At 47.9% G+C, this 70,463-nt stretch overlaps 2 protein-coding genes and 1 pseudogene across 4 annotated transcripts; 1 reads left to right on the top strand and 2 right to left on the bottom strand.

Moving 5' to 3' along the window:
* Nucleotides 1–2,316: 2,316 nt before the first annotated feature.
* Nucleotides 2,317–39,091, top strand: Bend3 (BEN domain containing 3). The gene is made up of 4 exons (XM_029482938.2): nt 2,317–2,404; nt 16,854–16,901; nt 17,357–17,553; nt 33,199–39,091. Exons 2-4 carry the CDS (start codon nt 16,865–16,867, stop codon nt 35,440–35,442), a joined length of 2,478 nt encoding a protein of 825 aa, XP_029338798.1. The 5' UTR covers nt 2,317–2,404; nt 16,854–16,864; the 3' UTR covers nt 35,443–39,091.
* LOC110303380 (large ribosomal subunit protein eL34 pseudogene) lies at nt 28,102–28,530 on the bottom strand (annotated as a pseudogene).
* Nucleotides 39,092–47,907: 8,816 nt separating the features above from the next.
* On the bottom strand, nt 47,908–63,659 carry Mtres1 (mitochondrial transcription rescue factor 1). 3 transcript variants are annotated; one of them, XM_021174809.3, is made up of 4 exons: nt 63,594–63,659; nt 55,508–55,989; nt 53,355–53,427; nt 47,908–48,180 (listed from the first exon to the last, which is right to left on the bottom strand). In XM_021174809.3, the coding sequence occupies exons 2-4, from the start codon at nt 55,975–55,977 to the stop codon at nt 48,001–48,003; spliced, it is 723 nt and encodes a 240-aa protein (XP_021030468.1). In that variant the 5' UTR covers nt 55,978–55,989; nt 63,594–63,659; the 3' UTR covers nt 47,908–48,000. The 3 variants fall into 3 exon arrangements, with proteins under 3 accessions (XP_021030468.1, XP_029338847.1, XP_029338846.1); XM_029482987.2 differs by lacking the exon at nt 63,594–63,659 and adding an exon at nt 63,416–63,561; XM_029482986.2 differs by lacking the exon at nt 63,594–63,659 and adding an exon at nt 62,676–63,288.
* Between the last annotated feature and the right edge of the window lie 6,804 nt (nt 63,660–70,463).

Here is a 70,463-nt window from a genome sequence, read left to right on the forward strand (position 1 = left end):
TGTTAATTTTTTCACACCCCTTTAAAAAAAAACACCACTTTTTGTTTGTTTTTGGAAACAAGATGTCACCATGTAGTCTAGCCTGGCACTTTCTAAAGAAAAATCCCACCACCTTTGTCTCCAATCTGCTGGGCGCAGAGGTACAGCCCCACCACAACTCTGCTAATGACTTACTGGGGACGCACAACGTACTCCACTCACCTTGAAAGCTAAACCCAAACCAAAACAAAACACCTAGTATCTGACCCAAGCTTAGGTCTCTAACAAAGAAGAGATGATTTATTTGTCTTGGACACTTGAGTTCTCACTGTGAATAGCTGGGCAAAGATAGATCCTGTCACAATTCAGGAAATTTTTTCTTTTTAAAAACTGAACACGGTCATTTTACATTCTTAAAGCAACGCAGCAGAGCGGTTTAAATGCAAAACGAGCTTAAATGCTAACTGTTCCCCACTCTTCTGGGAAACCCGACAAAACTAAACTAATGAAACGCAACGTCTCCTTTTATAATTCTAATTCTAACTGTCACATTAAATTGAAGGTGAGGATAAAACTGCAGCATCTGTTAGTTAACGCAGCCGAGTGAAGAGTGACGCTGTGCATGTCACTTAATGCACAAGTGCAGAAGTCAAGTTCCCGAAAGAAATCCAAGTGCTTCCACTTTGTCTCCGGGGAATGTATAAATTAACTATTCCCCCTCCCTTCCTCCCTCCTCCCTATTTTAAATGTAGATAGGGCGACCCAAGCCTTTTGAATTTGAAGGGCTGCTATCTTGGGCCCATTCTTTCCATCATCCTGTTTTGAATGACACTGAGCACGTATAGATTCTCTTATAAAAGCACCCCTAGGATGCTGGGCTCCTTTCTTCAAGCAGCTAGCTAATTTTGCATAGCAATTAGTACTGACTTCTCCAAGTCTGCAACCCAAACACCTCTCCAGAACGTTCCACAGTCCCTCCAAGGTTTTCGGTAACCCAACTCTGTGCCATTAGATTTCAAACCAGAAGGGGAGGAACTTCGTAAAGATTAAATTCCCAATTTGTGTGAAGACACAATAATCCCTGACTACGCGTTAATTCCAACCCTCGGCCGCGACTGGAAGCTAGGAGCCAGCATGTGCGTCCTTTTAAAATCTATTCTACGTATTCACTGACCGCGCCGGGCCGGGCCACATGGTCCTCTCTCGCAGCCAGTCAGCTGTAGGCAGCAGATGGGATCATTTGCATTTTTCTTTTTAGACATTTTTTTTCCATCGGCAAATTAAAGGATTAAAAAAAATTTTTTTTCCGTTCTCATTGTTTACCAAAACCAGGCACGCAGCTTAAATGTTGACTTGGGCTTTTCTTTCCCCCCACCCCCACCCCAAGTCCCCGAAAGTTGGAGAACTGCGAGGGGTTGGTTTCTTATTTCTCAACTCCAACTCTGCAGTCCGGGAAACTAGGAGACGGTCGGTCTTAACTAACTCGCCGACTGGAGTTTCCCTGTTTTCCGCGCTGAGCCCCGTGGCTCTGAGTTGGTGGCGTGAGGGTCCCCAAGCGCGTGCTTCACTCCGCAGCCTCAAGCCGCAAAACTTGGGCTCTCCGAACTCAGGCTTTACGGGAGAGGGCGGCCACCCTGCCGGGGGAGTGGCCAGGGCTCCCCCAGAGCCCGGGGTCGCTCTCCAGTGTACCCCCCAATCAAGAATCCATGCGGAACTGGAGGGGGAGCGCACCCCGAAGTCTTTGTGCCCGGCGTGGCGCGGGAAGGTCCGTGCGATGGTGCGGCGCCACCGCCGAGCGCCCCCAAAGCGGGGGGCGCGGGCGGAAAAGACACAGCGCGTTGCCTCCCACCCCCACCCCCCGGGGTGAGAGAAAAAGTAGAGAAAGAGGCGCCGGGGCCACGCTCCAGCCCGGAGAGCACGTAGCCGAGAATGCCGCGGGGCGCTTTCCCGTGGGTGAGAGCCGCCCTGGTCTGCCGGCAGCCGGCGCGGGCCCACGTGGAGCCGCGCTGTGCAGGCCGAGCGCGCCCGCCCCGCAGCGCGCCCCAGCTCCCCGCCGCGGTCGCTCACGCCCGAGCGCCGCCGCCGCCGCCGCCGCTGGTCCCGCGTGTGCCCCGCTGAGGGGGAGGGGCGGCGCGGTGGGGGCGGAGGGCTTGAGGTTCCACTGCAGCGGGGGCTCCTGTGTCCTTGTGCGGAAATGACACACGGAGTCCCGTCACGTCACGCGAGAGCGCAGCGCACGGACACACACAAAGAGAGGGGAAAATACACGGCGCCCGCCCGCCCGCCGCCCCCAGCCAGTCGGCGGGGCCGCCCCGGCCAGGCCCTGCGCGCTCGGCCCCCACTGCGGCCCGCGCGCCCGCCCCCCGCACGTGGCGCCCGAACTCGGCGCGGGTCCCGCTCCGCAAAGTAACAACTCTCGTCCCAGGTGAGTGTGGGCCCCGGCCGGGGCAGCCTGCGAGCGGCTCGCCGCCTCCGCGCGGGCTGGAAGGGGGAGCGGGCGCCCACGGGCTCGTCGCGCCCCATTGTGCCGCGCGCCCCTTTGTGCCCGCTCGGAACGCCGCGACTCCATGGCGTTCCGGGAGCACGCGCGCCGCGGCCAGGGAGGAGGAGGAGGAGGGAGGGGAGGACGCACGGTGGAACGGTCCGCGCCGCCGCCGCCAGGCCGGCCCCACTCGCGCCGCGCGCCGGCTCTCCACCCCGGGCGGGCCGGCGATGGAGCGGCCGAGGGCCGCCGGGGAGCAACTGCGCGGCGCCGGGGCGCTCGCGCTCGACCGGCCTGTGGCGGCGATGGAGGGGTGTCAGAGGGAGCAGAGGGGCGGGGAGCCAGAGGACGGAGAGCCGTCGCTCGGAGGGACGCTGCCCCGGGGAAGCAGCGGAGGGAGCGAGGCCGCCGGCGGCCGGGAGCGGGGTGCGGCGAGCCCCGCCGCCAGGGGGCGCGGCACCCTCCCGGGCCGTTCCACGGCGCTCCGTGGTTCCCGCTGCCCGGCTGGAGGCGGGTCCAGCGCGGCGCTCAGGGTGTGCACCCCGGCGAGCGCGAGGCCTTCCTGGCGGATGGTGGAGCCGGCCCGGGGCGCTCGCCGCCCCTCGTGACTTGTGCCCGCCACGATCGACGTAATTTCCCACGCAGACTTGGCTCAGGCTGGGACTAGGGCTGTGCGGCGCGGAGTTGTGAAGGCCTTGTGGGCTGGGACTCAGCTCATCTGAGTTCTCTTTTTCTTTTCTTTCTTTTTTTTAAAGTTTGTCCTGAAGTAGAAGTTTGATCGCTCAGGTGGCCCGCTTGGGAGTATTTTGGAGGTGGAGGCCAACCAGAGATGCTCTGAATTAATGTTCACTGTTTGGGAGTCAGAGAACTTCCTTTTAGAAGTAACTTTTGAATGTTTTCCTACAAGTAACACGTCACTGAGTAGAAGGGAGGGTGCCAGAAATCTATAAAGACCCAGAAAACCCAGGCGAGTGGGGAACGTGTGGAAATGTCCCCGATAGAGGTTTTAGGTTTGCCTCTGTTTTGGTTCCATGCCTGCAGTTTTTCGCTTTTTGTGACTTTCAACTTTTAATCTATAGGTGTTTGGGTTTTGTTTTTAAGCTTCATTTTCGGTGTATGTGTTTTGACTGCACATATATATATATATATATACATACATATATATGTGTGTATATATATATATATATATATATATATATATATATATATATATATATGCACCATATCCATGCCTGGTCTCCTAGGAGGTCAGAGGAGGGCATCGGATTTACAGATAGATGGTTGGGAGTAGCCACGTGGGTGATGGGAACCCAACCCACGACCTCTGCAAGAGCCACAAGTGCTCTTAAACGCTGGGCCATCTCTCCAGCCCCTCGTTTTAGAGTTTCATGTGTAAACCTTACAGGACTTCAGCTTTCTCGAATACTGGGGTTTAGCCAGGATTTTTTTGTTTTTTGTTTTCCCTTTTTGAGACAGTCTCCTGTGGTCCCTGCTGGCCTCAGGCTTTTTTGTTATATTGGCCTGTGTGATCCTGAACTCTTGTCATGTTGAGATTACAAGTATGTGCACTGCACCTAATTTTTGTGGTGCTTGATCGAAATTGTGACTTTAGTTACAGTAGGCAAACATTTACCAACTAAGTTACATCCCCAGCCCCTAGATTATTTGTGATTTTTTTTTTTGTTTTGTTTTTGTTTTTCGAGACAGGGTTTCCCTGTATAGCCCTGGCTGTCCTGGAACTCACTTTGTAGACCAGGCTGGCCTGGAGCTCAGTAATCCGCCTGCCTCTGCCTCCCAAGTGCTGTATTTGTGCATTTTTAAAAATCTAAACTTTTATATATATTCCCATGTCAGACCGAGGCACACGAAGAACCACTATGGGCTTTACTAGAGATGCCTTTTTTGTTTGTTTTGTTTTTTTAAGTCTGCGTTTCACGTAGCTTTGAATGGCCTGGAGCCTGAGATTTAACTAGGCTGGCCTTGGAGATCCAGCTGCCTAAACCGACCAAATGCTAGGATTAAAGATCTGTCCCACCACACCTGGCATTTTGTTGTTGTTTGGTCTTGATACCGAGTCCCTAAATTCTGTCCCGTCCTTGAATTGCTATGTAAACCAGGCTGGCCTCAAACTTAGAGATCTGACTGATTCTGCCTGTAGGGGGTGGAGGTGGGATGGGGATGGGGGAAGGTATTAAAGGTGTCCACACCACCTGGCTTTTGTTGTTTTCTCAGACTGGGTCTCACTATGTATCCCATACTGGGATGGTCTTTTGGTTTCTCTGTAGACCAGGCTGCCCTGGAACTCAGGGACCCACCTACCTGCCATCTCTGCTTTCTCCTACCAGTGTTGGAACCAAAAGTATGAACCACCATGACCATGTCAGAGATGCTGTTTTAGTGAAGTTAAACAGTAAAGTTAGTGTTCTTTCTCCACACACACAAGAAGTAAGACCAGTTACGAAGACAGAATACAGACTAGGCAGCATTCCAACAGTCTGTTAGAGATTGATAGGTTATCTGGGAGCCTTTTTTGTCACCAAAGGTGGGGGCAGAATATTTAGGAAAAGGAAAATTGGACTCAGCCCTTACAGAGGTTTGATTGGGTGAGGATTAAGCACCTGTAGGAAACCCGTCTACAGAACTGCCTAGAAACGCATTAACACCTGTAATAATAATTTGTACAAGAGACTAGGGAATGGTGCGTGTGTGTGTGTGTGTGTGTGTGTGTGTGTGTGTGTTAGTTAATTTTCACAAGTGAGACTATGCTTGCTATTCTAACCATATAGACCAACTGTACCCACTATTGACCAACCTGGAACTTGCTGTGCAAAACCAAGCTGGCCTTCACCTTGTGGCATTCCTCCTGTCCCGGTCCCTACTTCCTTAGGGCAGGGATTATGGAAATGTATGACCACACCTATTTGGGTGGTGGTGGTTGTCCTTAGAGACAGGGTTTCAGGTAGTTTAAACTGGTCTTGCACTCACTCTATAGCCAAACCCAACCCCGAATCAGCCTCCACACATGCACCCTGGTGTTGCATATGGAGCTCAGAGAACTGCTTACAGGAGCGAGTTCTAGAGAGTAAGCACCGGCCATTGCTCTTGGCGGCAAGCCCCTTCATCTTTTTTTTTTTTTTTTTTTTTTTGGTTTTTCGAGACAGGGTTTCTCTGTGTAGCCCTGGCTGTCCTGGCACTCACTTTGTAGACCAGGCTGGCCTCGAACTCAGAAATCCGCCTGCCTCTGCCTCCCGAGTGCTGGGATTAAAGGCGTGCGCCACCACGCCCGGCAAGCCCCTTCATCTTAGCCCTCTCTCCTAGATAAATCACAGACACACACACACAAGCATTCACTGACAAAAATGGGTGGTTTTGGTTTTGTGAGCATCACTGTGCATTCTGCCCTTTTCCTTTCAGAGCTGACAGGACCTTCCTTCCCTTTTGTGACAGAGGCTCCAATATAGCATTGCTTTGATCATCACTTGTGAGTTCTGGACCTAGGTGCACACAAGTCCAGCCAAGGGCTCTGCATTTTAGCCCTCAATGTGTCTCAAATGTGTAAAACAGGGCACTGTTTCTTCAGGAGTGGTTCGTGCCTGGCGTGTTAGTCAGAATTTTGTCGGAAAAGCAGACTTATATATATTTGCTTTAGAGCTAAGGTTTGCTCAACAACTGCTTTATTATTACAACTCTCTGACTTGTTTCTTTTATTTATTTGGGGGGTGGGGTTGAGACAGGTTCTTGTCATGTGATGCATCTCTAACAGACAGTTCTCCTTTGTCTTCCTCTTCAATTCTGGGATCGCAGGCACACAGGTCCATGTAGTTCAGACCCTCTTTTTCTCTTTCTGCTCAGGGTCTTTTCTTTGTAGTGCAGGTCAGGCTGCACTAGAACCCATGGCTCTCCTGTCTCTGCTTCCTCGGTGCTGAGATTAGTTAGATTTAAGTCCCCTTAAATTTGAAGGGAAGATTGTTTGAGACAGAGGCTCACTCTGTAGACAGGCAGGTCTTGAACTCTTGGCCCAGATACCCAGTCTGGTCAACTTCTTAAACATTTTTTTGTTTTCTGCCAATGGCCCCTTTCTCCTTTGCCCGTCAGATTTTCATTTATTAGCGATCACCAACCAGGATGGCAGCATAGATCACTCACATGCAAGGACTGTTGGGTTGAGCTTGGAGCAAGTGCCTGACCAGAGCTTGTCTGGAGCAGCCAGGCTGTGCCCAGAACGCTAATTATACCAGCTCCTGTGCTCCCAAGACCGGACACTTGAAAAAGTGGAAAACACAAAGGAAATTCTGCTTTTGACTCTTAGGAAAGTGAGTCCCCTTTGTCCGGCCCTGGAGTGGGTGCTGGAGCATGCTGCCTATCCCTCCTTGATGAACCAGTTTCTGGATGCCAGGTCTGAGGGTGAGCCCTTCCTGAGGCAAAGAGACCTTAAGTAGAACCGACTAACAGAGATGGCAGCTTCAGAAAGCTCAGAGAACAGCCGATTGGAGCAGGGCTGTTGGGCATGTGGGCCAGCAGGCAGGTCTGTGTGACTGCCCTTCCATGTCTGCTGGGCGATGAGGTTGTGTGCTGGCTGCAGACAGAAGGCAGGGACAGTTACAGCTTTAGTAAAATTCAGGGGCAATTGCTCTGGTTTTCTGAGGACTGGTGTTTCTCAAACTGCATTTGCAGTTGTATCTAAAAATAGAAACAAATTGCAAACATGTCCTGCAAATCCCATGGGTAGGACAGGGCTGCCAAGAGTGCCTGTTCTGAGAGAGCCAAGGCTCCCGGCTGATCTGTGAACTCAGAGACCCCATGAGGGCAGACGGCATGGGAACCGTCTCCCAGTCCTTGCTTCAGGAGGACATTTGATTTCATTTTACTCCAGCTTGCCCTTTTCATTTAAAATAATAATAACAATAATAATAATAATAACTATTATTGTAATAAAACTAAGATGTAAAACTTAAGATGTTTGCTCTAACTTTACAATTCTTTTAGTAAAAAGGAAAGCTAAAAGTTTAAAAACAAAAAATATCACTAAAGGCTGTAAAGAGTTGCACACACTTTTTAAATCACTGTACTATGGGATTGGAAGCAAGTGAATCATGAGTTTAAGGACAGCTGGGCTACATAGTGTTATTGCCTGGAAAAAAACTAAGATCTACTTTAAATTTAAAATGTGTGTGTCTGTCTGTCTGTCTGTAGGTGCACGAGTGTCTTGATGCACGTGTAGAGGTCAGAGGACAACTTGCACAGTAAGGACCGCGTGGACTGAACTCAAGTCCAGGCGCTAAGCATCTTTACCCACCTAGCCATCTGTTGGCCTTAAACTTTATAAGACTTCATATTGCGTGCTGTGTGCCAGGCACTTCCTCGTCCGTCTGTCCATCTGTCCGTCTGTCGAGACAGTGGCTGGCCTCAGACTCAGCAAAGCTCTGCTATGTATCTGGCCACCATGTTCTTTATATTTGTGATAGTTCGCACAGTTCTGTGATGTAAGGTGGGTGTGTTCAGTTCCACAGAGCTGAGTTTTAGGCAGGCCAGGAACTGTAGGACTAAGTGCTGAGTGTTCCACCAGGGCTGAAAAGATGTCTCTGCGGTCAAGAGCGGCAGTGGCTCTCACAGAGGGGCTGGCCTTGGTTCTTAGTGCTCCCCACATAGCATAATTCCAGTTCCATATAAAGCCCCTTCTGACCTCCCAACTGCTGAGCCATTTTCCCGGCCCAAATTCTATTTTCCTTTCTGAGTCAGGGTCTTGACTTTGTAGCCTGGCCCTGAACTCAGATCTCCCTGTCTCTACCACCTAACAGCTAAGATGAAAGGCATGCGCCTAGCCAAGTTTCACGTTTTTAAGATCACGGTCCCTAGTCTCCTATGGTCATCTGAAGGCTCCTGGCTGGTGACAAGTTCAGGCATCTGGGCCCATGAGAATTGGGAAAGGGACAGCCAGGCTTCATTTCCAGTCTCCCAGGAATCCCAGCAACCTGGGACTCCACCCAACCTTTCCTGAGTCCTGGTCTCCATCACATCTTTTTTTTTTTTTTTTTTTTGGTTTTTCGAGACAGGGTTTCTCTGTGTAGCCCTGGCTGTCCTGGAACTCACTTTGTAGACCAGGCTGGCCTCGAACTCAGAAATCCACCTGCCTCTGCCTCCCGAGTGCTGGGATTAAAGGCGTGCGCCACCACGCCCGGCTCCATCATATCTTCTAAGTGAGGTCCCCCTCTACATAGTGAGAGGTTGGTGTGAGGGTGAAGCCAGCGACACAGAGACTCTCCAGCTAAGTGGTCTCACCTGTAGCACAGAGCTGTCTAGAAGCCAGGTCTTACGGAATGGTAGCTGGGAAGAGGTCGAAGGAAGCTTTTAATTCTCATTAAGCCTTTCAGATCTTAGGTTTGTTTTAATAACATTTGCTTTAGTGACATAATCTTTGAAATGCATGGAGCATAACACTGCTTTTGCCTTTCGTTGTGTGTGAGGAGCTATAATTCCCAACGTGGAGCCACAGTCCCCATCCTCCTGGATTCCAATTCCTACTTACTTTTTATTGTTTGTTTTTCTTTTTGAGAGGATTTCTTTGTGTAGTTTGGGCTGTCCTGGAACTCACTCTGTAGACCAGACTGGCCTTGAACTCAGATCCACCTGCCTCTGCCTCCCTAGCGCTAGGATTAAAGGCACGTGTCCAGCTGTGTTCCACTCTTGAGGCTCACAAGCTCCAGGTAACCTGTGTGGTTGTGAGCACACAGTGTTACATCTGGAAACAGACCTTGAAGTGAGGAGGGTTTGTCTCCGAATGGCGAGGTCAGGCAAAGTGTAGGTCAGCCTGTTGGCAGACTTCAAGGCGGTTTCTAATTTAATGGGGCATAATGCAGAGTCATTTGGCTGGGATCGAACCTTACGTTTCACAAAGCCCTCAGGTACTTCCTGTTTCTGGGTCTGCTGCTTGTCCTGGGTACTGTGCATCTCTGAGTAGCTGTCCCTCCACTCGGGGTTCATTTATCCTTTCAGACAAAGTCTTTTCAGAGAACTCAAAAAGTATGGGTACTGAGCCGCTCTAGCCCATGCTGGCAGCACTGAAAAACTATTCTTCTGGAGCCTAGGAACCAAATGGCCCTGTGAGGCTGGCCAGAGGCCTTGCCACATGAGCTGTCCCTGCTTGTCATCACCTTCCGCCCTGTTTAAGGACTGGTTCCCCAGTCAGGTCCCTGCATAGCTCGCTCCTTCTTCACAGTTCACCTGGCCAGCCTTCCCAGGCTCCTCTCTTTTCTGCTCGGCTCCCACCTTACCGTAGGTAGTCCTCCAGGTGCTCAGATCCAGAGACCTCCAGAGACAAGGCCATCCAACATCTCACTCCTGACCAGAGACATGCTGACTTCATCTAGGCACGTCCAGCCTTTTGCTATTGTGACATGGATATTAACATTTATAAAGTTCACAAGGAAGACAGGCACAATCATTACCAAACAAAAACATTTCAGATGTCTTACGTGTGCAATTTTTGGTTGAGCCATAATCACAGTGCACCCCATGGCCAGAGGATGGATGTCTTTGCTGTGCTCCGCTCTTAGTTTCTCTATCCAGCTGCCAGCCCTGGAAATGACTAGCTGAGTTCTGTCCTAGTCCACATCCAACAGAGTTGTTGTTCCCCTGAAATTTAGCTTATTTTGAAAAATGTAGGGAGGAACGGGGTAAGTCACGCTTGCCTTTAACCCCAGCACTGGGAGAGCAGAGGCAGGCAGATCTCTGAGTTCAAGGCCAGCCTGGTCAGTATAGTGAGTTCCAGATCAGCCAGAACTAAGAACAAAGACAAAACAAAAAGGACCCCCAAACAGGACTAGTGAGATGGCTCAGCAGTTAAGAGCACTGGCTGTTCTTCCAGAGATCCTGAGTTCAAATCCCAGCAACCACACAATGGCTTACAACCGTCTGTAATGTGATCTGATTTCCTCTCTGGTTGTGTTTGAAGACAGATAAAATAAAAATAAACAATTTTTTAAAAAAATAGAATCCCCCCAACAATTATTTTCTGTATCAAAGAGTTACATACTTACTATAGAATATTTAGAAAGTAGAGGAAATTCTGAAGACCCATCCACAATCCTACTAATTGGAAGTAATTAGCATTCTGGCATATCTCCCTCCAGCTGCTTTATGGCCTTTTAAAATTACACAGTTGGGATAGCCCCAGTGAACTTTGAAGTATGTTACTGTTAATTGGGTAGCCTTATAATGAAAAAATTGGTTTTGAGTTCTTTACATCACTTAATGCCCATCTTGTCCTGCCAGTTGAGGACCGGAAGTCTTCTGCTTAGGAAATGTTGCAGACCTTGACTTTATAGCTGTGTATCGTGGAACGAGCTGCAGTAATCAAAGTCCACTCATCCAGGGCACATTTGGTGGCTCTCTTAGATGTTCTTTCTGCTCAGCGTTTTGTATGGTTTGTCTACTATTAATAGGCTGGTGGGGCTCTCCACACCTGCATTTTCCTCAGCAGAGGACAGGCTATGAGATGAGAGCAGGCATGAGAGATGAGTGTGTGTGTCTGTGTGTGTGTGTATGTGTGTGTGTTTCTCTGTGTGTGTCTGTGTGCCTGTCTGTCCCGCCTTCTTCCTGCCGGTTCTCTCCTGCCTGACCTTTGCTCTGTTGGCCTGTTAAGGGCTCAGAAGTTTCAAGTGTTTGAGGACATGTGGGTAACAGGAAGGTCTCGTGCAGTCTTTAGAAAAGGAGTGTGATAAGAAAGCTTATTACATCTTAGTGAACATTGACAAAGTAATTTCCTGGGGTGATTCCCCCTTCTAGTAGTAACTTTGGTTCTCGCTCTCCTGAAAGAAAAAACCAACTGCATGGATTTGTGTTGAGTGCTTGCTTCTGACTCTGTGTAAAAGTCTTTTGCTTATCAAGACCGACCATCTGAGTTGTATTTCTGGGACCCTCAGGTAGAAGGAGAGAACCAATTCTTACAAGTTAACCTCTGACCTCACATGAGCCCTGTGGCACAGATGTGCCTAGCCTCACCCCCACCCCCATAAATAAATGTTATAAAAATGTTTGTAGCTGGTCATGGTGGCCTATACCTGTAATTTTAGACTCAGTATTTGGAAGGTAGAGGCAGGAGTTAAACACAGTCTCAGTTAAACAAAACTTCTCACCATAGTGGTAAAGAGGTCACTGTCACAGAAAGCCCAAGGCAGAAGGATTATCCCAAAGTCAAGGCCAGTCTTGGTTCATAGCAAATCTAGGCTACAGAGTAAGATCCTGTTTCAAAAAAAGAGGGCGTGGTTGCATATGTTAACCCAAACCCTGCTTTGGGGAATCTGATTATCCTAGCTAAGGTTGCTACTGATGAAACACCAGACCAAAGGCCGGCTGGAGTGGAAGGGGTTTATTTGGCTTACACTTCCACATCACTGTTCCTCATCAAGAAGTCGGGGCAGGAACCTGGAGGCAGGAGCTGATGCAGAGGCCGTGGGGGAGTGCTGTATACTAGCAGGCCTCCCCATGGCTTGCTCGGCCCGAGAGTCTCATAAAACCCAGGACCACCAGCCCAGCGATGGGACCCTCCCACATGCCCTTCTGCTGGGTCTTATGGAGACATTTTCATTGGAATTCCCTCCTTTCAGATGATTCTAGCTTGTGTCAAATTGCTAGGCAGCCCCCGGAGGCAGGATTTTGAGAGTTCAAGCCACATCTCCACCCTAATAAGTCAGAAGTGATGGGACAAAACATACTTTGATGTTTTTTTAAATTATCTTTAAATAACCATAATGATAAAGCCACTATCAGGTAATAAAAAGACATTTTCACAATGTAGCTGTATAGCTTCTGTGTACATGTATACACATGATAGCCTTGGATGGTTTCGAGTCACTGGGTAAGCTAACCCAACCCATCCTTCAGTTGCTTCCACTGTCCTGGGATGACAGGCATGTATCACTACTCCTAGCTTCAGCTATATTTGTGTGTGTGTGTGTGTGTGTGTGTGTGTGTGTGTGTGTGTACAAGCATGAGTTGAATTGACTGTTCAGCTGACCTTGAACTTCTGATCCTCTTGCATCTTATATCGGATATGCTGTGACTTCAGGCCTAAGTTACCATGTATTATCGCCACGTCTGGTTCACACGGTGCTGGATTTCCAGTCCAGGACTCAGCGCTGCTACAAGCACTGTACTGACTGACACCCCCAACCCTCTGCGGTTCCTCCGGACACAGGTTTTTAGTCAGGAGGCTGCCCTTGAACTCAAGATCCTGGCATTCTAGGTGTGCACCACCATGTTCAGACATTTCTGTCCCATTGGGAGACAGCTGGGCGTGCGTGTGTGTATGTGTGTGTGTGTGTGTTCTAAAATGGAAGGTCTGCTGAGGAACAAGGGTTTGAAAAGGAGTGTGCTGGTGTGAGACTCAGCAGGAGTGTGGTGGGAGCTGCTGTTTCCTCCCCAACCTGGAGTTTTGCAATGGTCAGGAATGTGTGTGGCACGCTAGGCATCTGGGTCTTCTGTGTCCACCCACAAAGAGCATGTGACCTTCCACTAAGCAGATGACCGGGAAGTGAAGGTAGCAGTGAGATACACATCTCCATTCTACTAGCCTGGGGATGTAGGGAGTGACCCGCCCGACCTCTTCTTGGCTGCTTCCTGCGGTGTGGGGGTAGGGAGGTGTCATTTTCCACGCCTGTATCTGCCTAGCTTTCCAGGTAGCTTTCTTACAGCAAAAGGAGGGTTCCTTAATTGCTGCTGGACGGAGGCCTGAGTCTGGAACTGGGTTTGTGTTCCTCAAAAGCACTTCCTAGAGGGCAATTGGTGATCTCTGTTTCCTGCCCTCCTGGGTAGGAGGTATACACTAACTTACTTTCCAGCCCGCTTCTGCCTCTCATTTGCTGTGGGACAGACACTGAGCAAGCTCCCTGCCTCAGGATTGATTCTGTATTGGTAGATTTGGGATTAAGGTTGCCCCGGGACAAGGCGAGTCAGGTATGTAGACCAGCCAGCCCCTCATCCCGCCCCCCTCCTCATGAAACACAAGTAGCTTTGGGTTTCCAGGCCATGCAAGTGGGAGGCCACTCAGCTTTTCACTGAGTTCCTTCTGCACTAGCCCAGCCTCTGCTGTTGGTCCACGTGGAAATGGAGAGAGCTTTGTAGAGCACTCTGCTTGTATTGAATGGCCAGGCAGCCCGCTTACCTCATGCTAAAGCCTTCTCGGGTCCTTCCGGGTCCTCCTGCCCAGAGGTGGTCGAATGCTGGCCGTCCATAGTCAGCCTCTGGTTCTCACAACTATAGGTGCTAAATTTTCTGGTGTGGTTTCACACAGTTCAGAACTCTGGCTCACTGAGTCTCATTCCGACAGATTGCATGGGACTACCGCTCCCTTGCCTGGTGGCTGCCTCTTGGCTCCATGGTGCTCCTTGTGTGACTAGCACATGATAGGTAGGCAGGTATAATGGTGAATGAGTCCGTCTCATCTTCCCTGTCTTCTTGCGTGTGTGACCTTTATGATTTTTACTTAGCCAGAGTCTTTGCAAGGCATTCACACCATCACTTCTTACCTCCCAACTTTTGCTGTCTCCTTCCTGTGCTACCTTTTCTCCCAAGAATATAATATATAGCTGGACATGGTAGTGCATGCTTCTAATCTCAGCACTCAGGGATAGACACAGGGCCAGACTACGCCCCCTAAAGTCCAAGGCCAGCTTGGGCTACACACCAGACCCTGTGTCAGAACAAACCAAGGTGTAGTTTGTAGAAGGTATCTACCTATGAGAGTGTCACTCGGTTCTCCCTAGCTCTTTGGTTCACCTTTGTCCTCTATTGGAGGTAATGGGTCATGTGACTGTGTGACTGACAGGGTTTCTAAGGACAGTCTGCAGACTTGGTCACTCCCATGATGCTTTCTGATCCATCTCCTGGCTGGGAATTATAACCGAGCTTCTTCTGCCTGGCACTGCCAACCTTCCTGGCTGCTGAGGGACTCCCAGCTCAGAGCAAGGTTTACTTGTTGAGGTAGTTGGAAGTTGGCACTAAAAGCCATCTCTAATAAAAATAGCATATGGGCCTTAGACGCTGATAATTGTTTTCTGGTTTTCTGTCAGTATCTTTGTTTTGTTTTTGTTTTTCGAGACAGGGTTTCTCTGTGTAGCCCTGGCTGTCCTGGAACTCATTCTGTGAACCAGGCTGGCCTCGAACTCAGAAATCCACTTGCCTCTGCCTCCCAAGTGCTGGGATTAAAGGTGTGCGCCACCACTGCCTGGCGGGAATTATTTTTAATTTCAAATAAATCTGACTTTAAGTCCTCTTAGTAGTGATGCACAGATGAAAGGCTGATGCCTGATTCCAGGTGATGCTTAGAACATCGCTCCAGTGCAAGTGTTGCTGTCAGTAGCTGTTTGCCTGGTGTTGTTATGTTTTGTATCCCTAGCTATCCTGGATATCCTTCATGTATAGACTAGGCTGGCCTGGCCACACATGCAGAGATTCCCCTGCCTCTCTTCAGAGAGCTGGGATTTTTAGGCTCCCACAACCATGCCCAGCCTGTTAACCAATTTTGAAGGTATTATTTGTGAATAGATCCTCTAGACACTGTCTTTCCTGTCCTCTCCTCCCGTTTCCCTCTCTCAGGACAGTGTGTTGAGCACATGCCAGGCCGTGGCTACCCCATGTAGTTAGTTTGTTGGGTACTATAGTGGCATCTCTTGTATAAACGTCCCAAGATACCACCGTTCCCACTTCCTCAGATCCTTAACCAAAATGAAAAATGTGTCCATAGTTACCTGTATCTTGTAGGAACCACACATCCCCAGTCCAACATTAAAGGATGTGGTACATACATTTTTTTTTCAAACGTCACTTGTTATTTGTATGATTTTGTAGAATTTGGGTGATACCAGAGACTCCCTGGTAGTCTTGGTGATGGTATGAGCTCTGTCATGACCAGTGCATTTGGACAAGGATGGCTCTGTCTATATAGAGTACTGACCCCTCCTCCTGCCTCAGTCCATGCGTGGTCTGTTTGGATTTCCTTCCGTGTTTCTCCTGAAGGAAGCACTAGACAAGTGTTGTGCAGTGTAAATATAGTGGGGCCTCATGTACAGTTTTAAATTTTCTTTTTTTTTTTTTGGTTTTTCGAGACAGGGTTTCTCTGTGTAGCCCTGGGTGTCCTGGAACTCACTCTGTAGACCAGGCTGGCCTTGAAGTCAGAAATCCGCCTGCCTTTGCTTCCCAAGTGCTGGGATTAAAGGCGTGCGCCACCACGCCCGACTAGTTTTAAATTTTCTAATCACCTTATAAAACAGGTAAAATTGGGAAAGATGGCCTCGTGGTTAGGAGCTCTGGTCGCTCTTACCGGGGACTTAGGTTCAATTTTCAGCACCCACGTGATGGCTCACAACTATCTCTCACTCTTGCCTTAGGGATCCCATGCCCTGTTCTGGCCTCTGTGAGTACCAGACATGCATGGTGCACAGGTACTTGCAAGCAGAACACCCACACATATAAGTAAATATAATTAATGTAAATAAGTGGAGTTAATAAATAATTTTCCTTAGCTTAGTAAGTCTAAGTCACTATGTTGGCATGTGGTAAATACAGTTGTGATGTTTTGCATTGTTTTTATTGGGCTGTCTGAATATGCACTGACTCTGTGGTGCTATGTCCCGAGTGTGTAGTTCCATGTGTGGCCACATCACTATCATTTCACTATCTGGAGTGCTGATTCCTCTGCTCTGTTTATTGAGAGAGACCACAGCCTCCCTCCTTCAGCTTTTTTGTTGTGTTGTTTTGCTTTGAGACAGGGTTTCTTTGTGCAGCTCTAGCTGTCCTGGAACTAGCTTTATAGATCACCTTGGCCTAGAACTCACAGAGATCTGCTTGCCTCTGCCTTCTGAGGATGATGGGATTAAAGGCGTAGGCCACTGAGACCACCGCCCTCCTCTTCCTCGGCTTTATTTTCTGGGCAGGGATGAGAAAGAGGCCGTCCACATGGCGGCTTAGAAGGTCGGTTGGTTTGCTCAGGAACATTACTAGTAAGTGGCTCTCCATCAGCATCCTGCTCGCTCGGACAGTCTTGTAGCGAGCGGGCTCAAGGTAGGTAAAAAGGCATGCTTCTGAGGGTCTGGCACGAAGGTTTGGCCGCACACGGTGGTGCCACCTTCAATTCCGGTACTGGAGGCAGAGGAAGCAGCAGAACTCTGAGTTCATGGCAAGCCTGGGCTTCATAGGGAGTTCCAGGCCATCTACTACATAGTAAGACCCCAGATCTCTTTCTCTCGCTGGGTGGGGGACACACTTCCTTAAGTCAAGGTTACTTAATTGTTGTTCCCAAAGCTGGGCTGTTGGGTGAGGGAGTTTCTGTGTGTAAGGAACGTTAAGGAATAACTCAAGCAATAAATGAAGGCCTTGTCTTTCTCTTTTCATTTAGTGGAATAGAAGATGAACTCAACTGAAATCAGTGAAGATGTAGAAGAAGGTAAAAACACAGCGTTTTTAATTGAAAATTTTTGAATAGTTGTACATTCATATATTTCCAAATTTTAAAAGTACGTAATTAAAAGCCTTCCTGCCTATCATTGGCAGCCCTTTATCTACACACCATTAACAGATGCCTTTTAAAAGTATAGAAAGGTAATATTTAGGGGGTGGGGGGCATTTAGAGTCCTTGGCTCTGGGTTGGTTGATTAGATCTATCACACATTTATTACCCATTTATCTCCCCCAAAGGACTTTTAAACCCACATTTTAAATTGACGAGTGATCAGGCATTGGCAGGCAGCAGGGAGATCTTGTTGCTGGGACGTGCCAGCCGGTCAGCAGCATCCTTATGACGGTGCTAGAGGGGAGCCCACATACCTGCCACTTAGAATCCCACTGCCCTCCCAGCAGCCCTGGTCTTCCCTACTGAGCCCCATTTCTTCTCTGCCATAGTTCTAAAAAATAACCCTGTGAAGGCAGAGGGCAGCGACGCTACGTTGGACTGCTCCCGGAACTCCAGGGCCTCTGAGAAGCACCTTCTGGAGAGCGTCCTCACCGCCCTCCACGATTCCAGCAAGCGCAAGCAGCTGGACAGCGACGGCCAGCCAGACTCTGTCCCCAGTGTGAAGAGGAGGCGGCTGATACCCGAGGTGAGGGCCTTATTCCCTCTGCTCCTAGGTGGATCTCTGCACTCACGGGCATCTGGCTAGGCATTGATTCTTGGGTTTGAGCAAAGGGTTTCACTTAAGCCACATTATATCTGGCTTCCCTTTTTTAGAAGGTATTTAGCTGAAATACTTACCCTGTGTCTATAATGGGGAGAGCAGTCTTCACAATATAATCATTTTGAGTTCTTTGTTTTGCACTGCCTTTAGGGGCTGGGGGGGGGGGGCAGAGTTTGGTAATGGTAGAAAGTGTTAGCAGATGCCTACCATGTCTGTATGTGCAAGGCTGATCCTGGCAAAGCCAAGGCCTTTTCCTAGGTTAAGCCCCTCATTTATAGATAAAAGGGGTTGCTCCTAAGAAACTCTCAATGAATCTCCCTTCTTCCACAGTTTCTTTCTCTCTCTTTTGAGATGGAGTCTCTAGCCCTGGTTGTCTACACACAGAGATCCCCTTGCCTGTGCCTTAGGAGCTCTGGGTTCAAGGAGTGTGTCAGTGTGCTATGCCTGTCTGTGTCTTTATTTAGCCCTAGAGATCAGCCTTGGTGCCGGGCATCCTTTGCCACCCAGCCATGCCCCGGATCTTTGTGTACTTATTTTATTTGAGACAGAGTCTCATCAAGTTGCCTAAACTTTAAGCCCAACAGATCTGGAACTTGCCACTCTCCTGCCTCAGACTCCTCAGTGGCTGGCATTATACAGCTGTGCCACTTAGCTCACATTACTGCATTTCCTTCTTCCTCCTCCTCAGCAAAATTTTGCCACTTTAGCTGGCCTGGATACTCCTTATATAGACCAGGTTGGCTTCAGACTTGCAGAGCACCTCTTGCCTCTGCCTGCTGTGTTGGAACTTATACTACCACACCCAGTGGTGCCATTTTGTAACCTTCTGAGAACCTCCAACTCCTGATTCAGACCCAGCATCCCCCTAGCCCTTTCATTCCTGTCTCTCCAGATGGGTCTTTGTCCACTGCAACCTTGATACAGGATCTTCTCTTTCCACCATACCTCTGATTCCCTGCGAAACCAGGCCTCTTAGGTGTGAGCAGGATACCCTTGGTTCTTTCCCAGAGTCCTCCAGTTTTTTCTCCTAGCCCGTCTCTGTTCACCTCTGCCACCCACCGACTTGTAGAAGCACCCTCCACCGGGCAACCTAAATGAAGTCTGCAAAAACACTGAAGAAATAGAGTCACTAAGAAAACCCAAACTGAGGCTGGAGAGATGGCTCAGTGGTTAAGAGCGCTGACTGTTCTTCCAGAGGACCTGAGTTCAATTCCCAGCAACATGATGGTTCACAACCATCCATAATGGGATCTGATGCCCTCTTCTGGTGTGTCTGAAGACAGTGACAATGTGCTCATATACATAAAATAAATAAATCTTTGGTGGTGGTGGTGGGGTGAACTGTGATAAAACTGGAAATGACAACCTTACGAAGTCAAAGACCTCAACAAAGAGCCCCAGCAGCAGAGGCATGGAAGGTGCCTGTTGTGTTGAACTTGACTAAGGGCTGAGAGAGAATGGACAGGGGTACGTCTGCTTCTCAGAGCAGTTCAAGTGACTACATAAAGTAGCAGGGACTGGGGAATGAGGCTTGAGGTGGGTAACTAGCCTAGGATGATGGAGCCTTCTGTGGTCCTGCAAACACCTTTAGTTCTAAGAAAACATTTTCCCAGACTCCCACATCTAGCTCCAAATCTGCCTTTAGCCCCCACCCCCTTGCCATCTTGCTCTTTGGGAAGAACCAGGTCTGCATTCTAACCTGCGTGGGCATGCAACCTGGAGTTTTCAGTACTCGGAGCGCCAGGAATTCAGCTCTCCATTTCTCTCAGGGGTCTTGTGCTGCCCTGGTTAGTCCTGAGCACCATGAAGCAGAAGGTGGAGCTTCTGCCTTTGGAGTGCTGGCTCCACAGGTGTGCACCAGCAGGACGGATTTATCCCTGCTGGGGATGGAACCCAGGGCTTTGTGTATGCTGGGTAAGCAGGGTACCAACCAAGCTACATGCCCAGCTGTCTTAGCTGCTGTTCTTTTGCTGTGAAGAGACACCGTGACCAAGGCAACTCCTGTAAAAGGATACGCTGAGTTGGAGCTTGCTTGCGGTTTCCATTGCCATCATAATAGTGAGGAGAATGGTTCCATACAGCCGGGCACTGGAGCAGTTGCTGAGAGCCATGTCTTGATCTATACGTGGTGGTGGTAAAGGGGCTGGCACAGGCTTTTAAAATCTCACAACCCACCCCCCAGTGACACACTTCCTCTAAAGATCCCTAATCTTTGAATACTGCCACTCTCAGGTGACTAATATAAGAATTAATATATGAGAGCCATTCTTATTCAAACCACCATATCAGCCCTTAGTAACTTTTCATAGTGGTCTTTATATAGATGGGTCTTTTACATTTATCACTAAGTCTTTGTTTTCCATTTACTCGTGTGTGTGTGTGTGTGTGTGTGTGTGTGTGTGTGTGTGTACACTCACATGCCCTGATGTGCACGGAGAGGGAAGAGGACAGCTTGGAAGGAGTTGTTTCTCTCCTTCCACCAGGTTCTGGGAATGGAACTCCAATCACTGGTCTTGAAGGCAGCCCCCTTTAGGTTTTATTTGTTATATTTTATGTGTATCAGTGTTTTGCCCCCATGTATGTCTGTATACCATGTGACTGCCTTCTGCTCTCGGAGGCCAGAGGGGCGGCTGGCACTGGATCTCCTGGAACTGAAATTCCATAGACCAAAGCTTGGGCCACTGGAAGAGCTACCAGCGAATTGCTCTTAGCCATTGAGCTCTGTCCCCAGTACAGGAAAAGTTTTAACTTCCGTTTTCTTTCCTTATTAGCTTCAGTACAGTGTAGTACTAAATTAGAAATGACGAAGCTGGGTGTGGGGGTGCATGCCTTTAATCCCAGCACTTGGGAGGCAGAGGCAGGCGGATTTCTGAGTTTGAGGCCAGCCTGGTCCACAGAGTGAGTTCCAGGACAGCCAGGGCTACACAGAGAAACCGTGTCTCGAAAAAACAAAACAAACAAACAAAAAAATAATGAGAGGAAACTTTATGTTTTGTTCCAAGTGATACTGTCAGGCTAGTAAGCTGAGGCAGAAGGCTCGTAGGATGGCCTGGGGTGCATAGAGCCACGTCTTCATGTTATGACCCAGGACCTCACGTGTTCCAGGCAGGTCTCAGTTAGCACCATGTAGCTTAAGCAGCTGAGAACAACCCTGACCTTGAGATCTGGCTTTCCTTCCCCTTCCTCCAGAATGCTGGACTATGGGTTTATACCTATACAGGTGTAGTGTTTATGGAATGTACCTCTGAAGTCATCTGGGCCAATTGGCTTCAGTGTTGGAAGACTACTAATTACCGATTACATACATTTTCCTAGTATGTCCAGGTATATTCAGATTGTCTTACTAATTTTGTTTCTTATGTTAATTTTAACACATTGTGTCTTAAGGAATTGATTCGTTTATTCTATTATCAAATTGTCTCCTCTCAAACTAACACTATAGCTGTTACTGTCCTTTCAATGGCCGTGAGATCTTTAGTGATGGCTCCCTGGTTTGTCTTTTAATTTTTGTTCTCATATAATTCAGGCTGGTCTCTAACTCATTATACAAGGTTGATATTGAACTCCTGAGTCTCCTGATGTTACCTTCCGAGTGCTGGATCCTAGGGCCTCTATGTTGGAAGTCAGCGGACAACCTGGTGGTGTGTCTGTCCTCACCCTGAGACACGGGCTCTTCCTTGTTCACTGCTGTGCTGTGTACAACAGGCTAGCTGTCTGCACCTCCATCTTGCCTTAGGAGCAGTGGTATTTCAGATGTCTCCTACTATGTGTGGCTTTTGATAGGTTCCCGGGATCGCACCTCAGCTCCTCACACGGCCACAGCAAGTGCTTTACCCACTGAGCTGTCTCCCAAGCCTCAGCGAGAGGGACAAATTTTAAACAATCTGTAATGCTCATGAAAGAAAATTGATTTTTTGTTTTTGTTTTGTTTTGTTTTCAAGGCAGGGTTTCTCTGTTTAGTCCTGGATCTCACTCTGTAGACCAGGCTGACCTTGAACTCAGCTCCACCAGCTTCCTGGATGCTGGGATGAGAGGTGTGCGCCATCATGCCTCACTGCCTTTAAGCATTTTGTAATGGAATACTTAGAAATATCCGACCATTCACTCTAACTCCAACCCTTGCTTCGTGCCCTGTGATCTGGGGAGACGCATCATGCATAGGTCGTTCCCAGTATAGTGACAATGACTTCTTCGATGCCACTCATGTGGAGGCAGGTAAAACCCACAGAGTGGTTAGTGGAACCGCCTGTGTGAACAGTTAACCATGTGCTCCCTCACTGCCCCAGAGCACATCAGACAGGTGTGCCGAAGACAACAGTATTTGCACAGGCGATGACCACACAGCACGAGCAGTGGTATAGAAGCCGCCATTGCCTTTTTAATTTTCATTTGTTGTCGTGCTAGGACTTTCAATTGAAGGCCTCACACGCGCTACCATTTGCTTTTTCTTCTTTGTGGTATTGAGGTTCAGAACCAGGGCCTCATGATGCTAGGATAGAAAGTCCTACTACTGAGCTGCCCTGGGCGCTCCTCTGATGTCGCCCAAGCTGTCTTTGGATTCCTTGTGTAGCTGAGGATGACCTTGAACTTCTGAGCTTCCTGCTTCCACTTCCCAGTGCTGGGGTTACAGGTGTGTCGTTTTGATGTGTGTGGTGCTGGGGATCGAACCCACAGCCTCGTGCTTGCTAGTAAGCACTACCGACTGGGCTATATACCCATCCGTCTTACATCTTGTAGATGACAGTTTATTGTCAGTTTTTCCTAATGATTGGTGGTATCTGGATAGAAAGCACCAGCCTTTTACATAGACCTCATCACTTGTGAGTGTTTCTCCAAGTGGACATTTCTTTGGAGACTCAGTTAGGTTATTATGATGTTTTGCTGGGGCAGACACAGGTGGAGGGATGTTTTGTTATAGGAAACACCAGTGATGTTTAGAAGCTTGCCATTGGCTGGCTTTGCCCTGCCTTGCTGGTCTCCACTGCATGTATGGGTTTGCTTTACGCTGTGCTGCTGAGCTTCGCCCGTGGTGACTTCACAGAACGGAAACTCACTGAAGAACTTCTCGTGAGCGTCCCGTGCCTTCTTGCTGCTTCTGCAGGCCTGGGCTGATTGGCAGGCTTTGCGGTTTCTTCTGGGTTGTACTGCCCTTGCTGATTCGCCTGTGGTGTTTGCTAGTGAACTGGACTGAGAACAACAAAGATTGGAAATAGAACTATTTCTAAGCAGGTCACCTCCCCCATAGCCGGATAACCTTTCTTTTCCACCGCCTCTGGCAGGTGGCGGGCTAGAAGGGAGGTTGACGTTTTATTAAAGTGGTTGTGAAGAATATATACCCACAGGAGAGTGTTTAGAAACATAAGTAGCACCAGTGCCTGGGGTCAAAAGCCAGCGTACCCAATATCCTCCCCGACTTTAATCAAGAATGACCTTGAACTTTTCTCCTGCCTGCACCTACCAAGGGTCGAGATGCCAGGTATGTATCGCTGCTGCACCCAGCTCCTCTCACTGCTTGTCTGTCTGTCTCTTGAGTCAGGTTCTCATTCTGTGCTCAGTCTAGCCTAGAATTTCTGCATCAGCCTCTTAAGTGCTTAACTGTGTACCTCCGTGGCCGGCTGGTATTTGCTTTTTTGACAGTTTGTAGAACTGTATGTGTCCGGACATCAGTATTCTCAGAACCCTTGTGACTGGAGAATAGCTATCGGACTTCTTGAGTGTAGGCTGAGTTTCTAAAATAACACCAGTCTAGGTCAGATAGGGTTGTTGTTTGCCCTTTTCCCAGAGTTCCTGAGCCTTCTGGGAGTGATAGTGGGGCCAGGTAGGGAGCGTAAGATCTCTTAGCACTTTGACCATTTGGGGTTTGAGGAATGGAGGCTGGCAGGCGCTCATCAGAAAGTGGGAGGGGGCACACTAACAGTTACCCAGTCTGTGACAGAGCTAAGATATATCACATGTCTAATGTGCACACAGCTCTTCGTTCAGTCTATCACAAGCCTGGTGACTTGTACAGAGCTTAGACTCCCTTCCCTCGGGAAGCAGAGGACACCCTTTGAGGATAGTTAGGACTGTGTAGGGAGTTCAAGTGCAGCCTTGTTTCAAAGGGAAGCTACTTGCAAGCCAAGCCTGGTGACCAGAGTTTGGTCTTTGGAGCTCACATGGTAGGAGAGAACTGTCTCCAACAAGTGGGTCTCTAGCTTCCATGTACTCGCTGCGACCAGTATACAAGTAATATGCACAGAATGAGTAAAGCAGTTTTTAAAGGAAAGCTGGAGAAATTAAAGCTTTTGCAGGTGCCAGGATTTGTTTATATAGAACATCAAAGAGAGAAGCATTTAAAAAGCAACTGGGGAGAGAAGGCTCAGTCCCCGGCACCTTCTTTTGACCTGAGGAAAACCAGGCAAACACGTAGTACATGCACATTCATGCAGACACAACAGTCACACACATAAAATAAAAAATAAGTCTTTGAAAATAACTAAAGAGAATTTTTAAAATTCTCTTTTTTTTTTGTTGTTGTTGTTGTTTGAGACATGGTTTCGCTGTGTGGCCCTGGCTATCCTGGATCTCACTCTGTAGTCTAGCCTGACCTTGAACTCACAGCGATCCTCCTGCCTCAGGCTTCTGAGTGCTGGGATTAAAGGTGTGCACCACCACACCCAGCTAAATAAAACTTTTGTTTGTTTTGGGTTTTTTGTTTGTACAGGAGTTTTCTGTGTAGCCCTGGCTGTCTTGGAACTTAATCTGTAGACTAGGGTGGCTTCAAACTAAGAGGTCCACCTGTCTCTGCCTCCCAAGTGCTGGGATTAAAGGTGTGCACCACCACCACTCTGCTAATAAATCTTAAAGACAAACAAAAACAAACCCTTGTTCCTCTTCCCCGAGCCCACAGCTCTAACTCCCCAACTTCTGGCTGTCTCCACATGCCCTCTACAATTAGTTACCAGAGAGACACTAGCAGGGACTGCCGTAGGAAGCTGGGTGATGCCTACTTGGACACCACACATCTCGGTGCCACCCCAGTCAGCAGAGGTGACCATCCATTGCTGTGGAAGTCCCACTGAAACTTAGCCGCTCTGACCCCTGTGTGTATGGATGTTTATTTAGCCTGCATGTGTTGTGTGTTTATCACGTGCATACCTGGTGCTCTTGGAGCTCAGAAGAGCGCATCATATCCCCTGGATCTTGAGTTATAAAGCTGCCATGTCGGTGCTGGGACTTGAACCCAGAACCTCTGGAAGAGCAGCCACCCAGCCATCACTCTAGCTCCCTGACACCTTTGTTTTATAACTTGTGGTTTTGGAAAAGTCTGAAAAGGATTGTGGGAGGGACTGGCTCTGCCCTCCCTGGAATGGGCGTAGCAGCAGATGGAGTTTGTATTGGTAGCCATATTTGTTCTTAATTTCTTTCATTTGTTGATTGATTGATTGTGTGTGTGTACACCAAGGCATGTGGCATGTATGGGGGGTAGGAGTTGGTTCTTTCTACCATGTGGGTCCCCAGGGACAAACTTGGGTGGTCAGGCTTGGTGGCAAGCCCCTTTACCTGCTGAGCCTACTAGCCAGCTTGGTAATTATCTCTGTCCACACAAGGGTGGTAGTCAAGAACTGCCCAGGCAGAGGTTAGCTCTGTTCTCCCAGGGCCTTTTGTGTGAGTCCATCTTCTGGCTGGTCTTTCAGTTGGAGAGCAGAAATGCCGTCTAACCCTGCCACACACAGTGGCTGCCGAACAAGCTGGGGGTTCCTGAGAAGCCTCGGGAACAGGCAAATGGAGATTGCCGTTCTTCCCATTAAGGATGGGAAGGCTGAGAGCTTTGTGCTGCCGAGCCTGCCCTGTCAGGAGCTGGTGGGATGTGAGGGCTACAGGGGTGTTTGTGAGGGGTCACCGGAGTCTTAGATGGGGACCCCTTCCAGGTTCTCTGAGCAGCATCAGGAAAGCCTGGAGAGAGAGCTCCAATGGAGGAGGAGTCTGAGCTGACTCCTTCCTAGTGCACCCATAGTCTTGCCCAGTTCCCAGGCACTCGGCGTTTGTATCAGCTACAGGTAGAGCAAACCTGAGAGACCTATCAGTAAGTGGGTCTGGGCACTTGTGTTGAAAATGCAAGGTATGTATTGCCCTCAACGCCGTGATTCCAGAAGAGTGGCGCCAGCCTCCTGCCACATCACGTGGCCTATGCTTGAGGTGACATTAATTTCCCTTCGTGCTTCCCACAGGCATGCTGCCTTCTTGGCCTTCCACTTGGCTGACTCCCTGGACACTGTTTAAGCTCATCAGTCACTGAACTGAAGTCAGTAAGCTCTAAGATCTGGGTCTGATGCTGATGACCAGTACTTACCGCACTGGTGGCCGGATCCCCAGTGTCTCCCCAGGATGTCTGCTGTCTGTCACTTGCGTGGCAGCACTGGCATCTCACTCAGTCCCATTCTCCAGCTGAGGTCTTCAGGCCTTCCCTTGTGAATGAAATACCCATCAGGCTAGATACTGGCATCAGCCGGAGCTGTTCCACAGAGCTCCCATATGGCTGGAAGATGCACCTTGGAGAATTGGGAGCTGTCAGCCAGATACAGTGTGCCAAGTAGCACAGATTTAAAGATTTCTTGATATTCCTAGACAGCTGAGCAGAGATTTTTATCATCAGCAGTCAGCACAGCCAGCGTGCCTGCAACTTGGCAGTGTCAGGGGGATTAACTGAGCACCGAGTTGACTGACGAGACCCCAGTGCAGGCGATAAGATGGATAAGAGCCTTCCCCTGATGCTTATGTTGTGTTGGGTTGTGTGTTCGGGGTTTCTGTGCATGACGAACATTGCCCTCTGCTGGGACTCTTAGCTTTTTATTAAGCAGTTTAGTAAGAAATGTTTCCACTGATGGCTTGGTAGGAGAGGCAGTGTTTGTGTTAAAAGGCTAAGACTGGGCTGAGAACCATAGAGGGGATCTCCAGGTGGGTATTCTCACGTCCTGGTAGGAGTAGGGGAGAATGCAGAGATGTAGTTCAAGTGTTAGTCATTCTAGCCAAAATCCTGGGACTCTTACCCCGTACTTCTCTTCCATATTGTCTGGAAGGCAGGTCGCTCTCCAGAACACTCTGCACAGTCAGGGCTCCTCTGACCTCAAGGCAGAGTCCTGTGCCAGTGGGGAGGGCAGGCTTGTCAAGAAGGTTAGCCTGCAGGCCGGCGGTGCACACCTTAATCCAGCACTCGGGAGGCAGAGGCAGGCTGCAAGATCCTGAAAGCTAGAGTTATACAAAGAAACCTGTCAAAACCAAGCCAGACAAGTTACTCTGTAGCATTTTCTTTTTCTTTTGTTTTTTTTCCAGACAGGGTTTCTCTGCTGGCTGTCCTGGAACTCAGAAATCCGCCTGCCTCTGCCTCCCAAGTGAGCATTTTCATTTAATTATTGTGACTACAAACTCAAAATCTTCCCTGTTGGCAAATCTCATAGAAACCCCATGATTTGTGAAAGTTACTATTTTAAAGTTTTTTATTTTTTATTATTTGTAACTGTGTGTGTCTGTGTGAGTATGTATGTTGTGTGCACATAGTATCTGAGGAGTCCAGAGGTGTCCAATCCCTTTGGAGCTGGAGTGGTTGTGAGGTACTTGAAGTTGGTGCCGGGAACCAAACTCTGGTCCCCTGCAGATGTGCTCTTAGGTGCTGAGCTATTGTTTCAGGCTCACCCCTGACCACCACAATTATGCTGATGCAATAGAACTTAAGATGCAAAATTGCTAAAAAAAATCTAATTTTGTCTACAGAAATTGACAAGTAAGACATAAGAGTTTACTAGGGGGTGCCTGGAGACATGGCTCAGCAGTTAAGAGCACTGACTACTCTTCCAGAGGTCCTGAGTTCAAAGCCCAACAACAAAATGGTGGCTCACAACCATCTAATGGGATCTAATGCCCTCTTCTGGTGTGTCTGAAGATAGCTATAGTGTACTCACATACATAATAGAAATAAATCTAAAAAAAAAAAAGAAGAAGAAGAAGAGGGAGAAGAGTTTGTTAGGGCAGTGCTTCCGCCAGTGACCTACGGTTGCAGATATTTCAGAGCAAGGCGCTGTGTGTGTGTGTGTGTGTGTGTGTGTACAGCTAGGAATTCGCAGGTACACACAAATGAAGCAACACTCCTTGAATTCTTATCTGTGTGGTGCTCTCAGTTTTCTATTCTGTATCTTTTTCTTCCTCTTTTAAGGTTTTTACTTCCTCTTCCATTTTTTTTTTCTTATGACACACAGAATCAATTTTGTCATATACTAACTCCAAAACCTATCAGGAGTGAAGGTTCTTTTATTTTTTTGGTTTTTCGAGACAAGGTTTCTCTGTGTAGCCCAGGCTGTCCTGGAACTCACTCTGTAGACCAGGCTGACCTCAAACTCCGAAATTCACCTGCCTCTGCTTCCCGAGTGCTGGGATTAAAGGCGTGCGCCACCACGCTTGGCTTCTTCTTCTTCTTTTTTTTTTTTTTAAGCTTCATACTTAGCTTTCTGACTCTGCTTGTGCCTTCCATGCTTTCATGCTGATTTTCTGTTCCTGAATAAAGAAAGTGTGCATGATCCTGCCTTGGATACACTGAGCCCACAGGGAACCACCATAGGCCTTGCTCCTGTGTTTCTTTGGTTTTGACAGTCTCGTAAGGACTTCAGGCCTCTCAGCACGAACCCCCTGAAGTCTACCTGAGCACATGTCACATTAGGATTTTTGTGCTTTCCCAACCTTCTTGGTATTGAGGTAAACAGTCCTCTTGCCAGACCTTCGAGCTAGCCTGGTTGTGTTAGGGTCTGTGCTGTAGGAAAGCCCATGACGGTGTGTCAAATGCTGGACTGTTCTAAGCACCAGAGAGGAGAGTCTTGGTTCTGCCTACTCTTTTCTGACTATATCTCTCTTACCTCGCTCTTCCTTCCCCATTCTGTTTTTCTTTCTCCTGGCCTCCCTTCCATCATCATCTCTCTTACTCTGATGTCCTTTTGTGGTTTAAGATAGAGTCTCACGTAGCCCATGTTTGCCTGAAACTGTCTATCCAGATGACTTATTTCTGACCCTCCTGCTTCAGCCTCCCTAGTGGTTGTACTACAGGTAAGCACCACTGTGTCCATCGTACCTGGTGCTGGGGGCCCCGCCCTGGCCTTCCTGTGCAGTCAGCAAGAACTATTGATCCCACTGTGTGACACTCCAGTCCTCTCATTCATTCATTCATTCATTCATTCATTCATTTATTGGAAATAGGATCTTACCCTGTAGCCCAGGCTGACATAGAATACACCACAACTGCCTGACTTAGTTTCTCTGTATGACCCTGACTCTCCTGCAAATTGCTCTGTAGACCAGGCTGGCCTTGAATTCAGAGATCTGGGTGCCTCTGCCCCCCCCCCCCAAGTGCTGAGATTAAAGGCGGGTGCCACCACTACCACCACAGTCACCCAGGTGTGTTTCTTACTATATAAAGTCTGAAATAAAATCTTGTCTGAAAAATAGAAGATGCTAGAACTGGAAAGATGGTGTAGTGGTTAAGAGCATATACTTCCAGAGTAGCCAAGTCCAGCACTTGCATCAGGCAGCTTACAGCTGCATGTAATGGTAAACAGTTTTCTGAGCTCTTAGGCACCTGTATCCCCATGTTCATACCATACACAGACAGACACAGACACATGAGTTAAATATTTATTTATTTTATCTATGTATAGTGGTGTTTTCCCTGCATGTAGGTATATGTACCACATGTGTGTTTGGGGCCTGAGATGTTCAGAGGATATCAGCAGCGGGTGTCCGATCCCCTGGAACTGGAGTTTCAGGTGGTTATGAGCCATCATGTCAGTGCGGGGAACCAGACCTGGGTCTTCTAGCCAGGCTACCTGGCCTCTTAACCAATGAGCTATTTCTCCTAAAAGTAAATAAATACATTTATTTAAAATAAAATGTAAAAGGCTGGGTTTAGCTCTGTGGTACAGCATTAGGCTCTGAATTCAATACCTATCCTGGCGGGGATGGGGAAAGAATTCTTCCCCCGTCCTGGCAAATGGCCATTTAAAAGACCCCTCTCTAAAGTGCTTTTAATCCCCTTCTGCTCAGTCTCTTTATCGTCCTCCCTTGCCAAACTCCTGAGAATTGCCTTCAGAGTGCCTTACCCTCCCGTGCATTGAAACTCCATTAGTGAGAGTTAGTCATGACATTGTAACAAAAGGCCATAGCATTACTTTTGTCTTGCTTAGTAAGATAGGAGATATTCGTTAAATACTTACATTATACCAAATAATAATTTAATTATAAGTACTTAACGTTATTGTGCTTGGTGTGTAGTATCTCAAAACTCCCTTGTTGCAGACATAGAAGCTGAGTCATGAAAGTTCACACAGGGGAGGCCCTGGTGGGCGGCTGAGGCCCTGTGCACATCTCACCCTCTATCCTTGGAGCTTCCTAAAGCCAGTAGGGTGTGTGTGCGTGCGTGTCTGTGTGTGTTTTGCCTGACCTCTCTTTACTGGAGCTCTTTACAAGAACTGAGGTCTTGAATTTATTTGGCAAGCATTCTACCACAGTGCTCCCCTCTAGCTCCCAGAGTCCTTATCTTAGGCAGAGATTGGACAGTGGTAAAATATCTGCCCTATGCTGGGCAGTGGGGACACATGCCTTTAGTCCCAGCACTTGGGAGGCAGAGGCAGGTGGATTTCTGTGAGTTTGAGGCCAGCCTGGTCTACAGAGCTAATTCTGGGGCAGCCAAAGCGCCCCCACTCCTCACACACACACCACACACCAGTCTTTTACTTTGCTCAGTTGTGGGGAGGATTAGAAATAGCATGCTTTTGTCATGTTAGTTTGGTGGGTTGGGAGGGAGGGGGAGTCACCAGAAAGGAGCAGAGAGGAGAGCAGGCACAGACCACACAGGACTTCTCCCTCCATCCTGCTCTCAGGAAGTAAGCTGTGTTAGGAGAGTTAGAGGAGGGAGGGATGCCACTGGCCTTTGTGTTCCTAACCCTGTTACCCAGCAGATGGAGGCGAGGCGGCAGGAGGGGGAGACTCCCATCTTTGAAAACACAAGCCCACCATCAAGATAAATAAGGAAAAAACAAATTCTGGGTGGGGGTGGGGTGTAGCTCACAGTAGAGCATGCAAACAGCCCTGGGTTCAATCCCTGGCGAGAAACAGTGAGAAGCTCTTCTAGGTCTCTCTCCTGTGAGCTGAGTGATTTTGGTTTACCTTAAAGAGGGTCCAGGAAGTCCCTCACTCATCAGTATGTGGTAGGCGCAAGGAGGCTTGGTGCTGCCTGTTTTGTTGGGGCTGCCTTTCTTATGCCTTACAGTCTCTGCCTGGGTAAACCTTATTTCTTGAGTATCTTCTTAGCCTGTGTTTGCTTAGGCTACAACGAACTCATACTCACGTTCAGTTTTGTGCTGGAATTGATTATCTTTACTTACAAATGACTCTGATCTGCCTGGGTGAGGTAAACTGAGGTTAGACACTGTCTTCTAGGCCCTGGGGACCTTCCAGGACCCAGGAGCTTAATGCAGAGCCACAGCTCCCAGTCTGTTTTAGCAGAACCCATACGGTATGGACATTACAGTTTCAGCACCTCTGGGCTCATCTGCGGTGTGTTCCCGGCTTCCCTGAATAAACCCGGAGGCTGCTTGCTCCTCCGCTACCTGCTACTGCCTGCTAATCAGTGCTTCTGTTTACTTACACTCTCAAACACATACATTCCAGCAAGTTCCCGGTTCAAATTAAACATTTGTCAAAAATCACTATTAACTTGTAACTGAGGTCCGTTCGTAGTATGTGAAGTGCATAACCTGAGGGAGTGGCCTGTGTCTGTCAGTCTGTGGGTCTCTTCTTTCCCTCTCTCCCTCCCACCCCAGTCACCCACTGATCTGCTTTCTGACGACACTGGATGTATTTTCTAGAATCTTTATATAGGTGACATTGAATAATCTGGCTTCTTTCATTCCACAGTTATTTTGGTGTTTACTGGTTCTGTCTTCCTTCCTTTTTAAATACGGTGTCATGTAGCTTAGGATGGCCTTGAACTTCTAATCTTGCTGATTCTACCTCCCAGGTATTGGGACTTGTACATGTACCACCATGCCCACCTTTAAAATGAATCTGTTCCCTGGTGTGGTGGTTGTTTGTTTAGTGGGGGACAGGAGTGGGGATCAAGCCCCGGGTCTTTTGCATATTAGCAAGCACTTTACCGCCTAGCTGCACCCTTCTGCAGCCTTTTTCTTTTTCTTTTTGACAGCCATATCCAAGGATTATAGATATGTATTACTATCCATCTAATGTCTAAGTTCAAGCGTAGATCATCTAAAATTCTGGGTTTTTTGTTGTTGTTGTTGTTTTGTTTGTTTGTTTGTTTTTCGAGACAGGGTTTCTCTGTGTAGCCCTGGCTGTCCTGGAACTCACTTTGTAGAGCAGGCTGGCCTCGAACTCAGAAATCCACCTGCCTCTGCCTCCCGAGTGCTGGGATTAAAGGTGTGCGCCACCACGCCCGGCTTAAAATTCTGGGTTTTTTTGTTTTGTTTTGTTGTTTTTTTTTTTAAGGTTGGACTAAAACTCACAGCAAATCCTCACGTCTCAGCCTCCTAAATTCCTGGGATGTTAGTTATGAGCCACCAAGCCTGATCCATTTTCAGTTACTTTTGTATTGAGCTTGTTGAGGTTTGGGCTAAAATTACTTATTTAATCCTTATTACATATGGATATTCATTGTTTAGAATATTAGATCTAAAACTTGCCTTTTGCCCCCAAATTGCCCTTGATTCTTTATCACAAGTCACCCGTCTTTCTGCATATAGAGAAACAAAGCTCTTGAGACATCTGGTTTGAGATGGGTGGCAGCCACTGAGGAAGGCAGTGAATTAGGTCTGGAAAAGTGATGGAGCATAGCCAGGGCAGCAAGGACGTGCTGCTCTCAGCTGGAGGAGGCAGTCCTCCTCTGTAAGCGTTGACAGAGTACTTAGTCCAGAGCTTTGGTCAAAGGAGGCTGGAAAGTTGTCCCTAACTAGCACTCCCGCAGAAGCTCAGGACCGGTGTTCATCTGTGGCGTTGGGTAGGGTGGGTACTGGCACCGGAGGGATGCTGTAACAGTGGTAGCACTGAGGTGGCCCCGAGTCACTAAGAGAATCTTTGCTCCATGGACTCCCGGGAGCTTCTAGTGGCCAGCCTGCTACCGTGTGCCTCATGGCCACGTGCTCCTGGAAGCTGCAGGCTGAAGCCACCATGGCCAGGAGCCATTGTACCCATCTGAGAGCAGGAAGGTGTGGGCTTCTTACGGCTGAGCAACCGTGGGGTCTCTTCATGCTTATTTGGCTGCTCATCTGTTGTGGAAGTTCTTGCCCAGCCTTACCAAGCTGGCACAAGTATTCTACAAGAACCTTACTGGGTCTAGCCTGAGTGAGCCCTTTCTCAAGGAGTAGGAAGATGGAACAGGTTGGCCCTCGGATGCTGTGTGTTTGTAGTATGTTCCTGTCTAGGCAGAGTGTTTTGGACTAGGAAGCATTGACCTTGGGTCTTCTGTGCTGTCCCAGCCCAGTATAGTGCAGGGTTTGAGAACGCACAGCTAACTACATAATGGTTTCTGTTTCTTAGGCGCTCCTGGCCGGCATGCGCACGCGTGAGAACAGCTCGCCCTGCCAGGGAAATGGAGAGCCTGCCAGCAGGGGCAGGAGTGGGAGCTGTGCATGGCCTGCAGAAGAGGAGCCTTCCACTGAGGCCACTGTCCCTTCCTACAAGAAGCCCCTGTATGGCATCTCCCACAAGATCATGGAGAAGAAGAACCCTCCCTCGGGAGACCTGCTCAACCCCTACGAGCTCTTTGAGAAGGCAAACTCCAGTACCGGCCCTTCTCCCCTGCGCCTGCTCAGTGAGTCTCAGAAGCGGGAATGTGGTGTCGGGGTTGCCACCGATGGGGACCTCAATATCTACTTCTTGATACAGAAGATGTTCTACATGCTCAATGGACTCACGACTAATATGTCCCAGCTTCACAGCAAGATGGACCTGCTGTCCCTTGAGGTGAGCCGTGTCAAGAAGCAGGTGAGCCCTTCCGAGCTGGTGGCCAAGTTCCAGCCCCCGCCCGAGTACCAGCTCACTGCTTCCGAGCTGAAACAAATCGCCGAGCAGAGCCTGTCTTGCGGTGACCTAGCCTGTCGCCTCCTTTTGCAGCTCTTCCCAGAGCTCTTCAGCGACGTGGACTTCTCTCGCGGCTGCAGTGCCTGTGGCTTTGCCGCCAAGCGGAAGTTAGAATCGCTGCACTTGCAGCTCATCCGCAACTACGTAGAGGTCTACTACCCCAATGTGAAGGACACGGCTGTGTGGCAGGCCGAGTGCTTGCCGCAGCTCAATGACTTCTTCAGCCGCTTCTGGGCCCAGAGAGAAATGGAAGACAGCCAGCCAGGTGGCCAGGTCACCAACTTCTTCGAAGCAGACCAAGTGGATGCCAGCCACTTTCTGGACAACAAGGACCAAGAGGAAGCTCTGTCTCTGGACCGCAGCAGTACCATTGCTTCGGACCACGTGGTGGACACTCAGGACCTCACCGAGTTCCTAGATGAAGCCTCCTCTCCCGGTGAGTTCGCCGTGTTCCTGCTGCACCGGCTCTTCCCGGAGCTGTTCGACCACCGGAAGCTGGGCGAGCAGTACAGCTGCTATGGTGACGGGGGCAAGCAGGAGCTGGATCCCCAGAGGCTGCAGATCATCCGCAACTACACAGAGATCTACTTCCCTGACATGCAGGAGGAGGAGGCTTGGCTGCAGCAGTGTGCCCAGCGCATCAATGACGAGCTGGAGGGCCTGGGGCTGGAGGGAGGCAGTGAGGGTGAGGCACCGCGGGATGACTGCTATGATTCTTCTAGCCTGCCAGACGACATCTCGGTGGTCAAGGTAGAGGACAACTTTGAAGGCGAGCGGCCTGGCCGGCGCTCCAAGAAGATCTGGCTGGTGCCCATTGACTTTGACAAGCTGGAGATCCCGCAGCCCGACTTCGAGATGCCAGGCTCAGACTGCCTTCTGAGCAAGGAGCAGCTGCGCAGCATCTATGAGAGCAGCCTGTCCATTGGCAACTTCGCTTCCCGCCTACTCGTGCACCTCTTCCCGGAGCTCTTCACCCACGAGAACCTGCGCAAGCAGTACAACTGCAGCGGCTCCCTGGGCAAGAAGCAGCTGGATCCTGCCCGCATCAGGCTGATACGCCACTACGTGCAGCTCCTCTACCCGAGAGCCAAGAACGACCGCGTGTGGACCCTGGAGTTCGTAGGCAAGTTGGACGAGCGCTGTCGTCGCAGGGACACGGAGCAGCGCCGATCCTACCAGCAGCAACGCAAGGTCCATGTGCCTGGCCCTGAGTGCCGGGACCTAGCAAGTTACGCAATCAACCCCGAGAGGTTCCGTGAGGAGTTTGAGGGGCCCCCACTGCCTCCTGAAAGGAGCAGCAAAGACTTTTGCAAAATACCCTTGGACGAGCTGGTGGTCCCCTCACCTGACTTTCCGGTGCCTTCCCCCTACCTGCTGTCAGACAAGGAGGTACGTGAGATCGTGCAGCAGAGCCTATCTGTGGGCAACTTCGCGGCCCGGCTCCTGGTCAGGCTCTTCCCGGAACTCTTCACGACCGAGAACCTTCGACTGCAGTACAACCACTCCGGGGCTTGTAACAAGAAGCAGCTGGACCCCACGAGGCTGAGGCTCATCCGCCATTATGTGGAAGCTGTCTACCCCGTGGAGAAGATGGAAGAGGTGTGGCATTATGAATGTATACCTAGCATTGATGAGCGGTGTCGCCGTCCCAACAGGAAAAAGTGTGACATCCTCAAGAAAGCCAAGAAAGTGGAGAAATGACAGGGTTGGGGCTGCCCAGGGACCTGGGTCACCGCAGGCTGAGCAGTGGGTGCCCTTGGGACTGAGCATCGCTCTGGAGCTCGGATGGTACTCACAGACCGGCACCTTATGCCAGTGGGGAGTGGTTTCCTACATTTGCACACGTAAACACCTACCCAGCCACAAGAAAGAAGCCTTGAATTTGGTCATTTGTATTTATGACTTTGTTCTGTGTTCCCTGGTGGCACAGCCGGAGTTGGGGTGGGGGGGCGGTAGCCAAGCTGTGAAATCAGAGAATTGGTAGGGTAGGGTCCCTTCACAGGGCTAGGGTGCCCTCCCTAACCCTTATGATTCAAAATTCAAATTTAGACTAGATGTGGTAGCCCCCCCTCTAGGCAGAGGCCACTGGGTTAGTCTGCAGTGAAGTCCAGCCCAGTCAGGGCTGGACAATGAGACCCTGTCTGAAAAACAAGAAAATGTAAACATAGCAACTTGTTTCTCTCCTCATGTTTTACATCTTCTATTTTTATCTTTTTTTTTTTTTTATTGAAATGAATTTTTGAAGAATCATTAGGCTCTTTGGGAGCCATTTTATTTAGAAAAAAATCATAAACTATTTGAGATGAGATGCTGTAAGGTTACGTCAGTTGCTGGGATTTTTTTAAAAGATGATTTTAGATTTATGCTTTTTTCAAAAAAGAAGAAATGCCATATTCAGGCATTATGGGTAACTGTGGCTTCGGGTGGCACAGTGACTAGTTTTACTAATCCTGTGTCTGACATCTGATTTTGGAAGAGTCCATAGACCCCTTAGATTCAGCAGATTGGATGGATTATAAGTAGTGTGTAGCCCCTTTCTTATTCTATGTGAGCTTCCGTTCTGCGGTGGCCCAGCCTGTCTGCCGCCGCCGTGTGGTGCTCACTGTGTAGATGAGAACACTGGAAGATGATCTGAATGTAGGTAGAACGGAGGCGTGGGTCCTTACAGCCTTCGTGGGAGCTGTGCCCTCCACACAGAGATGTTGCTGTAGAGGGTCACATTGCAACACAGTGTGTAGGGACAGTTTTGTGTGATTTACGGGTGAGCTTTTTGGTTCACCAAGAACTGTTTACTTCCCATGTATTTGTACAAAGTCCGTGTCCCCAGACCTCAGTGTTAGCTCCTCCCGTGGTCTTGAACCTCCAAAGCCCCAGCTTAGGGCTCTTTTGCAGGTGTTGGAAGGACCCAAACCATCTTAAATGGAGTGCCCACACCCCTTCCCAGTCCCACCAGACCTTTTCCCTCAGACCTTCCTGGAAGTTCTGCCATCCTACCCTGGCCCACCCCTAGCATGGAGGTGCGTTTCTCTTCCCCTTCTGCACTGGGGCCAGACGCCTAAGAAGGAAAGGAGACCGTGTTTCCCAAGCTCAGTGCGTCGCGTCCCTGACCTAGAAGGCTGAGTTGCCCAGGGTAGTCATGAAACCCTTGTGGGACATTACAGATGTGATGACTTTAATGGCTTAATATTTTGCTACATTAATATGCAGAAGTGATAGAAATAATCTATGAATTTTCTCATAAAGATAAGAACTTTAGTTCTAGTAGACCCCATGATATAATTTTGCATGTACCCAATGGGCATTTAAAAGATAACAATTTTCAACGCTATAAAGCTTCTATCCTCTGTCATTCTCAGATTATTTATGCTATAACTGTAAACCTAAATTATTGACATTGAGAAGTGCACAGAGACTTTGTGGCACACACATATCTCCTTATAAGAAGTGAGGTGAGGGGCCCCGCAGAGAACAAGGCAACCTTCTTGTGCCCAGGAAGAAGGCAATGGGCAGCCGGAAGCTTCCCCTTCCCCCTCACTTGGCCTCTCTCTAATGCCTTAGTTACACACACACACACACACACACACACACACACACACGTTACCCCAAAGATGGCTGTGGCACTCTCTCACTGCTTCCACTGGTTGGAGAGAATTCCATGGGATTTGTTCTGGTCTTGAGGATGTAGCCGAGAGGATTCCAAGCCATGTGAAAATTGTCCTGCTTTCCAGAAAGCGGAGTGTGGCCCTGCAACAGCAGAAGCACAATTGGCCATTGAGTTTTTACAAGTCCCGTCTCGTCACATCTGAGAAATGGCGGGCTCTAGGAACTGAGCGGGACTTTTTGTAACCCAGAGTGTGTTAAGTTCTGGGAACCTGTATTTTGGTTTCCTTAATACTTTAACTGTGTAGGGCTTCTCTCCTCCCAACCCCCACCTCCACCCCAGTCCCATCGTCCCTTCAGTGAAAAGAGCTGGTCACTCTGGGAGCTGTTTCCTGCCCACTGGACCGTATGGTGTCCTCACTCACCCATCCGTACAGGGAGTTCCAGTGGGCATTTTTTTTTCATGAAGCAATATAAATATAAAATACTTATTTTTTCAGAATTTAATGGTTTTCATGAAATCTGTTGGTAACTACTTCCCCTGTCCTCATCTAAATTCTTTGTTTGTGTTTTGGATGATTTTTGCCTTGTATCCAGAGGACTAAAGATTAGCCCCGACATTCTGATGTTCACTAAAATAGTATGTCACAGTAGGTGGTAGTGGTCTTGGTTTTCTCTGTTAGTAAGCTGTTAAAGAATGTCTGAAGATACTCTTGAATGTACAGTGTTCGAATCCTGCTTTTATTCATGTGGCCGTGTCTGTCTGATGGCAAACGTTTGTCAGGGAATCAATGTCTAGTGTCGTTAGTGCTCGCTGCCCTTCCCCTTCAGTGTTGAACCCCAAACCTTCCTTTCCTTTTAAGTTAGGGGGTGAGGGGTTCATATCAGCAGCAATCATCAACTGACCAATGGGATCTACTTAGTGGCGACTGGATTTGGCCTGATCACACCACAGTGTGGCCATTTGGGTTCTTGTAGAGATTGTCTCGGTTTCTACTATCCCCCCAGCAACTGCTTCCTACCTGATCCAGAGGGACCTGGAGACCCCTAGTTGGAGGTCATTGGGTCATTCTGAAGTGGGGGGGTGAGGGCCCAAGGGCTGTCACTGCTGTGGGCAGTCCTTGTCCTTGTAGATCCAGCCTTAATGTCTGATATCCCAGGAAGCGCAGACCCTGCACAAAGTGGATATCAGAGCGATACTGTGAGGAGTAAGTAAGGAGCATAGGTTTACCAAAGAGAATGAGATACCGCATCATGTCTGCCTGTTACACTGATCTGAGTGCACCCTTAGAAAACTGAATGTACCACAGACCCAGGACAGTTTTGGAACTTGTATGCTCTAGCAACTTTGTGTGAATTTTTATACAAGCACTGTTTTATTAATTATATAAAGTATAAAAATAGAAAAACTGGTCTCTTTAATGCTTCATTTCTTTAAGCCGCTTAGAGTGTCTGAATTTGTCTATCCACCTGTTTGGGGACTTCAGTGCCTGAATGTGGGGTACAGCTTGCAAGGTTTTGGTCACAGGCGAGTGGCAGAACTCACCAAATAAACCCTTCAGTGCTACTTGTATACAGAGCACAAATTGAGGCACTCTCCCATCTCTTTTCTGGCCTGGTGCCAGCCCTGCCTGTACCAGCAGGACATCACTTCCTCGACCCCAGTTTTTCCACCCTGTGTCACATGGGATGTAGCTAACCTGGTAACAAAAAGATACATGTTTTCCCTTTGCTGGTTAAAAATCAGCAACCTTTTAGGAAGTAGCATGATCAAGCTGGAGAGAGGCCCAGGGGGCTGCTCTTCTAGAGCACCCAGGTTCAATCCTCAACTCAACACCATCTGTAATTCCAGTCCCAGGAAATCCAGCATCCTCTTCTGGCCTACGTGACTACCACATACACATGGTAGGGCATAGACATACATGCAGGCAAAACACCCATACACATTAAAATATAAGGCATGTTGGGAGGGGGGGGGGTTGAATTAAGTGCATTCTTCTACTGCATGCATTTTTCTGCTTTGTAACAAGCTGTCTTTGGGTTTCCATTGCTGTGAAATGACACCATGACCAAGAACTTTTAAGGACAACATTGGGCTGGCTTATGGGTTCAGAGGTTCAGTCCATTATTAATCAAGGAAGGGGGATGGCAGCATCCAGGTAGGCACAGTACTGGAGGAGCTGAGAGTTCTACATCTTCATCCAAAGGAAGCCAGGAGCAGACTTTCCTAGGTGGCTAGGAGGAGGGTCTCAAAGCCCACCCCTACAGCCACACGCTCCAACAAGGCCACACTGCCTCATAGTGCCATTCCCTGGGGCAGGCGTATTCAAACCACTTCACAGCCTTAGTTTAGAGAGGTTGTCTTGGCCGGTGGGAAGAGGCAGGTTCCATATAAGTTAGCATCAGGATGACTTGGGGGGTGGGGTTGTTTGGTTTGGTTTTTGTATTTGTATTTTTGAGACAGATTGAGTGGCCTGGAATGCACTGGATCAGTATGGCTTCAAATTCAGATCCCCTGACCAGATACTAGGATTAATATGTGCTCCACTGGGGCTGCAGAGCTAGCTCGGCAGTTAAGAGCACTGGCTGCTCTTCCAGAGGATCCATCCAATACCCTCTTCTGACCTCTATGGACACATAGGATGGATGGATGGATGGATGGATGGATGGATGGATGGATGGATAGATTTCTTTTTTTTAAGATGTGCACCACCACTTTACTGGTTTTATTGAGACAAGGTCTTACATACAGCAGAGGGTAAGCTTAAACTGACTCCTTCACCTCCAGGAGGCCAGGACTACAAGCTCAATTTAAATTTTTAATTGGCTTAATTTTCATTTCTAGACTTGAAAATTTTGTTTCAAAAAATAGGATAAGAGGAAGTCTGGGTTTTATAGTCAGGGAAAGGCTGACGAGAGCGGAAGCCAGGGAAGACTGAGCACGCTGAGCAAGGACCTTGGCTTGGTGGCTCTGTCTTATCCAAGCATTTGGGAAGCAAAGGCCAGAGTGCTGCTGAGAAGCTAAGGCCTCAGACGACAAGGGGATGAATGCAGTAAGAGGCCCTGCTGCCTCCAGAGGGGGTTCATCCACTCAGCAGATGTCTTTGGATGGCCAGAGCTCCTGGGCCTGCTCCATAGCTCTGACTAGTCCTGCCCCCATGAGTTACTAGTTAAGCAGCCCATTGCAACCTGGCGGGGAGACCCTGAGTTAGCACAGACCTGACAGGTCTTGCCTGAAGCTGATTTGCAAGATGTGCGTGGGTGGGGCCAGATTGGACCTTGGCTGCTCCCTGTGCAGAAAGCAGCCAAGCTGCTGCAGGTATTAATGAAACTGGGCCCTGGCCTGAGGCACAGCCGCAGGACTACGGGCTTTCCTGACCCCCCTGATCCTCACAGGCAGCAATGATGTGGGTAAGCACACTGAGCACTGACAGGGAGTCAGTGTGTGCTATTTCTGCTGCAAGGCATAAGGAGTTTCCATCCTTGGTTTTGACAAGCTGAAGTCTTAGTGCCAGCATTGCTAAGCTTGGGAAGAGACGATGCGCTCCAGTATACATAAGGCCTGTGGCTATCAGTGGTAATACATTGCTCAAAGTTGGCATTTCAACCTTTGATTTCTCTGCTTCAGAATCAAGAACTAAGAGATTTTCCCTAGGACAGGGTTTCTTTATGTAGCCCTGGCTGTCCTAGAACTCCCTCTGTAGACTAGGCTGGCCTCGATTGCAGAGATCTGCCTGCCTTTGCCTCCTGAGTGTTGAGATTAATGGTGTGTGCCACCAGTGCCCCCCCCCCCGAATGTTGATAGGTTATATATTGTTTAATAGTGACTTTGATTTCAGAAACAAGTAGTGCCTCTCTTTAAGAACCTCGAAAGAACAAGTTCATTTTAGAAAACTCTTGTTTGCCCTGGCTGCAATCTTTCACTTGTCTGTCTTGGGGAGATAGTCTCAGTGTTGGTGCTTGCCAGTAATCCTAATACTTGGGAGACTGAGGCCAGGGGTCATGAGTTAGAAAGTTAAAAGGGGCAGAGGGCTGCTGGGAGCTAGAGATTATAGTGGCAACAAATGAGAAAGCTGGCTAGCGCCAGGGAAGTGGAGTAAGGTAATGAGTCTGCGAACACCTTGAAGTAGTGCCCACGGGAAGGCATCCAACAGAACCATTGTAATGGAGAAAGCAAGAGTGTTACCTGTGGGAAGGGTATGGCCTGGGATGGTGTGCCTCTGAGAGAAAGCTGGACAAATGTGGGACGATGCACTTTGAGGCAACAGTGTGAGGCAATGGATTAGACGGCACTCAAGACACAGCAAGGGAAAGAGCATGTGATGAAATATATAATAAAGCTATAAAATAACTTTAAGCAAAACAGTGAAATGCATTCCACAAAAAATGCATACAGGCAAAATGATACCTTGTCTGAGTAGGAGAAGACAAGTTGGAAATGTATAGCGAAGTTGGGGGGTGGGGGAAAGAGGGCCTCAGAAGGACGGAGAGAGGGGACAGTGGGCCAAGGTACTTCATAAGGAAAACCTCTCATGGGCGTTGGTAAATGTTTAACAGCTGTTGCTCTGAGGGGGGATAACGAACCCTGATCTGCAGCATTTGCTGATTTCCAAAAGCCACTGATTGGAGCGATCCGAGCAGTTCGCAAGCTGCTCGAGTCCTGGGAACACAATGTTCCAGTCGTGCTCCCTGGAGACCATGCAGTTGGGAATTCTCTGACTGTAAAGCGGACCTTCACAGAGCCACGGTAAGGCGGGGTTCCTTTTTTGTTGTTGTTGGATTTTTTTTGGTTTTGTTTTGTTTTGTTTGTTTGTTTGTTTGTTTTGGTTTTCGAGACAGGGTTTCTCTGTGTAGCCCTGGCTGTCCTGGAACTAACATTGTAGACCAGGCTATCCTGGAACTCAGAAATCCGCCTGCCACTGCCTCCCAAGTGCTGGGATTAAAGGCGTGCGCCACCACTGCCCGGCAAGGAGGGGTTCCTTTTCCTTGCTCAGATCACATTGTGAGCCCTTTAGGTAGGTTCATGAACGCCCACTGAGCTGGAATGGTTTTTAGTTTCTTGAAAGATAAGTATCCAGTATGATGATGCACACTTTTAATCCCAGTGGTGGGAGTCAGAGGCAAATGGGTCTCTGAGTTCAAGGCCAGCTTCCTTGGTCTACATACCAACTCCAGTCCGTTTAGAGCTTAGATCTTTATAGTGAAGTTCCATCCCACCAAAAACAAACACTTTCGGGGGCTAGAGAGATGGCTCAGTGGGTTAGAGAAGTGGCTGTTCTTGCAGAGAGTGGTGGGTTCAATTCCCAGCACTCGTGACAGCTCATAACTATCTGTAACTCAGATGTTCCTACATCCTCACAAGGCAGACAGGCCAAACACCAATGCACATGAAATAAAAACACATAATTGAATAGAATAAAAATAATTAAAACAAACAAACGAATGAACAATTGCCTCCCTGTCTATGTAAAGCACAGATGGCAAGAATTTTAGTTGACATCTTATTTTTTGGAGACCTCATTAAGAATTGTCATTATTGAGCCAGACGTGGTGGCGCATGCCTTTGATCCCAGCCCTCGGGAGGCAGAGGCAGGCGGATTTCTGAGTTTGAGGCCAACCTGGTCTACAAAGTGAGCCCAAGGACAGCCAGGGCTACACAGAGAAACCCTGTCTCGAAAAAAAAAATTGTCATTATTGATTTAAAAAGGGGGTGGGGCTTAAACACAGCTCATCCTTTGATAACAGAAGTGCTGTCCTGGGTTAGTGGTGGTTGTTTCTTTTGCCCTGTCATCCCTCGATAGCCCCAGACTCTCTATCCTCAGGCTTCTACCAATCAAGTTCTGGGATTACAGGCATGTACCAACATCTGCAGCCAAGCAAGATATTTAAAATATGTTTCCCCTCGTCATCCTGTATGGGAATATAGACCAGGATCTCCCAGCCTGTGCACTACTGCCATGGTGCTCTTTTGACAGTCCTTTGCTGTAGGGCTGGTCTGCTTGGGCATTATGGTTGATATGATTTAGGATCATCTTCAGGCTCTCCTTTCTTGGGGTCCCTAGCATCCTGTCCATCATGACAACAAAAATGCCAGGTATTGCCAGATGCTCCCGAGGGTGGGCACACGCCCCCGCCCCCAGAGTTGAGAACCACTGTGTTGTAAGATGTCCAGAGATTGCCTTTGAACCAGTCATTATGTTGCTCGCAGTTTGACTGCGGATGCTTTGCCAGGACCACATGAAAAGGCAGCTGTTGTTCAACCTCAGTAATGAGTGAGTTGCAACAGTGCCATGAATCATCACAAGTGGCTCTTAAGTTTCTGCTAGTTTTCATAAATATGTTCCAATCCCTTGCACTGTAGGTAACTTGGGAGATCAATCTTTTGCTACATGCTATGACCAGACTAGCATCATCTGTGATCAGATGTCTTCATTGATTGAGGTTTTTTGTTTGAATTTTTTTAAGTTATTATATGTGTGTGTGTGTATATGTGTATACATATATATATACAACTATATATATATATATATATATATATATATATATATTTTTTTTTTTTTTTTTTTTTTTTTTTTTTTTGCTTTTCGAGACAGGGTTTCTCTGTATAGATAGACCTGGCTGTCCTGGAACTCACTTTGTAGACTAGGCTGGCCTCGAACTCAGAAATCCGCCTGCCACTGCCTCCCAAGTGCTGGGAGTTATTATATTTTTAATTATATGTCTTTGTGTATATGGAGAGTTTGGGAACCCACAGAGACATTGGATCCCCTGGAGTTGGAGTTACAGGTGACTTTGAACCACCTGATAAGGCTGCTGAGAACCGAATTCAGGTTCTTCTGTACAGCACTATGAGTTATTAACCACTGAGCCATCTCTCTGACCTTTAGGTCAATTTTCATTTTGTTTCAAGACAGGGTCTCAGTAGCTGTCCTGGAACTCACTCTGTAGACTCACCTCTGCCTGCTGAGTGCTGCGATTAAAGGTGTGTGCCACTAGGCCCAGCCCTCAGTTTGATTTCTAAAAACTTGCCAGGAATGGATCTGACCTGGCAAGCAGTTAAGTGAGGTACAAGTTACTAATGACATTTCAAATGGCCGTCCGAGTACCAGCCATGGGGGTGCACACCTGTGATTCCAGCACTTAGGCAGCCAAGGCATAAAGCACTATACTGAAAGCCAGCCCCAGTTTCACACGGACTTAAGTCTTGAAACCTGCTAAAGGCTTCTCCTGCTTTGACTTTCCTGATCCTCCTTTGTCCAGTGAGATGCAGAGAGAGGTAAGGAAAGCTATGGTCACGGCCCACCTGCCAAGAGTGTGTTGTACCTCAGCATACCGTTGGATTCTGTGCCCTCAACATCCAAGGCTTCTCAAGTGCAAAGAGAAGCTGAGAAAGAGGGAAGGGGAGAGAAAGATGGAGAAGATGAAGTACCGACATGTAACTAAATTGTAATTTGTCACTACCTCACATGGAAATTAAACAGACTTTTTGTTTATTTACTTTTGGTTTTTCAAGATAGGATTTCTCTGTATAGCCCTGGCTGTCCTGGAACTCATTCTGTGAACCAGGCTGGCCTCAAACTCAGAAATCCACCTGCCTCTGCCTCCCAAATGCTGGGATTAAAGGTGTGTGTCACCACTGCCCGGTTTAACAGATTATATTTTTACTGATGACTCAAAAAGCTAAATAACAAAGTGACTAATGGTGTACTTTACACAGTATTGATTATTTCTTCCTTAGAGTTTAAGTTTTCGGAACCCTGGAGCTCTTGTCTCTAGCTGCATATGTATCGAAAGATGGCCTAGTCGGCCATCAATGGAAAGAGAGGCCCATTGGATTTGCAAACTGTATATGCCCCAATATAGGGGAATGCCAGGGCCAAAAGAATGGGAATGGGTGGGTAGGGAAGTGGGGGGCGCTATGGGGGACTTTTGGGATAGTATTGGAAATGTAATTGAGGAAATTATGTAATAAAAATATTAAAAAAAAAAAAATAAGTAACAAGATTATAATCTTCATGAGAATTATATTAAGACTATAAAAGAATTAAAAAACACCCCTAAAATACTTCTAGCAATGATTGTTCATTAAAATAAATATGAGTTTTGGATGAATCCCAAAAAAAAAAAAAATATTTTAATTTAAAACAAAACAAAAAAAAATTTTTTTTTTTTTTGGAACTAGGTCTTTTTTTAGATAGCCCTGGCTGGTCTGGATCTCACTGTGTAGACCAGGCTGGCCTAGACCTCAGAGAATCAGCTGTCTCTGCCTCCCAAGGGCTAGGATTACATTTATGTAAAACTTCACCCAGTTTTAACACTTTTTAAAAAATTTGATGCTGGGCGTGGTGGCGCATGCCTTTAATTCCAGCACTCAGGAGGCAGAGGCAGGCGGATTTCTGAGTTCAAGGCCAGCCTGGTCTACAGAGTGAGCTCCAGGACAGCTAGGGTTATACAGAGAAACCCTGTCTCGAAAAATCAAAAACAAAAAAAAACAAAAAAAAAAAACCTTGATAATTGGTGTTGTACCATCGAATGTGTGTGGTGGCCTGAGGACAAATTTGGGGAGTTCTCTCCTTCTACCATGTCTCAGGTTGAACACACACAGGTCACCAGGCTTACGTCATTGGCTGGCAAATGTCTTTTCCCATTGAGGCATCTTTCTGGCTCTGGAGAGTGAAAGTTTCCAAGGAAGATAAACTTTCCTGGGCTCTCCAAACCAAAGTGGTGAAAAAGCTTCAGACTCCTGGGCCCCAACTTAACCCCTTTGAGTTCCAGAAGCTTCACTCCCAGACTCAGCTCTCAGAAGTTATGGACGGCAAACAAGAGCCCACCCAGGACAAGCAGTCTCACAGGGGGACAGGGCCATGAGTTTCCTCTTGGAACCATTCCTTCCAGGTGCTAAGGCTTGGCTCCTGGGAAGTCACAGACGGACCTGAGTGTATACACCACATATACTGTGTAGTGTGCATGTGTGCTTGGCTCTACTCTGCTTCATGTAGACTTAGTTCTTCGTGTAACACTCTTGGAGGGTTAGAACACGAGTCAGTCTATCCTGATAAGACCCTGTGTATTTCCTACTGCTGCCTCACACTAAATTGTTTATTCTCTTGAGCCAGGAGTTAAACATTTTCAGTAAAAGTGTTAGATACTAAACAGTGTATGTTTTGCGGGTCATAGAAACAGTCTTACCTGTGTGTGTATATATACATATGTGTACAAACACAATACAGATATATAAAAGAACTTTAAGAAATTGCACTTTACATATATGGGTGTTTTCTCTGCATGTATGTCTGTGAACCACATACATGCCTGATACTCACAAAGGCTAGGACATCAAATCCCCTAGGTAGGACTGGAGTTACAGTGGTGAGCCACCGTGCAGGTGCTGGGAATTGAATCGGAGTCCTTCAAAAGAGCAGCCAGAGCTCTGAACATAAAATGTAAAACCATATCTTAGCTTGAAGGCCACTGCGCCAGCCTCTGGCTCTCTTGATTTATCTAGCAGCCCTAAAAGAAAGCATTCCAAATGGATTCTAAGTAGCACAGTTAGAATTAGGGGGTCAATTCTACTCCTTCCGGACAACAGAAGACAAACCAAGAGAACCAACACAAGTGTTCACCGAGACAACTGGTAAAAGGTTCACCCAGAGCTTATCTTGCGATCTGAAGGGCAATCATGATTCTGCCGGCTTTGGCCACAAGATACCTGAAACACAGCCCCTACACCAGGGAAATATTTAAAGGAACACTTACGGAGCCAGGAATGGTGTTACATATCTATTCTATAATCCTCACTCTTGACAGTTACAGGCAGGAGCAACTAAAGGCCAGCCTGAGCTATCAGACGTGACGGTGCCTGTCTGTCTTTAACCCGTACTCAGGAGCCAGAGGAAGGTGGTTTTGAGGCTAGCCAGGGCTACCCAGTGAGACCCTGTGTGTTGGTTTGAATAGGTATAGCCACCACAGATAGACTCCTCTGTTTGAATGCTTGGTCATAGGGAGTAGCACTATTAGGTGTGGCCTTGTTGGAGGAAGCATGTCACTGTGGGGGCAGACTTAAGATTTCATGTGCTCACAAAAGTGGCCCAGAAAGTCTCTTGTCTGCTGCCTTCAGATTGAGATGCAGAACTCTTAGCTTCTTCAGCACCATGTCTGCCTACGTGCCACCATGTTTCCTGCCATGGCAATAATAGACTAAATCTCTGAAACTGTAAGCCAGCCCCAATGAAATGTTTTCCTTTATAAGAGTTGCGGTGGTCATGGTGTCTCTTCACAGCAATAAAACCCTAAGACACACCATCTAACAAAAAACACAACAAAAATCAACAATAAAACAAAACCCACAAAGAAACAAGGCCAATGTACTTTAAGGTGACTCCTGAGGTAGTTAATGTGGGAAATGTCAGACAAGCTGTAATGCCCTTTCTGGCCTGGGCTCCTCCAGAGTCTGTCTCTGCACACAGCAAGGGGGCTCTCAGAATGCCAGGTCTAAGGGAGCACAGGCCAGCGCCGAGGGAACCCACAGACCCCGGCTTCCACAGAGCGCTCCACTGACCTCACAAATGACAGGAGAACTTTTATTTTAGTAAAACCGTCCTCTTTTTATGCTCCTCCACCCCCTGACAATTAGGAGGCAGCCTGTGGGAGAGGTGATGTTTATTTGGACAAAGTCTTTTTAGGCAGCTTTAAGCTCTTCCATCGGCGCAACACCACCCGGTGCTTGTCGTTCTCAGTCTTCTCTTCATAGACCTTTTTCAGGAGGATTCGCATCACCACCTCTGTTCCTGTCTCTTTGTTCTCTCCAGTGATGAGATCCAAGGTATCTCCCACCTTCACCTGAGGACACAGGGAGACAACCTTTATCCATTTTGGGAAACTTAGGCCAATTCAAACAGCCCTGCTTTGCTTTAATGTGGTGACTGTCACATTGGAAGAGCAAGGGAGACAGTCCAACTCTTTTGAGGCTGTCACCCTAGTTCTGAACTGCATGGCTGGGAAGGCATACAGGAGGGGGCCTCAAGCACAGGGGCCAGACAGCAGGCAACAGTGGCTTCCGTCTGACATCCACGCCTGGCCTACTGAGGATCTAGGCTGAGAAGGTCATCAGTCAGTCAGGTAACTGAGGGAGCACTGGGACAAACCTGTCTGTCTGGGCAACACTGGGGAAACACTGAAAAGTAGGGCACAGCCTTAGCAAAAATGCGCAAAAGACAACACTGGATGCACCAGGAAGGAGGCAGCGCTGAGTTTTAGCCAGGATGCCCTAAAATGGGATGGGACAGTTTCATAGACATCAGTCACCATGGTTGGCTGTGGAGCATTTAAAGTCGAGCCACAACTTTTAAGTGCTGGCTGCCTCATGAGAGAGACTCATGGAGAGAGACCAGCTTCATACCACAGAGGTGGACAGCACACAAGAGGCTAGTTGGCTCCAGGAGCTGAGGCCAAACTAACCTTACCAGAGGACTTGCTGCTAAAGCTTGTCACCCTGGAGAGCCATGTTACCACCAGGCCCTCTGCAAGGACTCGGTCCGTGTTGGACGCATGGCAACACCTGGCAGATACCTGGTTCATTCAGCTCATTAGAGAATCTGGCCAGGAACTCAGGAGGTGCTCAAAACAGCCTGGCTACATGCTGGTGTTTCTGCCAAAATATAAGCCAGAAAGAGCATGGTGCCCCCCCCCCCCCCCGAGCCCCCACCCGGCTTCTATTGACTAAAGCATCTCATATGTGGGCTGCTGATTCTGTTGAAGGGTCTGAAGGGATTGCTCAGTGATTAACAGTGATCACTGTGCTTGTGCCTTGCTGTGCACATGGTGCACAGACATACATGTGGGCAAAACACCCATTCACATAAAATAAGTTATTTAAAGATTTTAAAATGAGTATGATAAGACAAACAAGAAACCAAGCCTCCCCTCCCATAAGCGATCATGCACAACTTAGAAACTGGTACATTTCATTCACAGTCACTTCCGTCTTTTAGATGCATTTGTGTGTGGGCATCTGCCTGTGTGGATGGCTAGGCGCCATGTGCACGCCTGGTTCCCCTGAAGGTCTCAGGTAGAATGGATCTCTTGGAATTGCAGTACAGGCACCATGTGGTACTGGGAATCGAACCTGGGACCTCTACAAGAGCAGCAAGCACTTTTAGTTGCTGAGCCATCTTGAGCCCCTAACTTAAAAATTTCGAAACCATTTATTTTGGGGTGTGGGACACACTGTGTGGAAGTTGAAATCTACCTCTATGGAGCTGTTCTCGCCTTCAACCACATGGGCTCAGGGAAAGGACTTTAGTTACGAGGCTTGGCAGCAAGCACCGATGTCTGCTGAGCCATCTCACCAACCCAGTTACTTAGGCTGGATATGGTTCCTCATGCCTATAAACCCTGCGGAGGCAGGAGGATTGCTGCAAGTTTTTAGTGAGATCATATTACAGAAAAAAAAAAGTTGAAGGAGACAGGAAAGGAGGAAGAGGAGGGGGAAGAGGAAGGAGTAGAAACTCCAAGAGTATAAAGGGGAAAGGAAGGAAGTCAGGGGTGTGAGGCCCAAGAGAGATTAATGGAGCGGTGAATACAATCAAAACATATTGTACACATGCATGAAAAATGAAATGTTATTATGAATAATTAATATGTGCTAATAAAAATGTTTTTAAAAGGGGAAGGGAAAAAAGTGATGACATTTCTTCCTTCTAGGGCTCAGACAATGTTTCCTCTTAGTGCAGCCGGCTCCTGGGAGGGGAGTTTAAGGCAGGGTGCGTGAGTGAGTCCCCATGCTTTGGCTTCTCAAGCCACCATGTCAGAGCAGAGTTAAACAGCACCACGCACTCTGGACTCCGCCTAGTCTGCAGAACACACAAAAGCTTTGCTCAGTGGCAGGCGGGGAACAGAGGGATTGAGCTGCAGCCAGACAAGCTGGACCTCAGGGCCTGAGGCCAGGCTCTGGCTCCTCGTAGCAGGCTAGGGAAGCAGGCATGCTTTATTTAGTCCCATCCAAGGACTGGTCCTCTCAGACACAAAACAAAACTGGCTGGGGTTAGGGGCTGTTTCAAATATCTACATTTCAAATCTCCGCTTAGGCAGTTTCTATGGCCACCAGGCTTCTTAGTAACAAGGCAGCGTGTGAGGGTTAATGCCGGCCTCTGCCTTTGCTGACCCTCAGGAGGAATCTGGAAAGCGGCTGAGGCAACAGAACACCCAAGGCAGGAGGAGCAGAGCAATTAGGCTGCAGCTAACAATACCTCATAGCAGGGGAAGAAAAACGGGCTTAAGGAGTTTGCAAATGAGTCCAGCCAGGAGGGCATCCAGAGGTACTGCAGCCCAGCCACAGCCCAGGAAGCGATAGAGAAGGGTGGAGAAGGCCCATCTGGAGCAGCGGCTTTTGTGCAGCTCACTGAACAATGGCTGCCGGGTCATCCTGCACCTGCCAACCTAGGTTATCAGAGCTCCCTGGCCTCAACAAACAGGTGAGACAAGAATGGAGGCCGTCCCCTTGTGTCCACACAGGCAGCAACAATGGACAGCATGATCCCCAGGAGCAGGCACTCAAAGTCTCAATGGTCACCGATGCACACAAGACAGATACACTTCCTGTTCCACACCCCGTGGCAACTCCAGATAGCTCAGATCCTGCCCTAACAGGCCTTCGGAACATGAAAGGAGAATAAAAACCACCCTTCAAAACTGTCTGCCTCCTCATTACCCCTCAGTGCTAATGGGTTATGCTTCCAAGCAAGGGCCATAGGTTTTAAGCCACCCTCTATCCCCAGACAGGTGTCACGCATCTCAGGCTGGCCTCAGATTCACTCGGTAGCAGGGATGCCCTTGAATTTCTCTGACCCTTCTACCTGCCGGATGCTTGAACCTGGGGCTTCGTTCACATGCTCGGCAGGCACTGCGTCCCTAGCCCCACTTTCAAACTTATAATTAAAGCTTTCTTACATTTTCCTTATTGAGTTTTGTTAAGTGATAATCTCATGGTTAAAGACCATGGTAGAACATCCGCGGGGCAAAGGCAAGCAGATATCTCTGAGTTCAGGGCAGCCTCGTCTACATAGTGAGACCCTGTCTCAAATACACAAAAACCTCATTATCTATATCTCAGAGGGAGGGTGAGGCAGCCAGGCCCAGCACCTGCATCAATGCCTGACGACCGAGTTCTGTCCCTGAAACCAACATGGAGGGTTGGGGGGAAAGAAGCCACTGCTTCACACTGCTCTCTAACCTCCACCTACATCTATGCCGTGACATGCATGTCCTACACTCCCCAACTAAATATATATATATATATATATTTTTTTTTTAAAGATTTATTTATTTATTTATTATATGTAAGTACACTGTAGCTGTCTTCAGACACTCCAGAAGAGGGAGTCAGATCTAGTTACGGATGGTTGTGAGCCACCATGTGGTTGCTGGGATTTGAACTCCAGACCTTCAGAAGAGCAGTCGGGTGCTCTTACCCACTGAGCCATCTCACCAGCCCTAAATATATTTTTTTAAGCTGGAAAATAAAAGGCATGAAGGAAATTACTAGAGGAGAGCTGGAGAGTTGGTGCGGCAGCAGACTTGGCCTTGGTGCAGCACTCCCACAGTGGCTCACAACCATCCTCAACTCCAGCTCTGGGAGACTTGGAACCCTCTTGTGGTCTCTGTGGGCAGCAGGCATAATTATGCACATACATACTTGCAGGCATTTATATACATAAAATAAATTTAAAAAAATAAAATTCAAAATATAAAAGGCATGAAGAAAATGACTACAGCTGGAGAGGTGGCTTAGCAGTTAAGAGCATCTTCTGGCCAGCTGCCTGTTGCTATTGCAGAGGACCCTGGTGTGGTTCCCAGAAATCACTGCGGCTCACAACCAACTACCTGCAACTCCAGTGCCAGGGGGTCTTCTGACTTCCACAGGAACTGCACGCGCACACAAGCAAGACACTCAAACACAAAGAAAGCTTAATACATTTGAAAGCTTAATATATCCCATAATAACCTTTTTTAAGATAAATGAGTAATATTTAATTCAAAATATATGGAGCATATTGAACATATGAATAAATTATTATTATTTTTGTTTGTTAAGATATAGTCTTAGCTAGCCTGGAACTAGATGAGATGAGCAGATTTGGCTGGCTGAATCTGTGGCAGTCTTCCTGACTCTGCCTTCCTGTGTGTGTGTGTGTGTGTGTGTGTGTAGACAGCGTCTCAGGTAGCCCAGGCTGACCTAGAACTCCTGATCCCCATTTCTCCATTTCCCACGTGCGGCTTTACATATGTGCACTAAGAACACTGTTTAACAGAATTTTACTTTTAAACGAATGTGTGTATGTTTGTATCTGTGTGTGTGTGAGAGAGAAACAGAAAGATACAGACAGACAGGCAGGCAGACAGACAGACAGACATGTTACACAGCAAATGTTGGAAGTACCTCCTTTTATCAGTTGGGGGTTTTGTGTGGTTTATTTTTTGAAACACGGTCTCACTGTGCAGCCCTGGCTGACCTGGGACCCACATTCTGGCCTCAGCCTTCCACTCAGTGCTGGGGTGACAAGGCGTAACCACCCTGGCTCCATGTCTTTCAATTAGTAGTGCTAATACAAACTTGTTGGGAAATGAGGGGCATCTTTTTTGCCAACTGCCTGTCAGAAAGCAGAGCTCCAAGGAGAGCCTCTGCTGAAGTGACCAGAGTGACACCCCTGCTCAGGTGACCCTGCTCGGTCAACCTTTCCTGTGTCATCTACTTGCCATGATTCCATGGGGCTAACGTTAATACCTAGATGTCTGAGTAAGGATGGCCGCAGTCCTGAGGGTGGCTGATTCCAAATTCTTCTCAGGTCTCAATGGCCGAGAAGAGGCAGTGGCCTGTAGGTGGTTCCCACCAGCATGACCAGGACTCAGAGGACCTCAGAGAAGGCACCAGGGCCCCCAGGGAGTCACAGGGACAGCACTGAGTAGCAGAGTAACAGACAGGGCCGTGGGGCTGTCATGGCGGCGGAGTGGCTCACCGTTCTGCTTTTCTTCCACAACTTCTCCCCATTCAGTCTGAGTTCACCTTTGTAGAATGCATCTTCTACTTTGCTATTAAAAAGAAAAAAAAAAAAAAAAAACACTTAAAATTGAAATCACTCAATGATCACACAGCTTTGAGAAAAGCAGCTGCTGTTAGTGTCTGCTCAGTGAGTCCCCACAGCACCCTGCGCTTGGCCGAAAGTCACGAAGTGAAAGTGGCCATCACTGACACGCATCTAACAGGAGGCCACAGGGTACTTGTGATTCTGAAAGGGCTCGCTGCTTCTCAGGCAGGTGGCTGCTGCATGGGGTTTTATGGTGGTTTAGAAGCAACTGCAAGGCAGTAGCTCATGAGTCACAACGGTCAGAATGAAAGGGGGTTTCCTGCCCCTCAGCTACCTGCTTGGCACTCAAGAGTGCAAAACTAGGCACCACACGTATGGAACTGCCTGTGTGCTCCCAGGGCGGAGTAATTCCAATCGGACAGCCATTCACCTCTGAATTTAACCCCCTGGTGACCTGACTCCAGATGACTGACACCTGGCTCTGCTTAATAAAGGGAGCAGCCAGCATTCAGGCCCTAGAGGAGTTAGTTAGCCAGATACCAGGCAGCAACCAGCAACCCTGATCAGGATGCTCAAAGCAGGGCCTACAGTCTTATATGTTCTGTGGATTTAAACAGTAAAGGACACAATTAATGATGCCACAAAAGATACAAACTACATACGGAGATCTTCAATTTGCTCTTACCTTGGCTCTCGCCATCAATGACAGAGAACAGAGAGTGAACGCACACTTTGGTCACTAGCAGCACCCAGCAGAGAGAATGGCCGCACTAAAGGAACTTTAACATCCACCCTCCCACCCCTGTGCAGGCGCTGCATGTGACACGGTGTTTGTCACAGCTCAAATCCACGCACAACGGCCTACTGCACGCTAGGCCTAGGCACAGTGCTGGACACAGACCTTAATCCTACCTGCTTATACCTGCATCCCAGTACTTAGTAGGCTGAAGCAGGAGGATTTCAGTGAGTTGTAGGCCAGCATGGGCTATAGAGTGATAATGTGACTTTAAAGGGTAAAAGGGGTGGGGGTTGGAGGTGGAACCCACAAAGGTGCAAGGACAGAACCAACTTCACAACGCAGTCTTGAGTCCACACGATAGAGTCTGCACATCTTGCCTATCACACATGGACATTTGATACATTTTAAAAAGGAACCTGGCCGTTACCGTCTAAAGTAGCCCTCTCAGTCCTAATCACAGCAGAGACATTCCAGTATGTACAGAAGGCCGCTTACTAGGAGCCCAAAACAACAGTCTTTTGGTCCAAGAACCCACTCTCTGTTTCCTTAGACAGCCTCTCAATATGTAGTTCAGGTTGGCTTCTAACTGTCTCCTGACCTAGCCCCACATATGCCAACTGCAGGCATGGCCCAGAGCTTTAGGTCGGACTGCAGTCCTTTGTGTGCATTTTGAGAATGTACAGTCATAGTGAGTCTGTGCAGGCCAGAGGACAACCTCAGAGACCAGCTCTCTCCTGCTCCTTTCTGGGATCAGGAATCAGAGTCAAGTCGGCATGTCTATATGCAAGCCACCTCAATGGCCCAGAAACTGCATTCTGGTTTAGTGTGTGTGTGTGACTGTGGGTCCACATCTGCCCTGGCACATGTATCTGTGACAACTGTGTGAGTCAGTTCTTTCATTATCCTCTGTGAACCCCAGGAATTGAACTCGGGCTGTCAGACCTGCCGACAGGTACGCCTACCCACTGAGCTAACGTGACAGCCCCATGACCCGTGTTCTTAACCATCACCTCCTATTCATCTGGTTGATTCTGGGATGTACTTTCTCATGCTGCAGTATATGGGAAATCCTAGTGATTTTCTGTAGCTATGTATGCTTTCTCTTTAAGAGGTTATCACTAGGGATAGAGGCATGGTTCAGTGGTAAAACGCTCGCCTACCACGTACAAGTCTCTGGGTTCGATCCCCAGCACTGTGGAGAAAAAAGAGAAAACTGGAATAGGTCACCTGTAAAGTCCTTTCACATCTATGGTTATTACTCCCCATGACAGAGGACACCAAGTGACTGGCACGTGGCATCCCACCCGGCAGACAGCTGGTTCCTGGTGACATGAATCATACTCACTTTCTCCCCACGTCAAGGCCCGTCTTCAGGATGACGTCGTACCGGAAAGACTGCACCACCTTTTCTAGGTCTTTGTAGTCCTTCACCACACCAGGCTCACTCTCAAGCTCCTCCTCCTGCTCGCTCCTCTCGGGGTAACTGCTCTCCTCGTCGGAGTCCTCTTCGTCTGCCTCTTTTTGCAGGGTCTTTTTCGTAGACTTTTTGGAGTTTATATTGCTTTTGAGTCGTATAGAAAATGGAAAATAACATTCTGGAGATACTAAAAGCTCTGGGAGTCGCAGAGAGAAGATGTTGCGGAAAAGTGTTTTATAATTTGATGTGTTTAACTTGGTACTGGAAAAATACAAGTATCGGTTCCGGGAAGCACAAAGTTTGTGTGATGATGTCCCCTGAATCACACCCCAGAGTCTGGTCCAGGCATCTGGCTTCCTTAGAGCACCTGTGAGCAGTCTGACACCAGGCACAGCCATGCTGCTCAGGACCTGCGAAGGAAAACAGTGGCGCATTATCACAGTGTGGTCGGTGCTTAGCACACAGGCGTGAACACACCTCACACACTACATAGCTAGCACTGCATCTCCACCTCCCGTGCAGGGCTGGGTCAGTCCACTCAGGCCGAGAGCCAAGCACACTACAGGGATCTTCCTAGCTGCGATCAACCTGCTTGCTCGTAGGACCGTCTCAGGGGTCCAGTGAGGCAGAAAACCTACGCAAAACACTGGTTTAGTTTTTCTTCCTCACCGCACAGAGCTCTGGGTACTGATCACAACTGAAAAATATTAACAGTAGGTACTAATGGTTTGTTTAAAAAAATAAAAATAAAAACAAAAAAAGGCTGGACATGGTGGCGCACACTTCTCATCCCTTGGGATGCAGAGGCAGGAGGCTCTCCGAGTTCCAGGCCTGCTTGACCTATAGGCAAATTCCAGGCCAGCCAGGGCTACACAAAGGAATCCTGTCTGGAAAAACAAGAACACAGACAGACAGACAAACAAACAAAGGAGTTCATAAAATCCACAGACAGTGACTCTCCCAACCTTATTTCCACCCAGATCCTGAGAAGTCAGAGCAGCACAAGGGAGCAGAAGAGACAGCTCTGCTTGTCCATGGCTCGCATCTCCTTCCACTCCTTAGGAGAACTCTACAGGGCGGGGGGGAGGGAATGGAGCCCACAAACCAGGCAGACAGTCATTTCTGGACACCCCAGAGAGAAATCAAATCCTAGTCACTATAAATGCGACAGAAACCATCTTAATACAGCGGTGGCAGGCCTCCTAGAATAATCACAATATAAATGGCTTACTCACTCTCTTTATTTCTTTTTCCTTCCTTCCTTCCTTCCCTCCCTCATCTATCTATCTATCTATCTATCTATCTATCTATCTATCTATCTATCTATCTATCTATCTATCTATCTATCTATCTATCTGAGACAGGGCCTCTCTACTTAGCCCTGGCTGTCCTGGAACTTACTACATAAGTCTCTATCTATCTATCTATCTATCTATCTATCTATCTATCTATCTATCTATCTATCTATCTGAGACAGGGCCTCTCTACTTAGCCCTGGCTGTCCTGGAACTTACTACATAAGTCAGGTTGGCCTCAAATTCAGAGATCCTACCTCTGCCTCTTGAGGGCTAGGATGAAAGGCTTGTGGGAGCACATCAGGCCAAGATGGTTCTAAAGACCATGATTTGCTAATAAGATAAAAGATTTCATAAGCTTAAATAATACACACATAAAACCTGACCAGCTGGTCGGCATCCTCCTCGTATTTGGGGTCTGAGACTCACTTCCTTTATAAATTCTTTGATAATGAGCCTCATGATTTTCCTTCCTAGTTTCCATTCATTACAAGGCTGATAACAACGTCTGTGTGGCTCACAGAAAACACACAGGGAGCCACTCCTCCTAACTTTTGGTTAATCTTTAGAATAAGCAAACAGCACAGGCTTGGCTCTGATCCCACAAGCCTTAGAACCCCAACTAAATCCTAAATGACCAGGATTTCAGGGCTCATGGTTGTTTGTTTGTTTTTGGTTTTTGGATAAAAATAAAATTAAAAAGATAAAAAAGAAAAAATATATACTATATATTACTTTATTTATCCATCTGTTTTGGCTGCATGTGTGTCTGTGCACCACTGCATGCCTGGTACCTGTGGCAGCCAGGAAGTTGTTACAGCTTGGAACTGGAACCAAGATGACTGTGAGCCATCCTGTGGGAGCTGGGAATAGACTGAGACTCTGTAGGAGCAATGAGTGCTCTTTTTGTTGTTTTGGTTTTCTGAGACAGGATTTCTCCCTGTAGCTCTGGCTATCCCAGAACTAATCTAGTAGACCAGGTTGGCCTTGAGCTCAAAGATCTGCCTGCCTCTGCCTCCCAAATGCTAAGATTAAAGGTGTGTGCTACCACACCTGTCCCTCAACAAGTGTTCTTGACCACTGAACCATCTATTCCCAGCCCCTGGTTTTGGCTTTTGAGACAGGGTCTCCTCCTGAAGCGCTGGCTGCTCTGGAACTCACTCATAGTCCACACTTGTCTCAGATGACGAGTGATCCTTTTGCCTCAGCTTCAAAGTACTACGACTACAGGCACAGGTGCCATGTCTGGCAAAAAACGATAGTCCAATGCATTCCCATTTAATAGAGACCCACCCAAAAAAGATTTTTAACTTTGTAGGCTTAGAATAAAGAAAGAAAATAGCATATGTCTACGCTGGGAATGTAGCCCAGTTGTGGACTATTTGCCTAACATGTACATGGCCCTATTTGGTCCTAGCAATGTAAAATAAAAGGATATGGAAGCAGTGTATTTTCTGTGCCGGCACAGCAGGAGCTCGAGATGCTACAGTTCATGTGAGAGGCACAGCAGTTAAGGATACTGTCACCAACCTGGCCTGACAGCCAAAGTTCAATCACCAGGACCATGTGGTAGAAGGAGAGAGGTGACCCTTGCAAACTGTCCTCTACACTCACACAAGTACAAGCACTACATAAAGGAATAAGTGTTAAAAGCCCCTACTCTACAGCACACAGCTCTTTCCTTTCAGGGATATCTGGATGTGTTTCTTTCTGTATCCATCATTGGCCGCATTTTTAAAGATTTGTTCACTTTGATTTTACTTGTGTGGGTGCTGTCTTCATGTGTATCTGTGCCCTGTGTACACATGTGTATCTGTGCTCCGTGTATATGAAGTGCCCATAAAGGCCACAAGTGATTGTTCCTGGAATTACTGTGAACCACATGTAGGTACTGGGAATTGAACTGAATCCTCTGAAAGAGCAGCCAGTGGTCTTATTCATTGAGCCATCTCTCCAGCCCCACAGGCAGAGGAGTATTTACCTGTACTAGGAAACCTAGCTGAAGATACCACCTTAACTCATGTTCGTGTGTGTGTGTGTGTATGTGTGACATCTCACAAAGGTTTCAAAGCCAACTGTTACCTTTATTAGTGACTCACTCCCTCTCCCTCAGCTGCCAGCAGGCAAACATCCCAAACAATGGGAGGCTAGATAGAAATGTATAAAAACCGTAAGATGGAAGGAAGGCATCAGTCTGGTTTTTGCCAGAGATGGTGACCATTTGTAGATGCCAGCAGAGAACAGGCCCCAAGGGAGGCCCAGGAGAATCCCGAGCTGGTTGGGAGAGCCCTGAGTGTGGAGTGAAGATTCTGAAAATGTGACGGCACAGATTGCTGAGCTGCTCTTAAATCAAAGAGGGAATGCTGGGCCGCTCCACTCATCTGAAGAACAGAATGCTGCTTGAGGTATGTATGCGTTTTCAGCACTTTGGGAATAAAGGCTCAGGAGTTCAAGGTCTGTTTTGTTTTGTTTTGTTTGTTTTTCAAGACAGGGTTTCTCTGTGTAGCCCTGGCTGTCCTTGAGCTCACTTTGTAGACCAGGCTGGCCTCGAACTCAGAAATCCGCCTGCCTCTGCCTCCGGAGTGCTGGGATTAAAGGCGTGAGCCACCACGCCTGGCTAGGAGTTCAAGGTCAGTATGAGATCCAAACATAAAACAGACAAACAAACAATCCAAAACAACTTAAAAAAAAAAAAAAAAAACAAACCCAACTGGGGCAGAAGGCAAAGTGCCAGTAATCTCAGCTCTTAGGAGTCAAGACAGGAGCACTGTTAGTCTGAGGCCAGGCCGATCTCACAGCAAGTTCCAGGTCAGGTATGGAGACATACAGGTGAGCCCATCTCACACGGTACACAGAACAAACTAGGGCCAGGGAGACAACTCAGTGCTAACTAATGGTGCTTGCTGTGCACACAAGAACCCACTCCCATTTAATAGGCTGAGCACAGCTGTGTATGCCTATGATCCACCTTTTGGGAAACACAGACATTGGGAGAGCTCGCTAACCAGCCCGCTATCCAGCCTAGCGATGATGGCAAGCTTCAGGTTCAGTGAGAGACCAGTCTCGAGGCAATGAGGTAGACAGTGATGGAGTGACAGTTCCAACAACCTCACCTAGCTTCCATCTCTCTCTCTCTGTCTCTCTCACTCACACACACACACACGATTTCTTTTCCTTCGGTGTGGCCTCCTGTCCCAGCTCTTCTGCCATCCTTAACATTTGTCACTTTCCAGATTCTGGTAGCGCCAATATGTCCTTTGCCTTCACACCCCCACGCCTCCCTTTTGAGGTAAGGTTTCATGTATTCTAGGCTGCTTTAAACTCACCATGCTAGCAAAGGCTATTCCTGAACTTCTGCTCCTCCTGCCTTGGCCTCTTGTACTGGGTTTAGAGGTATGGATTACTACCCTTGTCCACCTGAGCAGAGTCAGTACAGAGGACCCGTGACGGCTGTTTGTAGTAAGGCCTGCTGCCAACCCTGTGCTGACTAGTGACTGTGGAACTGGACTTCAGCAGACTTCCCCACGTTCTCCAAACTTAAGTGACTCCCTATACTGGGACTGTGATCTGCTTCACACTGAGCACTTAGCTTTTTCCTGGAAGCCTGCCCTAAGTTGCTGTGGAGGAATTCCACGCTTCCTGCGTGATCCCAAGGCAGACTTGTAGATAACACCAGGCCTGGCTTCCTTCTTTTTGCCCACGTCTCTCCTTTTTCCTTACTTTGCATCATAAACCCACAATGTAATAAATCATAGCTGCAGGTATGGCTGTAAGCTGAGGCCTACAGACACAATGTCTAACTAAGTGTCTGACATGGCCAAACCGCCAAACCCAGAACTAAAGCAGGTCATGTCAGACCTGCTGAACCTGGAACCTTCTTCATTTTAGTTAACGTAACATCATCTGTCTATCTGTCTGGTGACTCAAAACAGAACCTAGTGGCTTTCCTTTCTTTCTTTTCAAGGCAAGGTCTTGTTATACAGCCCTGTTGTCCTTCAGTTCACAGCCCCCCTCCCCGGGGCTCCCACACCTTGGGATTACAAGCATGTCACGCCACGTCCCGCTTCTTGTGACTTTCCACTGCCTCGCTTTGAGACAGGGTCTCAGGTAGCTCAAATTCTCTAGGCTGCCTTGAAACTCTTCTGCCTCCCAAGTGCTGGTGACTGGAGACTACAGGTGTCCACTCCTGGACAGTTTCTTTTTTTTTTTTTCCGAGACAGGGTTTCTCTGTATAGCCCTGGCTATCCTGGAACTCACTCTGTAGACCAGGCTGGCCTCGAACTCAGAAATCCGCCTGCCTCTGCCTCCCGAGTGCTGGGATTAAAGGCGTGCGCCACCACGTCCGGCTTCCTGGATTACTCACGTCAATTACTGTTGTTTGTATACATGGTGTATATAAGTCAGGGTGCAAGCACACCACAGCATTGCATGTGGAGGGCGGAGGGCACCTCTCAGGAGCGGGACTCTTTTGAGTCAAGGCCTTTTGTTTTCACCATATTGTGTACCCTAGGCTAATTCTCTTGTCTCTGTCTCTCATCTTGGCAGCAGAGTACTAGAACTACATACTCACACCACACATCTGGCTTTCTGGCATGGGTTTCAGGGAGTGAATACGACCTCAGGCTTGGCATGGTGAAAGTTCAGGCCAGCATGAACTACCAGGCAAGACTATAAAAGCAGCTCCCCCAAAGCACTCAAAAGAAAAGAACACTTCTGGGCCTGGTGGGGCAGGATGATGTGACGTTCAATGGCTGCTTAGGCCAGAGTGTGGCCATGGTCAGACTGGGTAACTTAATGAGAGCCTGTTTCACAGAATTAAGAAAGGTGCTACTGTAAACCTGGTCCAAAAGTCCATGGCTGGGAAGATCCTGGGGAGCCTGTTGTTGGTTTGCTACACAAATATGGTGTCAAAGTGCCTTCTACATATACACCCAGAAATTAGTCAAAAAAGCTTCTCTTTGCAGTGGGCATCAGTTAAAGTATAAACTGATTAAAGTAGGGGACTTACGTGCCTGTTATCCACTCAGCCCTAAATGAGACAGCTACAACACACCCTCTCACACAAATCCCAAATTAAACAAAACCTGAGCAATGACAACCGTCTGTCTTACTTGGTCAGCTTCAGCCCCTGCCACACTGACACTAGTCTTCATGGTCCTCACACACAAGCGGCTATCCTTAGCGAGTTTTCCATGGCTACAACTGAATTAGAGCTGGGGTGATTATAAAGGATAGAGATTTTTTTTACTCATGCCTCTAGAGTCTGGGAAATTCAAGTCAACTGCCTCTAACCCGCTTCCTCCCCTTAAACAAACTCCCCTTCCCTTCTGCACTTTAGAAGCTGCCATTTGGTGAAAGGACTTCTTGCTGCATCACAAGGTGGAAGATAAGGAGATAGTGTAAGCATGCATGCCAGAGAGAGCTTGTTTTCATAACAAAGCCACATACTCCCTTCCTTAATACCCACTAGTCCCTGAACCGACTGTCCATTCTTCAGAAAGAACCTTCATGACCTTGCTCTTCCTAAAGGTACTGCACCAAATTCCCAACACATGAAACTTGGGGAATACATTCTGGCCAAACTAGGGACCTTTGTTCCAGACAGGCCTAGAACACTCTCACCTAGGTATCTGCAAGGAAACCCACCTTCAAGTCTAGACTCAAACATCCCCTCGGCGGGGCCTACCCATTCCAACTATTCCAACGAAACTCCACCTTGCCAATCTCCACCTTGCCAATCGGTCCCCTTTACCACACTTACCCCACCCCCAGAGCTAATCACAGGCTGCTGTATAATTTACCAGATGCTGTCTGCATGTGCATACACTCCACAAGACCAGACTTCTTCTTCATCCCTGTTTTATTTAGCTCACGTGTTCAGAAATAGTGCCTGGTAATTAAAAACTTGCAGAAGCTGGGAACGCTGTTGCAAGCCTATAATTCAAGCATCTGGGAAAGAGGCAGGAGCTCACGTATTCAAGGACATCGTTCACTATACGAGGCTGGCTTAAAAAAGTCTTATATACCTAAGTCTGGAGGTGACCCAGGCGTCATGAGAGATACAGAGAGTTTTAGTAGGAAAGTAACCCGGCAGGAGTCCATATGACAAAATCTCCTTGATGGCAGTTTGCATTAGAGAGGACTAGGAAAGAAAGCCCGTAAGGTTCGTTTCGGGTGAGATTTCTATAAAGCTATAGACTCCATAACGAAGGCTAAGACTGGCAGAAGAGCAGTGTTTAGGATACACAGGCAAAGCTGCCCTTGACCTGCACTACGCTGGGAGTGGATCCACGTTCCTCAGCGTGTCACTGCTCTGTAAGACCCGGGCCTGGCCTCCAGTTGGTTGGGTCTACAGCTACGAAACCCTTCCCTTCTGCGGACGTCGGAAGCGGACTTCTACACAAGATCGGGTTCCCCAGGAGCCCTCCCATCCCGAACCTCCCCCAGGTCCCCCAAGGTCAAAGGAAACTGGACACTCCCACGCCGCCCAGCCCCGAGTCAGTATGTCTGCAGCTAGCTGCACCCAAGCCCGGGGACGCACAGCCTGGGCCAGCTCAATTCCCACGGTCCCGGGGTTCGAGAGGCATCCCGAGGCAACCCCAACTCTGCGGAACGGAAAGGGTTCCCAGACACGGCCGGAGCGCCGCAGGGCAGAAGCCAACCGAGGGCGAAGCGCCCGGCGAGGGGCTGAGCCGGCGGGCCAGTAGGGGCGCACTCACCTGCGCAGTTCGCTGGTCCCTCCCCGGATCGCGCCGACCGCAGGCGGGAGCCACCTCCGCACCTGCCCCGCCTCTTCCGCCCAAGCCTATGCAGAGAGTGGACCCCTAGGCGCATCCGAGCACGGTGGTGCCTTCACAGCGACCCCTGCTGGACGCGGCGCCTTGGAGGACCACGCTGTTGAGGTCGGGGTGTGGGGAAGTGAGGTGGGGGGCGGGGGGGGGGGAGGAGAGAGGGGACGTGGGAGGCCCATCCCAGGCCCGCTGAGCTTGGCAGCCAGTTCCAGAAGAACTTGGTTTGAAAGCAAAAGTTCTTTCTCTCGAATAGCCAAAACCCTGAACTTCTTAGTGAGTTATAGATGTTGTCTCCAGAAAACTGTCTTAACATCACAGAATTTAGAATATAAGAGTTTACTTCCAACTCATGTGTAGGTGTATCGCTGTAATCCCAACACTTGGGAGACCGAGGTAGAAAGAATGGGGGTTCAAGGTTTTCCTTGGGTATATGACTAGAAAGTTCGAGGCCAGGCTGAGCTACAAAGAAATAAATATAAATGGGAATAAAATACCTCACATTGGGTGTGATCCTATCATTGGGGGAGTGGAGGCAGAAAGATCAAGTAAGTCACGTGACCTGTCTTTGGCTACATAGCAAGTTTGAGACCAGCTTGGGTTACATGAAACCCTGTCTCAATATATCAATCCCCTAACCCCACCCCTACCCCCCTCCCAACCCCCGCTTCCCCAAAGAACTAAGTCACACCTTTTTCGTTCAGTTTTCTTGCCATGTCAGAAGTGATTGGACAGGGGCGGGAGTCTAGAAAAACACAGTTTAGTGGAACCAGTGAAAACAAACCTTGGGAGTCAAATGGAATACAGCCCAGACACTAGAGGACAGTGAGTTTCACAAAAGTTTTTTTTTTTTTTTTTTTTGTTTTTTTTTTTGTTTTTCGAGACAGGGTTTCTCTGTGTAGCCCTGGCTGTCCTGGAACTCACTTTGTAGACCAGGCTGGCCTCGAACTCAGAAATCCGCCTGCCTCTGCCTCCCGAGTGCTGGGATTAAAGGCGTGCGCCACCACGCCCGGCAAGTTTTGTTTTTGTTTTTGTTTTTTTTAACGTAAATAATTTTATGTGTATGAGTGTCTTTGCCTGCATGTACCATGTGCCTCTATGCTGAGGGAGGCCAGAAGAGGGCATTGCATCTCCTGGGACTGGAGTTACAGGTGGTTGCTAGCCACCATGCAGAAGCTGGGAATGGAATCTGGCTCATCTGGAAGAGCAGCGGGTGCCCTTCCCTCCGGAGCCCAGGTTTAGATATGTTTGCGTTAATGTTTGTTGGGATCTATGCTGTATTAAACGAGAAGTCGCCTTCCTGATTTTCTTCTTTTTCAGACGTTTCCCTTCCAAGTCTGTGAGCTCTGTTCCCCGCCTTTTCACTGACGCTTTCTCCTAAGTTCACACAGTAGTTTCTTGATTGTGTTTGTATAAGAGGAAAGCACAAGTACAAATTGTTTCAAATGCTGAAATGATACATCTACACGGTTGACCTTTTGAGATCAGGAGGGATACACTGTTGCATTTACTTGTAGGTCAACACCTGCCATCATGTTTGACCTGGGGAACTCAGCTCTTTTAGTCTTGGCAGCAAAAGCCTTTACCCTCTGAGCCAGTTCACCACCACTTGGGAAAAATTAAAAAAAAAAAATTAAAAAGATTGCAGGGTATGGTAGCCCATGTCTTTAGTTTTAGCACTTGCGAGGCAGAGGCAGGCAGATCTCTGTGGGTTTGAGACCAGCCAGGTCTAAAAAGCAAGTCTAGAACAGCTAGGGCTCCTTTCACAGAGAAACAGTATCTCCAAAAAACAAACAAACAAACAAACAAAAAATGTTACTTCTGTGGGTATCTGTGGGTGCGTAGGTCAGAGGACAGCTTGCAGGAGTCAGTCTACTATGTGGGGCCCAGGGATCAAAATTGCATTGTCAGGTCTGGTAGCAAGTGCGTGCGTTTACCCACTGAGCCATCTCACAGGGTGAAATCTTTTTAAGATGACATACAGAGGGCCAGGAGAGATAGATGGCTTAGTGGCTATGAGCACTGTTTGCTCTTCCAGAGAATGTGGATTTGATTCCCAGCACACATATGGTGGCTTAAACTATCTGTAGCTCCAGTTCCAGAGACCAACCCCTCTTTTGACATTTGAGAGCATCAGGCACACACACACAAGCAAAATTAATATTTGAATACACATTTATTTTCTTTATTAATTCTTCAGGTATTGTAGAAAAACACTTATTCATAATAACTAGTAATTCTGTAAAAAAGAAAAAATAGTTAATACAAAGGCCTTTATATGTGTAATTTAAAAAATATTTATTTGGGCGGGAGAGATGGTTCAGCAGTTAAGAGCACTGACTGCTCTTCCAGAGGTCCTGAGTTCAATTCCTAGCAACCACTTGGTGGCTCACAACCACCTGTAATGGGATTAATGCCCTCCTCTGGTTTGTCTGAAGAGAGTGACAGTGTACTCAGATACATAATATAAATAAATAAATCTAAAAAATATTTCTTTTATGTCTATTCAAAATTACCTCTTATAGCTTGACTGACTTTGATCTTGCTCTGTAGCTAAGGATACGCTTGGACTTTTTGTTTTCCTGCCTCCAGCTCTTGAGTTCTTCTACTGTAGGCCTGTGCAATCACACTTGGCTTTTATTTAAAATATACATTAAAAAGAAAAAGTAGGAGGCAGAGGCAGGCGGATTTCTGAGTTCGAGGCCAGCCTGGTCTACAGAGTGAGTTCCAGAACAGTCAGGGCTACACAGAGAAACCCTGTCTCGAAAAAAAAAAGACTGGAGGTGTAGCTCAGTGGTAGAGTATTTGCATAGCATATGTGTGCTCTGGGGTTACTGTAAAAATAAATAAATAGCAAATAAATTAAAAATAAAGCTGGACATGGTGACTCACTCATGCCTATATAACTTGGGAGGTGAGGCAGTTGAGCCTCTGAGAGTTTGGGGCTAGCTTAGGCTACAGAGTGAGCCAGCCTGGACTACAAAAACCCTGTCTCAAAAAGCAAAACAGGATCAGTCAGTGTGGTTCAGTTGGTAGAGTGCCTAGCATGTACAAGACTCTGATTTGAACCCCAGCCCTACATAAGCTAGATATTGCCATGAGCTGCAAGGCTAAAGGCTGGGAGTGTGCTCTCTGTTGGAGGAGACTGGAAACATGGAAAGAGGAGGAGGCAGGCTGGGTGGCCTGCAGGGGAGCAGTCATCTATGAGGAGGAAGCTGCGGTTGGTAGGTACAGAACCTGTCAGCATCCAGGTTGTGAAAGCTGCAGCTGATTGTTTCTGCCCACACTGGCTTTAGCTAAAAGTCTGCCATTTGTCAGCATCTGTACTTGAATGGAGAGAAGGCATTGCCATCCCCATGGGTCTGAGGTGTGAGGTCCTTGGTCACCCATGCTCACGCCAACAATGCACATCCATTCAGGACTTTAACTGCCGCTCTAGGGTGTTGTGCTGCATACCTCTGAGCTGTAATCCTAGATTTTGGGAAGGAGACGCAGGAGAGTCAGAAGTTCAAGGCTATCTATCCTCAAGTAAAAAGAGAGTTCTAGGCAGCCTGGAATGAGACTTGCTTCCAAAACTAAATAAATAAATAGGAACTCCACACATGGCTCAGCATTTCAGACCATATACCTTGCTTGCAGAGGACTGAAGTGAAATGCTACACATATAAGGCAACTCCCAACTGTAACTCTAGCTCTAAGGGATCCAGTTGGCCTCCAAGGGCCCTGTGCTCATCTGCACCCCTACATACATATGTACATACATACATACATACATGCATACATACATATTTACATAGTCTTGTTCTAGTTTGCTTGTTTTGTTTTTCCTGGACAGGGTTTCTCTAGGTAGCCCTGGCTGTCCTAGAACTAGCTCTGTAGACCAGGCTGGCTTTGAACTCACAGAGATCCACTTGCCTCAGCCTCCTGAGTGCTGGGATTAAAGGCATGTGCCACCACCGCCTGGCTACACACATAGTTTTAAAACAAATTCTTAGGGACTGGAGAGATAGCTCAGTGGTTAAGAGCACTGATCTCTTTTCCAGAGGTCTTAAGTTCAATTCCTAGCAACCACATGGTGGCTCACAACCATCTGATGCCCTCATCTGGTGTGTCTGAAGACAGCTACAGTGCACTCAAATAAATAAAAATAAATAAATCTTTAAAAAAAAGTCCTTGAACATGATGACTATTCTTAAGACCCACTGGGCTTTCTGCAAGAAATATGGCAGGTACCAGCCCCACAGAGGGATGTGGTATAAGGACAGGATTCTTTGTATGTCCAATGTTAAGGCCTAGGTAAACTAGTAAGGCCTGGATGGACTGTTAAGGCCTAGGTAACTGTTACCTAGCTAGCCTGCCATTTTGCACTGTTACTGATATTATAAGGAAACTTTCTCATATGTTGTTTCTGCTGTTACTAGGAAACTTTCTAATGCCAAGATTGATTACATATGCTGTTATGTTTTGTGCCCTTGGAAACCAATCACAATAGAAGTCAGTAGAACTGCTCTCTGTTGTTACCCATTATAAGCTTGGACCTGAACCAACCACCCAGCAGCACTTCCTGCACCTGTGCGTGAGCTTTTATGGGCTTTGCTTTGAGAAGCTGGTCCTGAGATGGGACTCCAACATGAGAGAGGCACCTGCACAGTATAAGAGGCCATTTGGAATAAGACTTCCATTTTGACTGGGGGTCCAGTAAAGTCTACACTTCCAAGACCTCCCTGGGAACTGACATCTTACTTCACAGAAAGAGAAATGTACCTGGGTAATTGACATCCTGGTTGGCAACTTAAGACATGAATGTTAGACAAGTCCCATCCTGGCGGGCAAGTTAAGACTTGAATGTTAGACAAGGCAATTCCCCTGCCATAGTTGAATACCACAACCCGTGGGCACAGGATAAGTGTACGACAAAGACATGTCCCTAAGGAAATCCCCTTTCCCTAAATCCTGATTGGTGAAGTAACTTGGCACAAATGTTTGTAGATCTCATGCTTATAAAGCCCTATACAATGTTGACTGAAGGCCACAGACCGCTTCCATGTTTTATCTGTGTCCCTAATCAATCATTCTTGGGGTGTGGCATTCAATAAATCATCCCTGCTTGACTAAGATTGGTGTTTGAATGGTTTGTGCAGTGATTGATAGGCTCCAACATCCAGGGAGAACAGACGATGACAGGAAACAGAAGGGTTTGGTGGGCATAAACTGTTTTGTTTTGTTTTTCGAGACAGGGTTTCTCTGTATAGCCCTGGATGTCCTGGAACTCACTCAGGCTGGCCTTGAACTCAGAAATCCTCCTGCCTCTGCCTCCCAAGTGCTGGGTAATTAAAGGCATGTGTCACCACGCCCGGCTTTGTTTTGTTTTTTGAGACAGAGTTTCTCTGTGTAGCCTTGGCTGTCTTGGATCTCCCTTTGTAGACCAGGCTGGCCTCAGACTCACAGAGATCCACCTGCCTCTCTGCCTCCTGAGTGCTGGGACTAAAGTTATGTCTCACCACTGACTGCCCTACTAAATAAAAATTCTTTAAAGTTTCCCTTCTTTGCTTGCTGAGAGAAAGGCTTGCTAGTGTTGCCTAGGCCTGGCTGGTCGCAAATTTCTGGGCTCAAGTGGTCCTTCTTCCTCAAGGCCTTCTTAGTAGCAGGACAACAGGCAGGGGGTGTGGTTTGGATTATCTATCTATCTATCTATCTATCTATCTATCTATCTATCTATCTATCTTAGTGCATGTGTGTTCTCTGTGCATGTATGTCTGTGCCTAAAGTGCATGTCGGATCCCCTGGAACTGGAGTTATGGATGGTTGTGAGCTACCATGTGGGTGCTGGAAATCAAAGGCAGGTCATCTGAAAGAGCAGTGCTCTTAACTTCTGGGCTATCTCTCCAGTTCCAGGATTTGCTTTTTTGTTTGTTTTGTTCAGTTATTTGTTTTCAAAACAGGGTTTCTCTGTGTAGCCTTGGCTGTCCTGGAACTTGCTCTGTAGATCAGCCTGGCCTTGAATCCACAGAGATCCATCCACCTGCCTCTGCCTCTTGAGTCCTGGATTAAAGGCGTGCACTACCACCTCCCAGTTTTCAGTTCAGATTTTTAAATACTTCTCAAAGGCCCATGAATTAAAAGCTTGGTGGTATTCGAAGTTTGAGGAAGCTGTAAAAGGTAAAGCCAGAGGCTGTAGGTATAGCTCAGTGGTAAAATGTACTCAGCCTGTATAAAGCCCTGGAGCACTCATGGGTACACATACTTTAAATATTCAAAAATGGGGCCTCATGAGAGATCTTTAGGCTGTTGAGGCCACACCCTCAAAGGGCTGCATAGGGGATGTTGGGATCTGAGCATCTCCTGAGTTTCTTGTTTCCTGGCTATTAAGTAAGTACACTCTTCCCAGGCTGCCAGGCTCTTGCCATGTGGGGCTGCTTACCACAGGTCCCAAAGCAGCCAAGACTTCCAGACAAAATAACCCTTTTCTCCTTCTGAATTGTTAACCACAGACATTTTGTTACAGTAATAGAAAATGGGTTAGTACATGGATGTTGTAAGCTAATTAATATTACAGTTATTTGTTGGGATTTTGGAAACAGGGTCTTGCTATATAGGGCTGGCTTTGAACTCATGATTTTCCCGTCTCTTCTCCCAAAGTGCTGACATGTATAAGTATGCACTATTGCTCTTGGGTCACCCAGCTTTTAAAATGCCTGGCTCACCCAGTTTTTAAAGTTAAAATTTGAAGTCAAACATTATGGTACAGGCTTGTAGTCCTAGCAATTGGGAGGTACAGGAAGGAAGGTAAGGAGTTTAAGG

The sequence above is a fragment of the Mus caroli genome, unplaced genomic scaffold, assembly GCF_978045245.1.
Source record: "Mus caroli unplaced genomic scaffold, Mus_caroli_1 scaffold_9, whole genome shotgun sequence".
Classification (NCBI taxonomy): Eukaryota; Metazoa; Chordata; class Mammalia; order Rodentia; family Muridae; genus Mus; species Mus caroli.

Bases quoted from the DNA above. Each gene is read 5' to 3' on its own strand.
- Bend3 (XM_029482938.2), top strand. From the start codon at position 16,865: ATGAACTCAACTGAAATCAGTGAAGATGTAGAAGAAG. The intron at 16,902-17,356 runs GTAAAAACACAG...TCTCTGCCATAG, and splicing joins CAGTGAAGATGTAGAAGAAG to TTCTAAAAAATAACCCTGTG. The intron at 17,554-33,198 runs GTGAGGGCCTTA...TCTGTTTCTTAG, and splicing joins GGAGGCGGCTGATACCCGAG to GCGCTCCTGGCCGGCATGCG.
- Mtres1 (XM_021174809.3), bottom strand. From the start codon at position 55,977: ATGGCTGTGCCTGGTGTCAGACTGCTCACAGGTGCTCTAAGGAAGCCA. The intron at 53,428-55,507 runs GTGAGTATGATT...TCTTTTTAATAG, and splicing joins GGCCTTGACGTGGGGAGAAA to CAAAGTAGAAGATGCATTCT. The intron at 48,181-53,354 runs GTGAGCCACTCC...CTGTGTCCTCAG, and splicing joins TGTGGAAGAAAAGCAGAACG to GTGAAGGTGGGAGATACCTT.